The 54,159-nt window shown below is 41.8% G+C and overlaps 2 protein-coding genes across 2 annotated transcripts; both read right to left on the bottom strand.

Moving 5' to 3' along the window:
• Nucleotides 1-11,237: 11,237 nt before the first annotated feature.
• Nucleotides 11,238-38,146, bottom strand: cobll1b (cordon-bleu WH2 repeat protein-like 1b; the record flags this gene model as incomplete). The annotated part of the gene is made up of 14 exons (XM_080536152.1): nucleotides 11,238-11,825; nucleotides 11,964-12,128; nucleotides 14,340-15,943; nucleotides 16,099-16,190; nucleotides 16,291-16,540; nucleotides 20,916-21,033; nucleotides 21,387-21,623; nucleotides 21,823-21,917; nucleotides 22,096-22,173; nucleotides 22,369-22,594; nucleotides 23,168-23,375; nucleotides 25,075-25,266; nucleotides 37,795-37,881; nucleotides 38,106-38,146. 14 exons carry the CDS (start codon nucleotides 38,144-38,146, stop codon nucleotides 11,775-11,777), a joined length of 3,444 nt encoding a protein of 1,147 aa, XP_080392278.1. The 3' UTR covers nucleotides 11,238-11,774.
• A 1,212-nt stretch (nucleotides 38,147-39,358) lies between these two features.
• slc38a11 (solute carrier family 38 member 11) lies at nucleotides 39,359-53,673 on the bottom strand (the record flags this gene model as incomplete). Its single annotated transcript, XM_080536944.1, has 12 exons — nucleotides 53,605-53,673; nucleotides 46,636-46,762; nucleotides 46,040-46,114; nucleotides 45,805-45,939; nucleotides 45,607-45,672; nucleotides 45,362-45,468; nucleotides 44,957-45,036; nucleotides 44,700-44,770; nucleotides 40,443-40,604; nucleotides 40,202-40,314; nucleotides 39,886-40,017; nucleotides 39,359-39,634 (listed from the first exon to the last, which is right to left on the bottom strand). Exons 1-12 carry the CDS (start codon nucleotides 53,614-53,616, stop codon nucleotides 39,359-39,361), a joined length of 1,356 nt encoding a protein of 451 aa, XP_080393070.1. The 5' UTR covers nucleotides 53,617-53,673.
• Between the last annotated feature and the right edge of the window lie 486 nt (nucleotides 53,674-54,159).

Genomic DNA, 54,159 nt, shown 5'->3' with positions numbered 1-54,159 from the left:
TTTCACACAAAAAACAACAACCAATAAAAAATGAATTAAAACAAAAGGCATCCATCTATGTTTTGTCTGACGTCATCAGTAGCTGGCTTTCCACAGTGGGGCTTGGCCGTCGTGTGTGCCAGGGCATACCAAGACCAATTGTTTTACCACAGTTGGGTGTATTCTTATCAACCAAGTGATTTAGTTGGCTAGTCAACTTGGTGAGTGGCAAGCATAATCTATGTTAGCTCGCTGTAACAATCAAATTGATTTGAATAGTGCTTTTTTTTAGAAACAAAATTGCCATATACTGCTTACCTACGGCATCTGCAACTGGTTCTACAGCTGCACAACAGCGGAGAGAAATGCGCTACAGAGAGTCGTGAGAACAGCACAGAAGATCACCGGCGCCCCCCTCCCCTCTCTGGAAGAGCTGTACAACACACACTGTCTCAGGAAGGCCTCCAAGATCTCCAGGGACCCGACCCACCCTGGGCACGTACACTTTATCAGGCTGCCCTCGAAAAAGAGGTACAGGACCCCGGCCGCTAAGACAAACAGACTGAAGAACTGCTTCTACCACAGGGCCGTCAAGGCCCTGAACACAGCAAAGACCTAAGTTCTGGGCCCAGGACAGTCTGGACGGATTGTATGGCAGCTGCTGGACTGAAAAAATCAAGTGTAGTGCTGAGGCACAAACATGTACATTTCAAGCCTGCAAACTGTGACACTTTAAATAACGTGAAAAAATACTATTGTGCAATATGACAACCCTAGTTGACTATCTGTGCAGTATAGTACAGTGGATTGTGTACATAGCCTTTATTTATGTAAACCAGCTCCTTACCTTCTTGTGATTTTATTCTTTTTCTAAAAGTTTTTTTTTTTTTTTCCTTTCCTAACACCAGGGGAGCCACCCCTCCTAAATTTCGTTGTTTGGTACCTGTACTGTAGCAATGACAATAAAGTCCATTCATTCATTCATTAAGTTACCAGTACTTGTTGGGAGGTCAATGGATTTTAAAAGCTTTGCAACTGCAGAGTAGATAGGACTAGAATCTACCTTACGAACTGCAGAATAGATATAGGACTAGAAAGCCCAGCTATGGAATTTCAAATGGGCTTGTTCCATATGCTCGTAGCACTGGGCCTTGAGCACTACCTGGCCACTAGTAAGCCTTGGCATGCAGTGGTACCACTGGTGAAAAGTGGCTGGAGTATGTTCTCCTGGGCTACAACGCTCAAAATACTCTTGAGTAGGGATAGGCATCTGACATGTTTTGACTGTTTGAGTACTCGCATGATTATACTTGAGAACAAGAACAAAACAAAAAAGCATATATACAAACATACATACTGTAACACATAATACAAATTATACATGAACGCCATGATTATGTCACATCTCACATACTGTTTGACAAATTGGGGCCAAACTAGCAGCTCGTCACTAAAGCCACTAGCCATTCTCTACAAGCAAACCCTTAAAGTCCTGGATCAGAAGCCTAACAGCTCTCATCATTGTACTATCCTAAATAACCGTAAACTTCTGAGCTGGGAAGATGTGATCAAATACAAAAACACCTGCCTGGTCTACAAAGTCTTACATAACACTGCTCCTCCTCCTCTTAACTCATTCATAACCCAACGTAACAATACCAGTCAGAGCACCAGAAGTACCACACGAGGCGACTTTCTAGTCCCATTTAGGAAAAGTAAATTTGGTCAATTATCATTCTCTGTTATAGCAATACAAAACTGGAACTCACTACCTACCTACATAAAAAATATACATACATACTCCACCTTCACAACACACCTTAAGGCATGGCTTTGCAATAACTATAACTGCATACATTAATTTCTGTCAGATGTGACGTGTGTGTTGTATGTATGTACACCTCTATCTTTGCTACCCGCCTGCATATGTCTGTGTGTGCTTCAATGTCTGGATGCTGCTGTGCCTGTATGTTGCTGTGTCTGTATGCTGCTATGTCTGTATATTGCTATGACTATTTGCTCTTCCTTTGTCCCCTTTGTACTGTTCTTATCTCATGTACTGTATTGATGTTGCTGCCATTTGTGCTTGAATGTCTTGTCTCCCCGGCATGTTTGTGCTTGCTCCAATTATGCTTGATATGTTTGTATGTCCTGCTCCATTTGTTTGTGTTTGCTGCAATTGTAATTTTTTAAACTAATGTATTTTATTTTAGGGAGCCTATTGTCAACTGGCCCGGGGACTACAGCTGGAAATTAGCCATGTAGGCTAAAGCTGCTCCATTTACTGTTGTTACAGTTAATTAATGGGGACTGTCCACGACATCATAAACTAATAAACTAAACACTTGCACAGTGTATATTGAGCGGATAGACAAAACAGAGATGAGAGGAAAAATGACTTTTCTGCAATCAGCAACACCATCAGCCGAATATGGGAGTCCATCCAGAGAACTACTATCCAGAGAATTTGCTTTATTTGTAGCCTAATAGAAGAAGCTGCTAAACCGAATCAAAACTCATGATTAGTGCATGAACATGTTTCATTAAGCATGGGTCCCCACTCACTTTTTGAAAAAAAATAATGTTATCCAATAGATTTCATATTAAAAGACAAATTAGAGGATTATTATGATTTAGTTTACTGTAATGTTACAGGATTCCAATAACGTGACGATATTGCCACCGTATCCCCAATACGCTTGCCGCAGCCGTCATATAGGTGGTTTTTCTTTACCACCGCTAGATTCTAGTTGTAAAACAGTATGTCAATCCTTCAATATTGGTGGAGAGGTCATTTTTGCATTATTGTAAAGGTGAGATTTGGCTCTTTTCAGCAGTATGTATCAGATAGGTTATATATATATATCAGAAAAAAACAAGGAAAAATCAAGCAATCAAAATCAACTCTTTTTAAGGAGGTCTGTTAAAGTCATATCTACTTAACTTTGAATCCCATGACGTCTCTACGACATCATTAGGGACCAAATCTGGAGCTTATTGGAATGTTCTTACAACCATTATCTACTCATTTATGTCCCCCAGGACGTTCACAGAACGTTCTAAGGACATACAGTTCTGTCCTGAGTACATTCTGGGGACCTTTTAAGAACTTTCCTAGAACTTTTTAGGGACCTTCAGGGGATATTCTCAGAACATATTTACCATCCGTTATAGATAAAAGGGAAAAATAAGAAATTGAGCGGTTCTCACATACTTTGTATTTGCATTTGGGCAAGACATTTCTAGTGATGCTGAATATGGGCCGCTAATAATTCAAGTGGAGGAAAGGTGGGTTCCTAGACAATTGTGTGCAAAAAATGTGTGTGTGTTGGGGGGACCCCCAGACAACCATCAAAAGTGTCCTTCCACAAGTCAGAAGCCAACCGACTTTAGTGTAACAGCTGACTCTAGGAGGCAGGAGCATTTATATTACATTAACATTGTTGGCATTTAGCAGACGCCTTAATCCAAAGTGTCTTCCAACAAATACATTTCACTAAGTAAGTGAATCATCTAGCAGGAAAAAGTAATATAGGAGCAGCAAAGATGTGTTATCTCTGTGTGCGACACAGAGGTTGAGAGCAAAGGAAAGGAGAGGTAGAGAGGTGAGAAAAAGATTATGGCCTATTCGATATCCAGCTCATCACGGCTACTTTTTCTTACCATCAGATCACTCAGTATGGCCTGAATTTACAGTAATGAAGAACAAAAAGTGACCTCTGGTTAAAGATCAAGTTTTAACATCCATTCGAGTACTCAAGTACTCAAGCACTCGAGCCCATCCCTACTCTTGAGATTGACACAGGGCATCCGTTCCCAGCACAAGGCTTCACTCTAAATAGGCTCCTGTGTCAGTGATTTTGAAGCAGCCTCTCTAGCAAAGAAATGGAAATCGGACAGATCTGTATGGACTTCAGTTGTGTCTCCATTAATGCACTCCCCATGCAAAGGTCTCCTTAGTCTAACAGGACAGTCACAATAACACAGCTCTGCCTGGGTTGGGTTACCTTTTCACTTACACACCATCTTATGAAAGGACCACTCTCTGGAGAGACAGACGTACTCACAAAGCATGACACCAACAAAACAAGAAACAATCAAATAGAGGACAAAACTGACATGCTACTGCTAAAATCTCTATAAAGGTCAATGGGAAAAGTATCCCATGCCTGTTCAACTTAGAAATTTACCAGCAGACAATAACAGCAGTGGGCGTGTGTGTGTGTGCGTGTGAGAGAGACAGAGAGAGAGACAGAGACAGAGAGAGACACAGAGACAGAGACAGAGAGAGAAGGACACACGAAACAATATAGCTGAGGTCCTACAGTAGCAGTGACTAAGACAAGGACACTGAGGCCGGGCAGGCCAAAAATAACCCTGGCCTGGAACACATTCTTCGGGTATCAGTCAATGCAAATGATTTCTAATTACATTAGTATAAGATGAGAGCCAACACTATTTTAGGACTCAGTGCTACCTCATCTAGTTTTACCACCATGACTGTTCCTACACAAGACAATAGCTTGTGAAATCCAATATTAATCATAGCTGTGAACAGACAAGTACTGTGCAAGTACAGACACACACACTCACACACACACACACACACACACACACACACACACACACACACACACACACACACTCCTCAAATGTTGTATTTCTGTAAAGTGAAGAGCATTTTCACCTGTTTCATCCCTCATCCGGTCCCTCCACTCAATGCCTATACTGTAGCCTACTGTAGATGAACTGAAACATTGCCATATTCGTGCTTTCCACACAGTCATATTGCATTCTCATACATTCAGCAGCCCACTGAAAGTGATCCCCTCTCAGTTCTCAATCCATTGCTAAGACGGTCTGGCCCTGGCCTGACCTTGTCAGAGAGCTCAATGTTGTCTTTGGAGCTACACTTTCTCAAGAGTTTCTGTTTAGAGCTATGGAGTTGAGCAGAACAGGATATTGACTAGGAAACTTTAATCACAAACCTTTTGGTAGTGATTTATTAGTGCTTTATTCCTCTTCTACTGTTCTGACTGACTGGACATCCTCGCCTCTCACTTCTCTGCTACAGTATGAGTAACATATGAGTTCTGTTTGACTAAAACCCTTTGCAAAGTTAGCCACTCCTTCTGAGAGAGTTGGGCAGGTAAGGTGTTTACAGTGTCACAGGTAATTTATGACACATGCTGGCAAAGACAAAGAACGTCTCTGTCTTAATTCATGGTTGTGTGGTTTTGGTCTAGGTTATTAAACAGGTCTGTGTTTGCATAGCAACTGCTCTAAATCTATGATCAATTTCTTTTGGCAAAGTCCCTCATCCCCATCAATAATTTGTCTTCACAGCACACTCCCAGCTTTGTGTTCAGCCACACATTCAAGTGGCACTGCACTTAAGGAAACTGCAGAAACAGTTGTTCTTAGACTGTCACGTAGAACCATAATTGCATATTAGAAACACACAGCACACATTACACAGTATCTCACTCATTTGACCTTTAGAGCACAACTGACTAAGCAGTCTGACCACAGTGCTCGTCCCAGCTGGCTCCTCTACACTCAATCAGCTGCTCCAGTGAAAACCTCACAGAATGGAAATAGCATGCAGTATTTCCAACACTTTCTACTCTGTTGAAGCAAAAGAGAGAGCAGCGATAACAATATCATCATACACTACTATCCTATGCTTTTCTATGACGCTATCATAATGTATTCTATTTCTAGATTCTTAGTTGTACAAAATACTGTTGTGCTTTCCGGTTTCACAAACTTTTGAATCTAGTTGATTAGAGAAAAATGTTGTATGAGCCATCATGTGCATGACTGACTGGCCAAAACACCTCATGCTGCTGGATTAACAATAGACAAAACCTTGTGACAAAACAGTTTTATGTAACTCGGCAGTTTTGCTGAAACTCAATAAGTTCCACAGCTAAATAATCAGACGAATCTAATGCTAGATCCAAAAATCTGATTATTGTAGTAGGCCTATATATATATATATATATATATATATATATATATATATATAGTCTATACTCTCTCACACACACACACACACACACACACACACACACACACACACAGACACACACACACACACACACCCACTGCTGTTATTGTGTGCTGTTATTGTGTGCCTATGGTGCCTAACAGGTCAAGAGAGAGAGAGAGAGGAAGATCACAAAAAACATGATCTTTTTTACAGGTCACAAATCGTGCTTTGCAAATCGTAGCAACTGCAGTTATTAAGCCTCTACTAAAAAAGAACGGCCTAGACCCATTTGTACTAAACAACTACAGACCCATATCAAACCTTCCCTGTACAGGAAAAATTATTGAAATGGTTGCCCACGAACAACTTAGCAATTATTTGACCCTAAATGATCTCTTTGATGACTTTCAATCAGGCTTTCGCCCCCTACATAGCACTGAAACGGCCCTTATTAAGGTCCTTAATGACATTCGCGTAAACACAGACTCCGGAAAAATCTCAGTTTTGGTACTACTAGATCTTAGTGCTGCCTTTGACACTGTAGAGCATGACATTCTAAAAGATAGACTAAAAACCTGGGTAGGACTTTCGGGCACTGCCCTAAACTGGTTTAGATCCTACCTACAGGACAGAAGCTACTATGTCTCCATTGGCAACTTTGTATCTGACCAAATTAAAATGACATGTGGGGTTCCCCAAGGGTCAATCCTTGGCCCCCTTCTATTCAATCTCTACATGCTTCCATTGGGACACATCATAAAAAAGAACAAAATTGCCTACCACAACTATGCGGATGACACTCAAATCTCCATAGCCCTCTCACCGAACGACTATAGTCCCATTGACAATCTCTGTAATTGCATTGAGCAAATAAACGCCTGGATGACACAAAACTTCCTCCAACTAAACAAGGACAAAACAGAGATAATTGTATTCGGTGCACCTGACAAAAGATCGAAAGTCAGTGCAAAACTTGATTCTCTCTCTCTTCACAGTAAAAAACAGGTCAGAAATCTTGGTGTAATTCTAGACTCCGATCTAAACTTCAACAGCCACATAAACTCAATAACTAAATCAGCCTACTATCACCTGAAAAACATAACAAGAATGAGAGGTTTCATGTCCAAGCAAGACCTTGAAAAACTCATCCATGCATTTGTTTCGAGTAGACTTGATTATTGTAATGGTCTACTAACAGGCCTATCTAAAGGAGCTGTTCGTAAATTGCAGCTCATCCAAAACGCCGCTGCTAGGGTCCTAACAAAAACAAAGAAATTTGAACACATTACACCAATCCTGAGATCCCTGCACTGGCTACCAGTCTCTCAGAGAATTGAATTCAAAATCCTCCTAATTACATACAAATCACAAAATGGTCTTGGACCAAAATACATATCAGATCTCCTCCCACCCTATATTCCCGCAAGGTCCTTAAGGTCAGCTGAGACAAATCAGCTAATAATTCCAAGAGTAAAAACAAAACACGGTGCAGCAGCTTTCAGTCACGCTGCTGCATGCTCCTGGAACAAACTCCCTGAAGAAATCAAACAGGCCCAAACCCTTAAAATATTTAAATCTAAGCTAAAAACCTTCATGTTTTGCACCAGTTATGATTAAACACAAACACTTCTATCAATGTCTTTTTTCCATTAACTATTGTCTTTTTAAATGTTTTATCTATTTACTTCTTATATTTGCTTTTATTCATTGTAATTTTTATTTTCTTATGCTCCTCTTGTGGAGGGATGTGGAGGGATATGGAGGGATATGGAGTGGTGTAGAGGGATGTCGAGGGATGTAGAGGGATGTAGAGGGATGTGGAGGGATGTAGAGGGATGTAGAGATATGTAGAGGGATGTGGAGGGATGTAGAGGGATGTGGAGGGATGTAGAGGGATGTGAAGGGATGTAGAGGGATGTAGAGGGATGTGGAGGGATGTAGAGGGATGTAGAGGGATGTGGAGGGATGTAGAGGGGTGTAGAGGGATGTAGAGGGATGTAGAGGGATGTGGAGGGATGTAGAGGGTTGTAGAGGGATGTGGAGGGATGTAGAGGGATGTAGAGGGATGTGGAGGGATGTAGAGGGATGTAGAGGGATGTGGAGGGATGTGGAGGGATGTAGAGAGATGTAGAGTGATGTAGAGGGATGTAGAGGGATGTAGAAGGATGTGGAGGGATGTAGAGGGATGTAGAGGGATGTAGAAGGATATGGAGGGATATGATTAAACACAAACACTTCTATCAATGTATTTTTCTATTAACTATTGTCTTTTTCAATGTTTTATCTATTTACTTCTTATATTTGCTTTTATTCATTGACATTTTTATTTTCTTATGCTCCTCTTGCTGTATTTTTAAATAATGCATGTAAAGCACTTTGAATTGCCCCTGTTGTATGAAATGTGCTATACAAATAAACTTGCCTTGCCTTGCCTTGCCATTCAGTACCAATGACCTCAAAGATGAGTTCAGATTGTATACTACTACATACTGGACCTCTCCTCTCCTGTGATCCGTTACATCTCAGTAATCTCCCTATGTTGACCATTCCTGTCCCCTAGTTGTATGGTTGTATAGTATAGTATTTTTTCTATAGTACTTTAATATAGTTTTGCAGAAAGTAATAGATACTGTATAGTAGTAACAAGGGGATAGTTTCTCAATGCAGAATTACCATGGGCGATTCCAAATTAATAAGTGAGTCTAAAACTTGAGGTTGCTTTTCAACCTTCCTACTCTACAGTACCTGTCTTGTTTCACAAATCTGAATTACAAAGTCAGTTTCTGCCATTATCCATTGTACCCTGTGTAAAGAGGAAAACACTGACATTTCTATAGAAAACACAGTAATCATTTGATAAATCACCATAATTAATTTCTCAGTAATAACCTATTGCAGTATATCATCTCAATGTGTTAAGCTTTACAAATCCCATTTGAACCATGGCTATTAAGGCAGAAGAAAGAATGCTGGTTTAAGTGAACCCTGATTTATGGGCCTACATGGATAACAGATTTGCTAAATGAGGCAAAGAATTGTAAAACCAAGGTAAATTGGGCTTTCTTTAAACCGTAATCTGACCTTTAAAAGGATAATCCATGCAATCCAGCATTTCAATGTTGTTTTCTTCAAGAAATAGTGGGACTTTGTGAAAGGCTTGTGTACTGTGTGATCGATCGACAGGTATTCAGTAGTGGACCGGCCATCTGGAGCACCGGGATAATTCCCAGTGGTCTGGTCGATCTGTGGGTTAGGGTTCGGTTAGGGTTGGAAAGTCGTCTTAAAGTCCAGGGAGCTTTGTTGTCAAGTCTGTCACTGCAGGTATTCAACTTACAGTACATAGAACTGCATATGCAATTATATAGTCACAGTTAATTTAATATTATTTTTAAAAAATTGATGTGTTGAACTGGCTGAAACCAGTTCTCACTAAATAACAGGTTCACATGGAACCGGTTGAAGTGACTATCACATGCCCTCTTATTTCACTGCATGAACTCAGGCAAACAAGAGACAGACAGAATACACAAGGGTATAATTACAGCTTACTGTAGAGTAGACACTTCTAGACACTCAGACTCATGCCTGGGAAAGGGAGTAAAATATGTACTGCATAGCTGTACTGTTATACTGCTCAGGGCTGAAGAGGCTTCAGCTGCCATGTGTATTGTTGAAGATAAGTAGGTATTTTAGAGGCCTCCTTATCAATTGCTAAATATACACACACTTTCTTGTTGAATTTAAATGGAGCAATGTATCCAGCAATACATTTCAAACCCATTCCCAAACCCAAAATAATAATAATAATAATTAATAATATTATTATTATTATTATCATTATTATTATTATTATTATTATTATTATTATTATTATTATTATTATTATTATATTCAACTTCATTATGACTTTTTTAAAGCAAAGTTACAAAGTGCTTTACATGCACAGGTAAACACAGTAAAAGCAATGAGCATAATTAACCAACACCAAGGGAGATTTAAACAGCAACAGTACCCAACACTTTATAATAACTTTTGAATAAGCCATTAAACTGACTTGATATGCATGTATGCATATGCTTATAATTAATGCTTATGTTTACAAAGGTGGGAAATTCTGGAATGTATCGATTAATTACTTAATTAATGAATAACAATTTATTAATAAGAATAGATATATTAGGTCTACATGGTTTTAGTTGATCAATGTTTAGGTCTATAATGAAAGTTAATTGGTCTAAGAATGAAGCACGGCCATCTATTACTTCGATTGGTTAATTGTTCACTGATGCTTCATCATTTAAATGTCAAGCAAATCCCAATAGGCCTATGTTGGCACAATGTATCCATTGGGTGGATCTATTGAACTCAAATTGATAACGTTGCAGAAGTCAAGGGTTGATATTCATAGTTTCCAACGCACTAAAGTGATGGAACAGTGGACTGTGGGGTAGGCTACAGCCTATATTTCACCTCAACAGGTAGGCTACAGTATGCATGCGTACACGTACCTTTGCTGGAATATGCACCCAGACGTCGACTGTTAGAAATATTTGGAGTCAATTTACGTGGCGCAATTTAAGTGACTATTAGCCGGATAAAAAACGGGTTAGCTTGGACACAAAACCACCGGCAGAATCACAGTAGACTCGTTTTTAAAAGAAAATCGAATTCACTTGAATATTCATTATTTTAGGGAACTGTCTTGGTAGAATTGTAGGTATCATACCTGTTGTTCGAGGAGATGATATGATCTAATAATGTTACAGCATGTTGATTCTCTCGTCTTCATCGCTGTCCTCGTTCTGCCACTCCACGCGCACCCTCCAAAGACAGGTGTTCACCGTGCAATGACGTCATGCACAACCCTCACGTTTTACCTGAACGATGCCTCTGACACCCAAGCATGTTGATGACTGTCTGGCTGGGAAAAGTATCAAGTGACACTCCAAAATACCGTATGTAGTTTTGCCTTATAAGTCATGTTTTATTATGTACTCAATTCAGTATAGGCTTTGCATGCCCTTGATGTTTCTGTACTGTATTGTAGGTAACACTGTATTGCACAGAATGGAGCCTCTCTGCATAATACCTCTACCACGTCAATTCCTTAAACCATGCGTCCTTCACATAATACAGATGGACATTGGTTGAGCTCATGTGAGGCAGTCATTTAACACTGTTGAGTCCAAAGTTGGAGGCTGTGGTGATTTAATCAATACTAAAAACAAAAATAAAAATAATAGACAACACAACATACTTTGATTGTCAATACCACACCATACTTTAATATACTGTAAATGTAGATGACAGTACATTTTATCTTGACAGCATTACTATGTTCAGAGAAATACTGTTCATATACCAGTGTATGTCCGGGCACAGCTTTATTAAAACCAAATGAGTAAAATTAAATAAAAAGATGGACTTAGGGACCAACATATTTTAAGTACCACTTCCAGGTCAGTAATCATCTGTCTTTTCAGGATGAAAATTACAACTCAATAATGAGACTAATAATTTACTTTGTTTCGACAAAATAAGACATCCGCTCACTCTAATCATTTCACATATAATCTTTTGTCATCATACAGTATACAACAGGAAACCTCAAAAAGGTCCAATATTAATATGCATAGGCCTTTATGTGAAATTTAAAACACCACCAGGAAAAATTCATATATTATTTGATAAGATATGGTGGAGAGCATCTACTTACAGTGATTTCTCTCATTAACAAACCATAAAAGTAATCTCTTCTTCAGTTTTTACATTGTGATTAAGACTACCAAACAAGAGGTTTCTAGTCCTCTTTGCTCGGCTCAGACGAATGTGAGGGCAGGGCAACAGGCTCCTGAAAAGACAAAAGAGGGAACATGAGACTTAAATTTTTGAATGATGACACATTGATCATGTAAATATGAAAGCCTTTATATTACGACATGTAGAGGTGCTCTCTACCTAATGACATGTTGCACTGTATGGTGCTTACTTTAGATGTCCCATTACTACTCAGCTCATCTCCACACATACTGAGGGTCTTCTCTGGTTGACTCTGGCCTGCCGTCTGACCGGTCACGTCAACGGCTGGGCCACATTGTGGGTCGTCCTCTCCCTGCAGCCCCGGGCCTTTGTCCTCCATCCCATTGTCTCTCTCCTGTGCTCAGCAGAGAAGACACATCATCATCATTCAAAACTCAGGACTGAGTGTGCCAGTCAACACAGAGAAGTAACATGAAAGAAGACACTGCTATACACTATACAAGTGCCTGTACGAAAAGAGTATGTCAGAACACAGAGTCCTTCAGGAATAAATATTTACATTCTGTCAACACAGAGTGTTCCCCTGGCTCAGACGGACAATACCATCCTAGCCACGCATGCAGGCGCAGTGCCCACCAGCGCTCAGGGAGGAGACAGTGTCACAGGTCAAGGTGTTTGAGCACTACTGTGACTGGTCTCCTTGCTGTAAGGGAGGCCCTGCAACTCTGCTCAAGCTTCCTCCCTCTCCTCTGTTCTCATTCTTCTGGACCTGTCTGTTGCATTCAACATAGTAAACCACCCGATCCTTCTCTCCACCCTCTCAGAACTGGGTATCTCTGGCTCTGCACTATCCTGGTTTGCATCCTACCTAGCCGATCGCTTTTACTAGTAGGAACGCTGTCCTCTCTACAAGCCCTCGCCACTGGGGCCCCCCAGAGCTCTCGGGCCTAGGGCCCTTACTGTTCTCCCTTTATAATCTCTTGCCGTGGTAATTTCCTCACATGGTTTCTCCTACCACTGCTACGCAGATGACACATAACTCTTCCCCCTGACTCACAGGGGGCAACACGTGTCTCTGTATGCCTTGCAGACATTTCTGCTTGGATGTCAGCCCACCACCTCAAGCTCAACCTTAACAAGACTAAGCTGCTCTTCCTCCTTGGGAAAGCCTGCCCTCTCCAAGACTTCTCCACCTCCTCCCAGACAGCCAAGAATCTTGGAGTGATCCTTGACAACCGCTTAACCTGTGTGGCGAACATCACTGCGAAAGCATGCTCCTGTGGATTCTTCCTACAATATCAGAAGGATACGTCCATTCCACACGAGAGCAGCAAAACTATTGGCAAAATAGTTGGTCCAGACACTTGTGATCTCCCGCCTTGACTAATGCAATGCACTTGGCCGGGCTCCCCGCCTCCGCCATCAGACCTCTGCAGCTCATCCAGAATGCTGCCGCCCGTCTGGTGTTCAATCTCCCTAAGTCCTCCCATGTCACCTCCCTCCTTCTCACCCTTCACTGGCTCCCGGTAGCAGCTCGTATCAGATTCAAGACCCTGGTGCTTGCCTACCGGGCGGCAAAAGAACAGACCCTCCCTACGTGCAAGCAATGGTCAGCCTCCAAACCCATGCCCGATCACTCTGCTCTTCCACCTCGGCTGGCCGCCTGGCACTGCCACTTCTACGTGGATGCAGCAGTCACGCTATTCGGTCACTGCTTTTCACTGTCCTAGTGCCCCTCTGGTGGAACGAGCTTCGCACTGCTGTCAGGACTGCAGACCCATCTCTTCAGGCTACATCTTGACTGTCTCTCCTAAAGACCTCTTCATCCCCACTACCCCCTGTACAGTTTCTCTACTGTAAATAAATTAAATACATTTTAAAAAGTAATTCTTCTTTCTTCTAGCATTGTGACTGCCAATGGCCCCTGGTCCTAGCATAGATTACTTTTTCTAATAATGACAGATAGATGATCGATAGATGATTCACTTACTTACGTAAGTTGCTTTGGATAATGGCATCTGCTCATTTTAATGTCAAAAATGTAAATGTAAAATGCTTAAGAGGTGGGATAAACAGGCAGAGTTGTTTGGCAGGCCACATAGCTGGCCATACACTCAGCCCTGGAACAAAAGCTTATTGTCCAGTGTGTTCTAATTCCATTGAGAGAAAATTGTGTATACATTCTCAAAGAGAGAAATACACCTCCCCTTTCTTGTGTTATTCAACAGGCTCAGAGCTGACCCTAAAGGACATGGGAATACAGCAGAAACAGGAGTTCATCCAAGGTAAAGTGTTGCACACTGACAGTGAAAGATGGACTGCTTTAAATCAACCAGAGTCATCATGTTGTCCAGATGTTATCTTTAATACCTAAGATATGTATAAAAAATAAGCTTTGAACCTTAAAACAACTAGAATACAGTAGCAATAAACATTTAAGAGGAAAGCAGCTACTGTATTTGCCTTTTTTTCTTATATGTTCAAATCAATGCTGATTTGAAAGTGTGTGGGCCAAGACAACAACAAAAAAATGCAATACCTACAGTATTGTTGTTAGTATATTATATTATTTAACAGTATCCCAAAAATGTCTGAAACAACTCACCTTAGGCCTAAATAATCCTTTTGTCTCTTTCGTTGAATAGCGGCCAATGATTGGGTAGAAGGGCGGGGAGATTGGAGTATGTGCATTGGACCCAGGGGATACAGGCTGGGACCTTTTGACCGCAGAGGACACAGCCTGGGCGAAGCGGGACGGGGTGGTAGAAGAGTAGGGTCGGGGAGCTGCAAAGCTCCTCAGTTTGTCCAGGCTCAATCCCACAGATGGCTCTTTTTGCCGAGTTGGTCCTGTAGGGGAGGGTATAGCCCTATTCTCCTCTCCTTTAGGGGTCTGCTCGACATGAGCGCCCCCTGTTGTCTCCTCTTGCCACTGCACAGGAGGTGGAGGAGGAGGGAAGTCGCCCTCTACAGGCTGCAGGGGCTGGGACTGGGGCTGGGGCTGGGGCTGGGGCTGGGGCTGGGGCTGGGGCTGGGGCTGGGGCTGGGACTGGGGCTGGGGCTGGGGCTGGGGCTGGGGCTGGGGCTGGGACTGGGGCTGGGGCTGGGGCTGGGGCTGCTCTCTCTCCAGACTGCCTGGAGCCTCCCTCTGGCCAGCGCCAGGACTGGCACTCACATTCGCACTCTTCACTGCTGCTGAGGTTACATAATACCCAGGTGTTCTTTTGTGCTGTGGCAAGCGGAAAGAGCCAGGCTTGGGTTTAGTTGCGGGTGGAATTTTCATCTCCTTGACCTCTGCTATTGCACCTGCTTGGAATCCCCCGTTAGTAGAGGACGAGATCTTGCCATCTCCTGCAGGAATCATTGCTGGCGTGGAGGAGAGGGAATCAATTGGCTCTCTCACGTTGCCAATTACAGTGCTTTCACTCCTAGTAGTATCAGCAGTGCTGTCAGTGTGCTCAGAGTCTTCCCTGGGTTTAGTAGGCTGCGGCTCGGTCTGTTCTGCTGGGGCCTGTGACTGGTCCCTCTGTGCTGTGCAGTCCTCCAGCTTTAGTGAACTAATATCTACTTCCTCCTTGTCTACAGCTGGAGGCGGGGCCTCCAAAGTAAGCTCCACCTCAAAGTACCTCAGTTTCTCTAGAGATTTCTGAGGCACAATGGTATACGTAGTCATTCCCACTTTGGGGATGTAGTCCCTTGTCAGTTCGTTGCATGGCTTTGGCGGGGCTGCTTTTGCTGGTGAGGCACTTGGCGTTGATGCTTGGCACGGAGGAGTGTCTGAGGAACCGGGCGAAAAGGCAGGTTTAATGTGGGAAGGGTTCAGCTCCTTTGTGGATGTGGCCATGTCCCTCTTCTGCTCCACTGGGCCAGAAGTAGAGGGTTTATCCATGGGAGGCACTTCATATTGTTGATGGAGAGACACGGGACATGGGTTGAAATCTGTTTGGACCTGAGCGTCTTCACCTGGGGGGCAGGGAGTACTGGTGGACACTGGCCTTTCCAACATGTCCGATTCACCACGGGGGGTTTCAATGTTCACTTGACCTGAGGCCTGTGTTTCTGCACTCTGCGTCGCAGGCTTGGCTAGTCCGCCGGGAGAGGAGACAGAGCTCTCAGTACTGCATTCACCTCTGACTCTATCTCGCGTTGTGGAGTCTTCACCCGACAAGCCTGTCTGCTCCTTGACTTCCTCAGCTTGGCCGGGACAACTGTCTGTGGGGCCCAATGACATACATGATTTAGCACAAAGAAGGTGTTTACTGCATCTTGCCAATGTTGCCTCTAAAGCTCTAGCTCCACAGATTATTCAGAAATTATTAATTGAATACACACATGAATAAAAAGATTGCTTCTAATTTGAAACCCACCAATATCTGCCAGTTTAGAGGAGGCCATCTCAGCACTCAACAATGGATCAGTGTTCTCATCAATGTCCATTGTACTCTGCACTACAGGTAGTCTGTCAAAAGACATAATCAATTAAAAGCTTTGCAGAAAACTAAAACCGAATGAAGCATCAAATCATTTACTAGAGGATTAATCTCTGCAAGAGTTCGTACTTGCCATCTGAGGACAGATCACTGGGCTGATCTTCCCCTGTGCCCTCCGACGGCGGTGGGGAGCTCTGCATCTTGGCATCGTCCGCGGGTGGAGAGAGGGCCTCAGCCTCGGCTCTATCATAGTCCACTGAGATGCCTACAGACAGGTTGTCTTCCTCCTGGGCATCGCTCATGGTGTCTGAGTCTAGGATCAAGGAGGCTGACATCTCCTCCTGCTCCACTATCTCCTCCAGGGCACAAGATGGGCCTCCTGAAACAAACAAAAACTTATTTTAACTGAATTGAATCAACAGACTGACAAAAAAACAAGGCAAAAAACATGGCAGGTGAAATGATAATGAGGTAAACATTATCTAACCTCTATGGTCATGGTCTACGACATCTATGGTAACATCTACAGTCTATGAATTTATTCTGAAATACTTCTCCTTTTCTGAATGAAGGAGCAGGTTATATAATCGAGAGGAGAGGGAGTTCTACTTATTCTCAACATTTGCTTCACCACACAGTCTTTTCTGCAGACTACTTCAAACAAGTGAATCCCACTTAATTAAAATATCTTGCATCTCCTATTCCCCTCTCCGATGAAGTTCTCCACCATGCACTTCAAGGGCTATCACAGAGGAATGGAGAGCCGAAGGAATTTTCAGAGGCTAGTTATACAAAGCTGAGAGCTCACTCCTCACTTCTCAGCCTGTGATCTCTAACTCAAGTGAGCAGGAGTGGGACACGAGGCACACAGAGAGAAAGAGACATCCAGAATATGGGACTGATCATTCTCTGTGAAGTTGATTATGTGAAGTCAGCGGGAGAGGGAAGGGATGGGAGAGGGATGATTTATACACACAGAGAGCAGTCAAATCTTTATGAGGACACTTTTTTATTAAAACAATCTGGGAGAACTGGCTAGTATGGTATCTGAAATAATTTACAAATGTGTTCTCTGTGAGATGCTGTGTGACAACACTACGAGCAGATGCACAAAGAACGTGTGGAAAACATGAAACTAGAGAACTGAAATACGTTACAAAAGACAGGAACCGAACAGAAACAAGAGAGCCATTTAAAAAAACACAAAAACAGAATCTAAAAGAAACAAAACCAAATCCTCCCGGGGAAAAGTGAGCAACAGGGAGTGCCTGTCTGTAGATTAAAACTTCTGATTAGAATGCATTTGGAGTATTGTATGTTTTTTTAAATTATTGTTATTTCTCTCTTTAAAGAAAACATACATCCTTATCTGGGTCAATGACGTGACGTGACGTGTCTGAATGTAATATTTTCTCAAATTAACAATTAATATATATATATACATTATGTTAACGAACACTATTTGCTCTCCTTTATTGAATACACTAAGAGTTTATGGTGATTTTTTACAGGGTAAAAAGTCATTCGGTAAAACCGTCCGAACACAAATGCAACCAGCTAATGTGCCATTAAAATATCTACAATTATATTACAACTATTAAATAAACATTCTGGCATGATTTTACAAGGGTTTATAACAATATACCGTACTGCAAAATGGTTAAGGATGACTACGATTTTATGTAGAAATGTTTGCTTTCCTCAAATCACTTTTGTCACAAAAAATGTATTTCACTGATATCATTCGGAGCAACCAATTTCACGGCACCATTTTAGATCAAATCAACTGATAATCATCATGTGACAGGATATTACATCATTAAGACCCCTGCAGCAGACCCTCTGAGTGAGAAGAAAAGTAGCCAGCTCTCTCTTAAATGTTTGATAAATGCACTTTTCCGCTCCCTGTTATGAATGTCCCCAAATATCACATCATTCGGTACAACCGCTAAAACACACTGAAAATGTTGAAATATTTTAGAAAGATATATTTAATATGAATTCTTATATTGCTAAGTTCAAGCTCAAGGTCAAGTTCTCACATAAGTAGCTAAACATGTGCCTGTTTTAACTGTTTACTTGAAGAAAATAATTCGGTACAACCAGAAATCTGGTTAAATATAAATATAATGGTTGTACCGAATGATGACAATCTATGTTAGTCCTATTTGCACATCTTTGGGTGCAAAATATAAAATATATTATTAATTGAAAATGTGTTATACATCATTTAACTTTTTAACTTTTTGCACTTCTGAAAACCTTATCCGTCAGTGACTTGAGTGCACTGGAAGCTCCCTCAACAAGAATTGTGTCACAATCAGAGTTGTTATATCTTTGTCCCCCAGAGTAAGGCACACAACACATATACTGTACTGTTGTTAAGAGAACATAGAGCACAGCCTTGAGTAAAAATTATTTTGCCTATGGGTATTAAGAGGAATAGAGACTCTTTTGACAATTCAGAATGTGGGAACTCTATCTTTCAATGTATTTAAAATCCTGGAACTAAGGCCCAATCCCATTTCACCCCTTGCCCCTACCTCTTAGCCCGTTCATTTTCTTCGTTAATAAAGATTTAAAAATGATGATAACCATTGTAATATCTTAGTTTAATGTCATTTCAATGTTTCATAGATATTTTCTTTATAACAAACATACATTTAAAAAATCGCTAGCATGCTGATGTCTCTAGCTAGCTAGCTAACATTGCAACATTGTTTTAAGGCTGATTTGTGCATGCCAGTCCTGCATTTTGACATATTTCCATGTCGCATTCCCCCCCTTTGATGGCATATGATGCCCGAAATGCAATTTTAATTTAACGTCCATCAGCGAAGTTGTTGCACTTGTTAACGTTCCTCTAATATCAGCGCAGACTGGCAGGGTAGGAGCATGGGTTGCTAGCCTAGAGAGCACCTCTATTCTGTCATTAACTGGCCTGGTAATGAAGCATTGTTCTTTTTTATTTTAAGACTCGTTTGATCGATTGATAGCGTGAAACGTATAAGTTGTGAATGAATTATGAGCGTCCATGCTTTTCTATGATACTACTGATGATCAGGGTCCAGAAATGGGATTGGACCTAACATTGATGTCAGGTTTTCAGTTTACTGTACACTCTACATGTCTGTAATCAAGTGCATTTCAGTCTCAGAAAGAGTCACGTAGTCAAGTATGTTCTGCCCTACTTATTCCTTAAAATATGTTTGTACATTGAAAGAGGAACCAATAGAAACACACACGCACAGTGAGGGGTAAAGTTACACAGTAAGACTAGTTTAGTTTCTCAACTTATTTTACCAATTATTGATTATGCTGATATTGTGTACCAGGGTACCTCTGAAACCTGTCTTCGTCCCCTAAATGTCTTGTTCAACTCCCTCTGTCGTTTTGTTCTCAGATGTCATTATTTTACACACCACTGTCTAATGTATGATTTACTCAACTGGTTTTCACTTGAAGACAGAAGGCAATCTCATTGGATATAATTTATCTTTAAATGTATTTACTTTAAGTATCCCATGTATTTAAAAGTTTACTTGGTCCCCCGTAGTTCTCCCTATCCACTCAGACAACATCAAAACCTTTTTTTCTGTGTTCCCAGATACCGTAAAAAATTAGGTCGTAAATCATTTGCCTACAAGGCCCCTAGTGATTGGAACAATCTCCCTTCCCCTTTAAGGTTCATCACATCCTTTCACTCCTTTAAATCATCTTTACTTTCCTATTTAAAAAAGCCCTGCTCATGTTATTAATTATGTGGGGGGTTTGGACTGGCTAGTTTTCAGGTTGTTTGTATTTGTATTTTCCTTTAATGTGCTCTCTGTTGTTGCTCAATTCGACTACTTTCTGATGTCTTCTGATAATTATATTATGTATGTATCTGTCTGTTGCATCTATATATTGCGGTTGGGTTGTAGTGGTGGGTTGTGGAGTGATGACGGGCTGTGTGTGTGAGTGTGTGTGTAGGTGCTTTGTATTGTTATTTGTTATGCGTTACTATTATGTTTGTATTGTTATATGTGAGGACCCCCTCGAAAATGAGAAGATTCTTCTCAAGGGGCTTACCTTAATAAACAATCTCAAAAGACAACAACACAGAGAACAGCACATACATCTGACAGAGAGAAGGAAGAGGAAGAGGAGGAAAAGCAGGCCACCACCACAGCAGGAAGAGATGCTTCAGGAGGAGGCAGAGGGAGCAGAATAGACTTTCATACACCCTCCACTGGTGACTCCAAGTCTGAAAGTTTTGTAGAAAGGGAACTACTTATAGAAAAAAATAATTGACCTTAAGGAGAAAGACACATAAAACATAAATAACAAATGGAGAAAGTCTTACTTCTGACACCTCTCAACTTGTGGCTACAGTTTCAAGATTAAATCACAGGCACGGTTGTATCAATATTTATAAATGACCACTAGGAGGCATATACGTCAAACAAAATGAGTGTGCAATGCTCACTGGCCAAATGTTGGTCTTGTTGACTAATTGTTGACCTAGAGACCAAAGTACAAATGTCCAAATCTCCTAGACGGTTGCAAAATATGTTTTTTTCTACTGGAAATTACTGTGCAAAAACATAGTTTATTGCGCAAGCTTTCGGTCATAGACCTTCTTCAGGCATACTGGTAATTACTAAAACTCACTCTCAAACTAGGGAACACATAAATAGAAAGAGCTTGAAGGATAGTTTAGACAGATTGTTTTCCAGTGTAGGGTGTTAAGTTAAACACAAGTATAATCCAACCTTGTATACTCCCATCTAGCGAAGCTTCATCTTGGACAGCCACACTGGGGAACATGGGCGGTGGAGGAGCCTTGCGTTTGGGTCTATTCAGTGAAGACCCTGGACTCAGACTGACCATCTTCATAACAGAAAAAAATGATTCAGCTACAAAGTTAGTTAAACTATACACATTGAATAACCTACAGCACCCACAGTGTGACTGTGAAACCATGAAATAGCCTTATTGCTACCAAAGTGCTGCATGACAAATAATAGATTTGCATGTCTGGAAATTCAGTTTAAATACCCCCCATGAATACTGTATATGCATATATGGACAAGCTTATTTCATGAACATTCAGATTCCAAATGCAAGCAAATTGCCAGACCCCTCCTCACCAGGATGATCTGTCAGCAGGCCCCTGTGTAAGGACACAGGCCTGCTGACAGATCATCCTGGTGAGGAGGGGTCCGGTCACCAATACCACTCACCTGGTCTCCGTCTTTCTGGGCCTCGGGTTCAGAGTTGAGTCTCTGGCGGTGGCTGAGGTTTGAGGGGCAGCTCTGGGAGACCAGCATGGGGGGCAGGGGAGCGCGCCTCTTCTTCGGCACGTCAGAAGGCATGGTGTTGGAGTTGTACGGGGAAGAGGGGCCGCTGAGAGAGGCCATACTGAGGGGTCTAGGCTTGATCAGGAGGACTGGGGAAGCAGGCGCACTGGCAGTCATTCCCTTTAAAGAGCAAACATCCAATCAGTTCAGGATGACCAAAGGCCGCTTTTCTACGGCCAGCAAAGAGGAAAACATCCCTCTCCCCCTCAACACACACACAAGACACTAGATGTGCAAACACACACACGCACGTACACATGCACAGACACACACACACACAGACACCAACACGCACACAAATATTGTCAACTGTGCACACCTGTTCTGGTTTCTTCTTGCTTCTCCTAAACATACTGAACATTCCTTTGTTTTCTTTCTCCTTCTGTATTTTGTCCTTGCTGGGTGGAATTGTATCTTTATCTGAAACACATGGTCAAGAATACAGTCTTAGCTTTGAGCTTTGTTCATAAACTTGATATCAACAATAATTTCAGCAGAAAAACCTAGAGCTGAAATCAATCCTCGGACGTTAATGTTTTGTGCTTGAAACAAAGTCAATTGTGTCGGTGGCGCTGAGGATGAGTGATATTACCTAGAACATCTAGATGAGTTGGTGAAGTAGGTGTGGTCGGTGAAGCAGGTACATCTGCTGTGTATGGAGCAGGTACATCTGCTGTGTATGGAGTAAAAGAGAGGACAGTTATTATAGCACCGGTAAATGCAGCAATTACATGACTACACTGGCATCTGTGTACGTGTGAGGCAGACAGGACATACCAATGCAACAACATTGTAACATATACAGTATAGGCATAGTATCTGATCAGCCTAAAGTACGGTAGTTGTTTATGAGATTAGTGCTTACCTTTTGTGTCCCTTGCATAAACCTCCCTTATCCCCAAATCATTGAGACAGCTTGTCAAATCCAACTGATCTTCTGATTGGACACCTCTAAATAAAAGTGTAGTCTGCTGGTCAAATTCACATTTTTCACAGATAGCTGGTAGGAGGTCTTCGAGTGGGACTCGAGGGCTGACTCTTAGAATGGTCTTCTGGGTCTTTCTATAGTTTATAATCAAGCGGACAGTTGCCTGGGGAATTAAAGGAACAAAATGATAAGACCATTCCCTTCACTCTTTCAAAACTATTGCATGTACCTACAGACACAAGAGCAAAATGCAATATAGTCGTGCAGCAAAATTAGGAAAATTAGGAAAATCAGGAACATTTTGAAAATCAGTTTAGATGACAACTTGAAGAACAAATGTGGTAGCTGCTGGTGAAAGGGGCAACAAGCCGACAGCCGATTTAATGTTTAGACTTTTATTTAGCAAAATGTAAATACATTTGAGCATTGTTGAAAATCAATGACACACTCGCTAGTCAACTAACACAGTTTGTTTTGTGAGTCTGCTAACAATGTAAAGTAGTGTTATAGTTAACTAGGTAGCAGTGGGGATTACTCACCGAATCCATTGCATTGCAATATTTTGGCTTTGAGCGAGTGTGTGTTGAGATTTTCAACAACATTGAAATGTATTTCCGTTATTCAAAATAAAAGTCTGAACATTCTGATTTGTTGCCGACTTGTTCCCCCTTTCACCAGCTGCTGTCACAAATGCATTCTTATAATCTACCACTGAGAGGTCTCATGCCTACTGCACCTCTGGCATCTGTGGGCCAGACTTCTTGTTCTTGTCCTCCCCTCCTTTAGGCTTGAGCAGGATCCTCTCTGCCTCCAGGTTGCCTATCAAAGCGTTCGGCTTGAACTTGATGTGGTTCCGGTTGGTGGTGATGAGCTCGATGGTATGGCCCGATGGGTTCAGGTGATACTTGGCACAGAGCATCACTAACAGATCCAGCATAGGCTTGCTGAAAGACAGAGTGGTCATGACAACATAACAAAAACAGTCTGTGTGGTTCATGACAGGAATATAAATATTAATTATTAATAGTGTTAAATCGGATTTGTCCCTTTTAGAGGTTGTGTCATCACAGGCAGTGCCAGAGGGACTTGGCATCGACTGTTGCATCGTAACAATAATTAATTATCATAGGAATTGTTCCACGAGTGATACTGTAAACCATAGAGCAAAGCATTAGCAAAGGAGACCCAGTGCACAATGTGTGCTAAGGACAACATTTGGTAGCTTGCAAACACCTTTAGCAACAGCATCCATACAGTTTAAAAATTCCAAGACAGGGGGGCTTTGGAAATGTAATGCCAACCATTTAATCCTTATCATAATGAGTTCCCTGTACTCCAAGAGGTCTTTGAACACATTTAGTAAAATAAGAGAGGGTGAAGAATTTGATGCTATAATCCTTTCATATTAAAGCCGGTCTCAATTATAGCTTAGGAGGGCAAGGGGCAGACGATACCTGCGAGGCACTGTTTGCGTATTGTGAAAAAAAGGTAACTTTTTTTTAAAGGTAGAATGATATCTTAAGTACACTTTGGTGATGGAAGGTCGGAGTAGTGTGTGTCCGTAGTTTCATACCAGGAGACAAAGTCCTTGGTCTAACAACATGTAAGCCCATTGACTCTAAGCTTGTTGACTTAAAGATATTAACTGCGTTGGTGTGGACGAGAGCTACTGACCTCAGAAGGTTTCAAACTCCATTGAATGTAGAAGCAGTGAGTATGCATCAAAACAACTGTAAGCTTAACCATAACATGTTTATATGGTGCCTTAAACAAAATAACATTATTCAATATTAACAATGATGGGTTTTGTGGCCTGCCATCATAAAGCAAACCAAACTCATTTTTGTTGCTTCAGTAATGTTAAAAGTGCTGCTAACCAAAACCATAGCTTTTTCTGCATTGCCTACACTCTACAGGTCTATCTGACTCAATCAAATGGAAATTACATTTCGAGCTGTGGAAAGATGACATAATGCAGGAAAGATTTGCAATAATGCCATACCGAAAAGAATGATGAAATACATTTCAATGTATGAAAACCACATTCAAACTGGTGAAAATCTATTTGATATACACATTTCATTTCCACATTTATTACATATAATCTATGTGCACTTCTACTACACTTTTAGTATAACATCAATACACAGTAGGCACGATACTTATCATGTGACAGGGTCTGGTGAAAAAGTCCTCAAGTAGGGCAAGGTCATTTTTCAGTTTTTTCAGATATGCAGATGGTAAGCTTTCAAAGTGTCATACACTGAAAATAGTTGATATGCTTATTTACATGTTGGTACACCTCAAACTATATAGTGGAGAAGCTCTGAATCAAAACACATGCAAAACAGCTGCTAGTAGCTAGCAGCTAAAAAATGTATAAAAACTACACATAATCTAATTCCCAAATTATATTATTTATAAGTATTTAGTGATCCTAATACTGTTGTTTGTTATATCGAGTGGGCTCTTCATCACTTCAACTTTCGTAATATGAAAACGGAAGACACATTTCTTTTTAAAAAGCCGCTTTTCGGTGATTTGTGCGAATTGAGAATAGCCGACATGCGGACTTTTCCACCAGACCGTGTCACATACTGTATGTCAACATATTAAACTACAGTGTGAACCATCGTATCTCACCTTCCATGGACCGTGGCTGTTTTCTCCACTCCACCTGGCAGGACCACCACAAGAGTCAGATCTTTCTCTAACAGGTTCTCCTTCTGGTCCATTGTCATATGAGGGTATCCTGGGTGTCTCTGAGAGAAGGCTGGACCATCCAGACCCTTAAAGTCTGTGGGGGGAGAGGGGGCTTTGCTTTTGGTCGACACTCTGCTGGTAGGAAAAGGAAACAGACATTAGATGAGCCTCAAGGTCCCTTGAATAGCTGCATATCAACATCTGTGACAACAGGTACTGCAGTTGGTGTCACTGGTGTAAGTTCTGCTTCTTGCCCTGAGACCAACCAGTTAGACACAGATCTTAAGAATAATGTCATCAGATGTGTTTATGTTGTCATAACAAACAATGTGATTAAACATAACCTTGCATGAAATCACATGAAAGGAGTCCTTTCTCCCCCCAACTTCAAGTAAGCAACTAGGGTTATTACAAGAGCTTTGATCCACTTTGCAAACAAGTCACAAGACACTGAAGCGGAGTGATGAATGAACTGAGCTTGAAGAAAGCCCTGTGAAAGGACAACCCATGTGAGATGGTTGTGATCAAAGTCTCTCACAGTGAACTGCTCAGTAGATTACTCTTCTGGTTTCTTCAAAACTAACACAACCCCACTATGACCAATGAACTAGGCATTTTTGGGAACTTATGTCTTGGTTGTGATATTAGGACATTGGTGATCCACTAAACTTTTCCTATCTAGCTATCTATTCATTGAGCAGTTTTGGGAAGACCTATAAACTCTCCTGGTAACCAATTATGACAGTATAAAGGGAGAGAACAACAGAAATAAAAAAAATGACAGTCCAGTTTTTAAAAAGGTGTCCCCTGTACACAATTACAGATCATTTCCTTTAACTGAGGATTTTGTGATCCAGAAATCTGTCTGCAGAGATGCATGGTAAATCCTTACTCTGTAATAGTGTGCACTTTATATTAATTAATTAATGCATTATCATTAAACTGATTGGACTCCCCAGAATGTAGATTAATCATGGTCTAAACATTCTTTAAGAGGCCTGCAGGCCTACAAACAGACTATCTGAAGCAAGCATTGTGTTTTGTGCTCGCATTCTATGTTCTCTTTAATCTGATTGCAACTGCTAATAGTCAGCCAAAGCAAACATGCACGTCTTTTAAAAGGACAAATCACCTGACACGTGATTACATACACTGACCTTCAAAGAAGGATCATACAGTATGTAATACTGACTGTACACTAAAAGTGCAATGCAAAGACACGTTCATAAAATGGGTCAATAAAAACAATCCATAGGTTGGAAGTTAATTCCAACAAATGATTCAAGTGGTTATTCAGGCGGGGAGAAACGACCGAGCTAGGCTAAGCTGCATGACCTGTAGCCTATGGAATTTCTACTCTGGGGGACTACTTACTCTCAGAAGAGGAATTTTAGCAATGTCTTAACTTGATGGACTCAGTAAGCCACAACAGTGAAAGGGTTATTAGTTTGTTTGGAGGGAGGGGGAGTTTCTGTCCTCAGCTAGCTATGGTTAGAAAATGTAATATTACTCCGGTAATTCAGAACAGTGTGGAACCGCATTCCTACATGCATAAATTGTAGACTATTGCATTTATAAGACCTTGAACTACAGTGGCAGCATTTTTATAATACAGTCTTTTGTAATAGTGTTGTACTGATCTAGCCACATAAACACCAAAAGAAACAAAGTTGTAGAAGTAAAACGACCCTGTTGTTCTCTCTCCCAACATTTCCCAAAGACTAGAACACATTCTCAGACTAAAGCCTCAGTAACGCTACATGACACAAAGCAGACAGGGAAGTAATAGTGTTATATAAACAATAATATACAGCACACAGCACACACACAGACAGCGCTGGTCTGGAACCACCAGAAACTTCCATAAATAGGTCTTGCTCTAAAACACATACACTGTGGCAGATTCCATGAATCTAAACATCTGCTTGGCAATGTCATTATAAGTATGAGCTACTCTCCAACAACTATGTACGTATGACTACATCACTACACCATTCTCCAAAACTGTGTCCCTACTGTACTTACATTCTTCCACACATATGAAGCAGCAAAGAAATGGACAATTAACCTACTAATCATTAGACATCAGTGTTCTAGACATTGTAAACACATAACAGATAAAAACAGATGCCGCTATAATCAATTAGTCTTCAAACTGCTTGAATATTGTGTGGCTTCTGAAACCCCCCTGCTTTGATCGCTGTCCCTATCCAACCTCACCATTAGGCAGTGCAGAGGAGTGGCGTGAATGAAGACAGGTACAGTACGTGTTGGAGCTTGACCTGGCTCAGTCGTCATTCACACGGTTTCTCTGTATGGGAGGTCTGACACTCCTAAATAAACCCCATTCAAAAGAAGCAGAGGAGTGCATGCTCTATAGACATGACCATACACAACCAAGAAACGACAGGGCTTGTGCCTTAATTTGCTATGCTTCGTTCCCATGCTGTAATTACACTATTAACAACATAAGAGCTTCCAACTATTATTATTATTATTATTATTATTATTATTATTATTATTATTATTGCATTATTATTAGCCTAATATGTTGTTGTTATTGTTGTTGTTGTTGTTGTTGTTGTTGTTGTTGTTGTGGCATACAGTTACCTAATTAATGTTTGAATACATGGAGTTGATCCATATGAGTGTTTTTGATTTATTGGAATAAGGACTGGCTGAATCCACTTGCATAAAAACAAACACTGTTCACCTCAAGCAATTACTTTAAGCTAACTTCACTTTAACTAAGTGTTACAATCCTGTTACGAAAGTAATGAGAGCAGTTTTACCCCAAAACAGAAACTGCATGAACTCTGAGGCAAGCCAACAGGTGCCATCAGTTACTGTCTGTCTGGGGCTGATTGATCAGTCACTGCAGTGGTGAAATAAACAGATGTGTATAAATAGATACTCCCTCCGATGTTCTTGTTAACACCTGGTATTAGTACTGCCCAAATGTGCAGTGCAGCTGCCAGCAGGTCCGCAGTCTGTCTACCCAAAGCACTAAATATCCAGACTACGAAATAAGAAAATATATTGCATTTTTCCAAGACCTATCAACATGTTAGGGATAGCTTTGAGGAAAAAGGCATTTCTGGATGTATGACACAGCTCGCCAATAGGACTACTGAGCATCAAACCTTATAATAACACCCAGGTACTGCTATTGATGTTAGAATAGCTGATACATTTGTTTGCATGAAAGAGAGAGAGAGAGATTACGAGATATGGGTTGTTGTACTGTATACATGAGGATGTACACATTATGATGTCTTCTAACGCTATTCATCCGTAAACATCTTCCTTACTTCCTTATCTTGAGCTGTATCATTTGGCGGATATTAGAAACTGTTCCATCTGCTACTTGTGTAAAGTGAATTACTAAACTTCTAAAGGACATTTACCATTAACACTCCCTCTAAATGACTGATCTGCTAATATTCTGTGAACAAAATGTGAACAATTCCACAGGCCTACTTGTTGTGAAGCAATAACAAATGTCACAAGTAATATATTGACAGAAGGATGGACAGCTGAACCACAAGAGATTGCCAGATTCCTTAAATTCCGGTGCGCATTGTTCCAGCTGGTATGTAGAGGCATGTTCCCTTGAAAAGCACATGAGGCACTTCCATAAAATTCTTTCATCAAATCAATGGGAAACCCTGAGGGGTAAGATAAACACTGGCGGGACAATGTACAGTATATGACTGAAAAGAATACGGCAATGTTAGAAGCTAGGCTGAAGCAGCGGTGAATAAATACTCTCTAATTTCTCAGGCTTTAGGAGTGGGCTAAATATTAGCTAGCCTTACAGTACTGCTATGGTATGGTATGTTAGTTACCAGCTGGTGTGTAGCAACAGGTCCCTGGGGGGAAGGTGGGTTGATGTTTGGTTCTTTGTACAAGTATGAAAAGAGGCCTTCCTGCTCTCCTCCGGAAAACACCCTGTGTATTTTAAGAACTGAGTGCAACAATGCATACCATCATAATGACTACTACAGTACCTCCTCGCCGCCTTTTGATGGCCTTGTGTAAGTAACTGTACGAGCTCACACATGCCGCAAGACAGCAGATAGCCAACTTAACTGTACTGTACGCAAATGATTGTGCAACAATGCTAAAAACAACCTTATTCATGCAACCGTAACCAGAAACGACCTACACGAAACAATATATTCCAAACAACAACAATCATTCTTAATAATTAAACATTAGGTGGTGTTCTTTATAAGCTCAAGCAGGAAATCTACTGCCAAGAATGTGATAGACAGGAGTACAAGATGTAGTTTATTTGTACTTAATAATGGGCCTATATACAAGACAAACGGCATATACTAACTGTAGGAAAAGCAATTCAGTTGGTATAATAAATCTAGCCAGAAAGGTCAAACATTAGCATTCAGGATGTAGCCAGAAGCAGGAGAGCCCTGTCCACTTCAAATATTGACCGGGTTTCAACAGGTATGAAGATGATACATTCATTCCCAACAGATAATTTCCTTTAATCATTATTACGCCACACCTTACCTCTTCTGCTCAGTCTTGAGTCGGTTCCCTCTTATGTACCTGCCATCTCCCCTGAGCTCAAAGGCAGAATTCAGCTCTGCCTGCAAAGCAAAGGCCTTACCTTAATGCCACGCCCCGTCCTGCTATGACATCAGAAAATCTGTCTCCCGTATATAAATCCTTTCACAGCCAGTCAGCCATCCACCCCCTCCTCACTGTCTCAGAAAGCTCTTAAGCACACCGTGTCGCTAGAGGCTCCAGAAAGAGAGAGAACTCCCCCATAGCCAGTAATAAGCAGAGCAGTAATCAGCTTTACGTTACCTCCCTGTACAGTCATGAACCTGTGGGCAGGGCAGTGAAACAACACTGGCGTCCATCACAGCGCGTTTAGAGACTTCCTCCTCTGTCTTGTACTGCGTCTGCCAGGCTGAGTCGGCTGCCTGCAACAGGCTGGGAATCTCTCCCCCAGGGGAATCTTTCTCCCTTAATTCAATCAGGTGTCGCTTTGTCTATATTTGCTTTTTATTATCTGAAACACTAACACCACTCATCACACAACTATGTCTAAGAGATGAGGCACTCTGAAAGAGAGGCAGTGTTGGTTTATACAAACATGATAAAACTCCAATGAACAGCAATCCTGCCAATGTATGAGATCACACATTAGCACTGTTTCACCTAGTGCTGTCAAAGGCCTCAGTGCTGAGACGATAGTTTGCATTTTGCCATGTTATCATGTCTGACTGACAGTTGTTTGATGGCGCCATTAACATACAGTATCCTAAGATAACCAGACTATGCCTTGAATTTCTGATTTGTTTTAAATTTAGACATACAGAGCTGTTGATTATGCTGACTCCATCAGTGTCAATCTGAGATAACAATCGTTAGTTTTACATATCACTGGATCCAGATTACTCTATGTTGTTATACACTGTTAATGTTAATGTTAATGTTAATTTTATTTATAATGCGCCCCCCATCCAACTTTTACATCGGCCCGGGGCGCAACATACTGTTGTGTTGTATTCTCTATCCTTTTCCCACATCTGACCCAGATTTTTTGTTAATCAAACCAATTAGTTGGCTTAGAGTTATAGGCCATAGCTATACAATAGTCATTTGCTGCACAAATGGGGGCATAGTGTTGTTGTTGTTGTTGTTATTCTGTTATTATCCTGTGGGCCTGTTATTTGTGCGCTGGCTTTTTAAAGTAATCGTATGACCTTTTCAGAGGCACAGGTTACAGCATTTGAATTATTAATGTAGGGCCTATGAGTGTTACGTTAACATGGGGCCTGTCAGCACAATTCCCCCCCAGCATGTCATGGCCAGTCCAGCTTTAGTACCATTATGCTTCCCAATGTTTGAATCATCACATTTCCACTCAACGCATTATAGATTGTTAAGCCAATCAACAAGATTATGAAAGAAGGTACGCCTAATAGGGCGTACCTTGGATAAATTGGATAAAAACTGAGTGACATCTGAACTTAACTTTATATAATTCGACACACCTCTTTCTCATGTCAGGAATGACTTACAGGTTGAAACATGACTTAAAACAAACTCAGATTGAAATGCAAGGATCACCCGCAGCCTTTTATAATACTCACAGCAGCTTGAGTTGTCCATTGCTGTATAAATGGACTGCACTTATATAGCGCCTTATTCCAAAGCGCTTTACAATGGCCTCTCATTCACCCATTGACACACACATTCAGACACCAATGGCGACAAGCTACCATGCAAGGTGCCAGTCCGCTCATTGGGAGCAATTTGGGGTCAGTTTCTTGCCCAAGGACACCTTGACTCAGGACAGTCGGGGATCGAAGCACAGACCTTGGGATCATTAGACGCCCACTCTACCTCCTGAGCCACAGCCGCCCCTGTATCTTTGGCCATCTCTTAGTTGTTGCAATGGAAAAATCCAAGCTAAAGGTCTGCCTATTGAATACGTGACAAAAAGCAGGAAGCTGTGACCTTGGTATGAAATAACCATATGATGACTCATGTGCCTATGTCTTACAATGAGAACGCTGGTTCAAGAGACTTTCACCAAGTGTTTTCCTGCTGCTATACCCTGCTGTGTGCTTTGTAGAAGCCACTCTTGCTGGTTTTCATTGTCTTTATATAAGGAACTAAATGCTTGGGAGTTCAATGCTCAATGAGTCTTTCACAGTCTTTCTTTTCACTCTTTCAAAGCATTTCTCATGTTGAGTACAGGCAACGCATGGGTATTTTTTGGTACTCTGAGTAATAGAGAGCAGCGAGTTAAGTTCTAAGTATGGACTGTAAATACACGCTTCCCTTGAGAGAGTGTGTCCTTCATTGAAAGAAAAAAAACAGTCCTATCAGATGATAAGGGGACGACCTGTGGTTGGAGGTGGTTGTGGGTGGGAATGTGCCAGAGAGGCTGGGGGGGTTGCAGAGCAGCCATGAAGAAGGGGGTAATCCCTGTGGAAAGACAAAACACTGGGCCAGGGACACAGCTGGTTATTTGGTAAGAGGTCACTCACAGTAAACACAAGCTGTTTAGAGAAGGTCTGGAAAGGCCATTACTCTAGAAAAGGAGCTGTGTGGGATGGAAAGAGATTAGGGGGGTGGGGGGGGGGGGAGCACAGCAACTCTATGAGAACTCCCCACTTCCTATGGGTATCCTTTATTATTTTAGGAATAACAAACCCATTTTCCCACAACGTACCACACTGGCTCTAAACTCACTTGGCACATTTCACACCCTTATTTAGACAACTGATAAGTATCTAGGGGACATTTACAACAACCTCACAGTGGCATTTTATTTTATATTTACAGTATGCGTTATCCCTCTGCTATGAATCGCCTCATTTAATTTCAGTGTACACAGTGTTCTCTATAGTACATACTGCAGACTGCATGACAGTCTTACTTCCACAGCTTTCTTTCTTTCATTCTGTATACAGCAACATATTAAAAGTAACATTACAGATGTGTAAAATGTGTTACATTTAGACTGGCCTGACTCAGTTAAAACTGGTTTATTACAGCAGGTCCCTCTTGTAAACCTGTTCCTGCTGCCAAATGAATGATGCTGCAAGTCAGTCAGTCAATAAGATTTGATATCATCCTGGGGGATCTCAGGAGTTCCATGTACAGTACATGACCCTACCAGCGCAGGTCAACCTAGTCTGTGACCTGTGGTCTATCCATCTCTCACACACCTCACACCTTTCAGAGGTCAAATATGCTGCTGCCCAACATTCCCAGTACAGACTAGTGCCTTGGCACAGTCAATCACAGGGTAAATATCTGCCAAGCATTAAGATATCCCTACAAAAGGCTATGTGTTCCAGTTCAAGCCTAAAATCCATTTATTTATACTTGATAAGAAGGAGGAATTAGAGGGGCAGCTAATGCCTGAGGTATCTTAAATCCATCTGATACACAGCTGCCTGTGTAATAATATGGGAACAGCACTGAAAGAGAAGGCCATTGTCGCTTTAAAGAGCTCTGAATTCTCAGGACAGGAGTTCGTTCTTTCTGTGACGTGTTTACATACCGTACCCTTTTCACAAAAAGGCTGGGGAAGATACAGTAGAGAGTTTCCCCTTGAGTCATAATTGCAACTATGATACTGCATCCTTTCTTCTGAGACAATGCAGCATTGTCTACTCTGGAGCATCTATCAAAGAGACACCAGACCGTGTTTACCCCTGTTGTTGATCACATGCACTGAGGCTTTCAAGTCATCAGGAGGGCAGGCGTTCGAGACTGGAAGTAGTGACATCCCAATGATCTTGCTATGGCTGTCGCATACTCAACAAACTAAGTTCTATAAACATGGAATGTGCAACATTGTCTAATATTGGCCAACAGAAAATAGAGATTTAAAAAGGTTTTAAAAAATACCTTATTCAACACAATGTGGAATTTTGCACTTTGTAATAACCCGACCGAGTTTAAGAACTTAAGAACTCCATCAAAGTAAGGGAAATTTAGAGTTACTGAAAACTGATTGGGTTGCATGCATGTAGGCCTTACCAGGTTATTATCAGTCATTCTGTCACAATACGAGTGTGATGTAATACGATAAGTACCGGTAGTGTGCACAAATATAGCGCCATCTAGAGATTTGTTCCATGCATGTTTTGTTTTTTTTGCCCAGCCTCTCGTATCTTTAACCTTCTGAACCGACATGGACCTGCCAGTGATGACAATCATGAAATCATGAAAAAAGATTAATTCAATTGAAAACATACAGTAACATGAATTCACAAGATATTAACATTGTATATTGGCACTTGGGCCTTCATAAATCATAATTGAAGCATCATGTGATAGCTATAGTAATGTGTAAGCTGCCTGCTCATTTAAGGTGTAGCAAATCCTTCCAATTCTTTGTTTAACCATCGAAACTGGGTAAATGCCACCCAGACACGCTATACAAGCCATACATCTAAATAATGTGTGTTTCAGTCATTTGTTCTACAAATATTTCAATGAGAAAGGTCCCCACAAGACTGAATTGAAATAACCACTGTAGGTAATTCAAGCAACAGTCAGTAATCACCTCAACTTGCCATAGTCATTGATCTTGACTGTTGTGTTGGCTAACTCAATCTTTTCTCATCAGGGCGAACTCTATCTGTTCTCATCAACAAATGTTGTCTTGGACCCAGTATCACTTGTGACAGAGATTGTATCTCAATTTGATAAACACTGATAAAAAGGTTAAATAAATAGAACCAGTGTGTGTTGTTTTGAAATCATTAGTCATCTTAGACTTCTGCTTGTGTTTAAACATAGACATAAGCTTCTATTGATATCATACAATGAACACGTTCAATTTAACTCATTCACAAAGTTATGGGGGTGGAGAGTGGGTGGAATTCAACTGCTGAGTGCTGGAAAACTGGAGAAACAGAAAGAGCCAAACAGAAAGAAAGCAAGGGCCAAGATTTCAACCAGACAAACAATGTGTCTGCTATTAGTATTCTAGCTAGGCACATTCTGACATGGGTATTAGGACACCACTTGAACACCTATTGTATAGAATCTCCATGTGTAATACCTGGCCTGCTATAGACTGTACAACATTAAAATAGACAGTGCACATACTACACTTATAGCCCTGTATTATCAATTAACTTGTAGCAATTTCAGCCAATTGCTCCCTGATTTTTTACAATAACCGAGTGTAACCCCAGTAATAAGCATTCACTGGTATTTACGGTCAGTGCGTTAGCTTCGGCTGCATAACAAAGACGACCCATTATTCCCTGTTTGCTGGAGGATGGCCATTTTGTCTGTTTTAGCCCTCTGAGGCATGAAACATACCATCCATGAGACATAAAAGGCCCTCTATTCCCAAGACAAGACATGCTTTACTAATACAAGCTTGTCTTAAGTATCAATGGCATTTTTGTCCCAGAACATTTTTATTTTCCTACAGACTTAATATGATTCCACCTCTCCTCTCCATTTACATGTAATGCTAACCTACTGCTACTATTTCATATTTGCTGCTAATTAGTTTATTACATTTTGTGTGCTATATTGACTTAAATGTCATTCTATATAGGCCTTATGAGTTTAGTGACAATGTTTGGACAAGAAATATGGTTTATTATCTGTAACCTAGTTTCTGCCCCAATTGGGAACTCTTTTCCTGGCTGAACAGAGAGTCTTTTTATTCCTCAGGAAAGTTTCAAGAGGAAAATGTTGCAAATGAATGAACTCGTTTTTTTCTCGACACTGAATCCCAACCTAACATTAGTTGACTAGTAGACACTACTCCCTGTGTTGCTCTATGCCGCGATCTGTGTGTCTAGACCGACACATGAGGACACACTCACACATTTCAAAAGCCTGAACCTCAGTATGTAATTGTTTCCATTGTACTGGTCTTCCCTCTGTCTAAAAAAACTGTCAAAAACTACTTGACTGCAGTATGCAGTATGTAGTTATTAGATGGTTATCCGACAAGAAGCAAAGATCAGAGCTTTCAGTTGTATTTTACTTAGATTTATCTGTTGTAAAATGTGGTCCCATCTCTCTTGCCGTAGCTTTCATCACTGGATTCAGAAGAGCAGCTGTGCCCTTGGACTGCCCAAATGTCTAGAAACAGCTGTGGGGATTCACAATACCTTAACCAATGCCACGCTCCGCCCTGAGGGAAGCCAAGCCAGCCATGTGAGATCATGGTTAAAGGTGTGTCCCATCATCAGGAATGGGTTCGTACAGAAGTAAGCATGGATAGGAAGGAATGCCACTTATTAAATACACAACAGTTATAGGGGAAATCGATAAACCATGCCCTACACACTCCTTTAAATGAAGCTCTACTCAGAAAGACAAAGTTGCCAAGCAGAGACTTCCAAAATGAGACCAGATGTCAATGGCGGCTGTGACAAAATGATACTCTCTTTTGGAGCTCAGTCAGTTTTCCAATGACCAAAGCAGACCTAGAGTAGTAGACATAAAGGCATTTAGTCCTTTTCTGCAAATGTCTGAATTTGATCTCACTGTTTTCCTATGAGGAATGGTGTGTAATTCCAAACTGCCCCTCTTAGATAATGGCTGAGCATATGTTATTGCAGTGTCCGTAGTTGGATAACACATGTACGATAGCATTGAGGGTAACGTGAAGTCTCCACATCAAATCATTTCAATTGAAGAGTGGGTGAACTTTCAGAAGCAGTGGTCGTATGGCTACAAGCATAAGAAGCCACAAATAAAACCGGGAACACGTGCTTTTCCACCCGACACAACAGCTTATGGAGAGTGGTTTTCATTTCCAAATAGCAGTCAGACCACAGACAGACTTGGGTAGTCTGCTTCTCCCTAACGCCAGAGAGTGGTTCGACTGCCGAATTACACAATGCTATTACCACATATCAAAGGGTCATGCTGAAACAATAAGACTTTCCTTCAATAAAGTGCATTGGTGATATGCATGAATATTATGTCGGACTCATTGTGGAAACTTGGAATTAATTGCTATCAAGCCTTCAAATTCTCCACCTCACTTCTAATTAAAATCACAATAAGTCTGCAGCCCTCCCTTGCATGCCAAAGGAGTGAGCAGTAAAAAAAATCTTGCAGAGAACTGGAAACTCACTCCCCCAGTTTAAGAGCACATGCTTCCAACCACTGGAATACAGTCAGCTGACATCATTTCTAAGCAACTGGTCCTGAATCAAATAGATGTGAAATTCCAAGAATCCACAGTCATAACACTTTCCAAGAGATCATCTTTGACTGTTATTAGATATAAAATAAGGAATAGACACACCTTCATGGAACATTCTGTTAAACCACCAGTAGATCAGTTTTGAATTAATGTAGGCTTATGCTTACCACATACTGTATTGTACCACACACTGATCTATTCAAGTCTCATCTACATATGATTTATCGTTATGATTTATCTATGTGCCATACATAATACTAGTTTAAATCTGACAGACTGATTTCATAATAGACAAGTCGACAGCCAGAAGTGCATCAGGATGCACAGAGGATGCACAATGGTTTGCCTCCAAAATGCTTCCCATGACCCCAACATGTGGTCAAGGCAGAGGGCAACTAGAGGCAGGAAATGAGTGAAGTTCAAAGGTTGGTGAATGACTTCAGTTCCAGACTATATTTACTCATTATAGTTGAGGAGGCTGAAGAATGTGGGTTAAAGTTGCTTAATGGAGATGCTCATCTGGCCCCCTCTGGCTTTGACAGTATTGAGTTAGTGAAACCCTTTGACCCCAGACATGCAATCATGTCACCAAATTGCAATTTCCTTGCAATATATGGAGGGTCCGGAACTTGTAGATGTAGCAAATTTCAATAGAGCAGATAAGTGAACAGAAGGAATGTACTGTATATACTGTACCATGAGGAAACTTTAGACCGGGAAAGAAATATTACTTACAAAGGGAATGACATAGGGTTACAATAATCCAATTTCCCCACTCTTTCATATCAAGATCTCACATGTTCAACTTTGTTTGTCAACATATCAGATATCCATAAGAGCATTTCCAAACATGCCGACTTAAACAATACCTAAACAAATGCTGTACCAGTCCACTAATAACCCATTGCATAATAAATATTGCATATACTGTATAGTATCTTGACAGTTGATAGTCCTAAATACTGTACACATACCTAGTCCCAGAGAGTCGTCGGTGTGGGGTTCCCTGCGGTCCATGCCCATCCATTTCTAGTTGCATAGGTTTAACAAAATCCCTAGGACTAGCAAAAGACAAGCAAAGGGCACAATTACTCATATTATTACAGAAAATGCTCAGGTCTGCCTCGACGGCTGCTTCATCCGAGTGTCTGATGCGGATGGGCGAAACCCTGATTATTGACAATGAGGTCATAGCTTCACAGATTTTTTCTATTTTGCAAGGCATGCAGGGGGACACATGTTGAACGATAATTGCAACAACATTGTATCTCGTCATCTCTCTTACCACGAATGCCCCTGGCCCTCGGTGCAGTGGTCAACTTTCATCAGTCTTCAAGTAGAAAAAGTGACTTAGAGTAACATCAACCACAAAACACCGTTTAGAGTTTTAATTCGTTCAGTGATCCATATTTCCTCTTCGTCCTTTCAAAATCGGGAACTCCCACTTTAATTTCCACTTCCAGTTGTTGATCCACAACAGTTGTTGGTCCAAAACTCTGTCTCAAAAAGCCGGGAGCAAAAACGACTGTAATAAAGCCAGCACATTGCACAACACATTTCTAAAGTGACACGTCTCTAACGAACGTCAAACGTTGCCAACTATTCCTGAATGCGCACCAACTGCATCAAACGTATCGTAAAAGTCAAACGTATCGGTGGAGTCATTGCGGAGCGAGTGGGGCGCTCCTACAAGCCCTTCAGTGGGACGGGGTGCTCCTACAACCCCTTCAGTGGGGCGTCGAGTTATGCACTTTTTCCTTCCCGCGGTGATTTCATCTCTCCGTTCCAGAGAGATTAGCGAGTTCTGTGCCTTCATTGTGTCGATAAAGCACGACTAAAATCGTTATGTGATGTACAGTGGTCCTACTATGATTCCACTTATTATTATTATAATATTATTATAATAATATATAATAATTATTATTATTATTAATAATAATAATATATAATAATATATTATTATATAATATTATTATATAATAATTATTATTATTACTTATTATTGCTCATATTTCTCACATAAGCACTGAGACGGGCTACATTAATAATTGTGTGAAGTCTTTTTGAAAGCCATCAAGGATGCTTTTCTCGATCCCCCTGACTATTGCATCTAAATATGACATGTTTACAGGTAGCCTACAGTGAATGTAAGGATGACGAAATTGCACCTTTAGGCTACAGGGCATGTAATTGCAACCTTCGTGACCTGCGAAGGCCAGAGGATATGAATGTTTTCCAGAGACCCATTTTTAGGATTATTCTGTGTATCAAAGTTGTAGCGACATCTTGTGGCAGGTTTTTTGGAGGTACAAGAGGTAGCCTCCTATACAATAATTGTACTGTTATATTAAAAATAAGGCACAACCATGATAGCCACAACGTTAATTGTCTTTTTTTTATATAGAGATACACAGAGATATTGCATATGGCACTTATTCTTCAGAGATTAATCTATGAAATTAGCAATACATACAATGAACATGCAAAGTCATATCCATACTACAAATAAATGGCACAAGATGAAAAGGCTACATTAAATCATGTCAGGCTGTTCAGAGTTGAGCTTCCTATGGATGGTGTGGTGCTGGTGATTACGGAGGCGTTGGTGTCTGGGCAGTAGAACATCTCATCACCATGAGAGCAGGTTTGGGGGTACAGGACAGTCATGATCATACCAGTTATCATGACAAAGACACCTGCCAGAATAAGGATGCATGGGATGATGTTTTCACCCTGGAACCAGCGGCCTGGGGAGAGCTTGAGGTAGCAAGCTGATGGAATTATGAAAATCAAAGGTGTGGCACTCAGAACTCCCTAAAACACATGGTTAAAAAATCAAAATCAAAAATTAACACAACAAACCATTTAGCTCTATATGGTCAAAATAGACAACTAAGGGCAACCTTGTTATCACTTTAAAATGTCCTTAAAGGCAAACTCTACCTAATCACTATCAAAAGTTGAACACAGAAATGTCTCGCAAAGGTAAACATTATTATTATTAATTTTCTTTTAAACAAAGGCAGTAAAATAAGAGACAACAATTTAACAATTTCTGGACTTACGTTTAACTCCAGAACCACACCAAGACAGTCATAGGCCAGGGATACGACTGTGCACGCTGTAACTATAATCAAGGTGACAGCAACATGGACAGGGTTGGAAAGAGTTCCATTAAAAAAGGTATTGGTTACCACCTGAAAACATGGAGAGAATGAGGTGCTGGTCATAAAGGTGAATTGCAATGTATAGAATGAACATCCAACATTAGGGGAAGAGGTCCCATAGGTTATGCACTTAAATTAGTTTGGGATGACTTCACTTCTACACAATAGTATCTTATCTAACACGACGAGGGGTCATTCTATACAACTATTGTACCTCACGTGTCACAAAACACTCCAGAGGAAATGTGGTTATGATACTGATCCCAAAGCAGAAGCGGCCAAATGTGGCCAGGTTATCGTTCCTGCAGTAGTTTTCAAAGATATTACCTAAAAAATAAGACACAATTTTCTGTTTAAAGACAATCTCAGGCTGCATACAGTATATGGATGTGCTTTGGTCTAACTCCATGATATTGCTGTAGTCCACAGTATTATCTGTTACAGTATTTTACTACCTTGTGTGTAGCCAGTGAATGTAGCATAGCCAGTGGTTGCGAACAGTGCGCTGATGATCACCGCAGAGCCCACAGAGACATGGGTGATACGAGACCAGTTACCCAGACTAGGCTCCTCCAGAGATCCATAAATCATGAAACTGTTGTGATGGCAAATGAATGCTGCAAGACACAAGGGTATCACAGAAAACAGCTATTATTCAAGTAACATACAGTGGGGCAAATACATATTCAACAGTTTTTTTAATTCAACATATTCCCATTGCAGCTATTCACATGAAATGTAGACCATACATTGGTATTAACTCAATAAAACTACACAGCTAAAGAATTGTAACACTCCAATCCATAAAAAAGTCTGTGCAATAAAGGGGAATGACTTGAACAGGGGGGTAGTGGTGGTCTAGTGGATAGTGAGTTGGACTTGTGATAGGAAGGTTGTGAGTTCAAATCCCGCCTGAAGCCACACCACTACTAGTGTGCCCTTGGGTAAGGCACTTAGCCCTCAGTTACTCCAGGGGGAATGTCCCTGTAATTCGTAATTGTAAGTCGCTTTGGATAAAAGCGTCTGCTAAATGGCAAAATTAATTAATTAATTATTGAACATGTATTGAACATACTAACTGAAATGTATTTAATATTTGGTGGAGAAGCCTTTGTTTCCAATGGCAGCTTCAAGATGTTTCCTGTACGAAAACTAATCTCTCACAGTGATCAGGTAGGATTTTGGCCTTTTCTTCAACACAGACAGTGTTCAAATCTTGAAGATTCCGGGGGGGCCCTCTGGTGAATCTTGATCTTCAGTTCCTTCCACACATGTAGGGAGACCCCTCACCCTATTGCCCCTCTCCCACTGAGCTTGTGAAGAGTGGTTCTCTGGATGAAAGGGTGCGGTTGATGCATCCCATTATTAATAATAATAATTAATTGTATTTATATAGTGCTTTTCCAGGGCTCAAAGACGCTGACAATATGGGGAAACAGAAAACACAGAAACAACAAGCAACAGATAACATGAGCACATAGAAGTTAACGAACAGGGAACAATTAATGCAGCAATGTCCAGGGGGGGGGGGGGGGGGGGGGTGTTTTGAGGTGAGATTTAAAAGTGGAGAGTGAGGGTGAGTCTCTGAGTGGATGAGGGAGAGAGTTCCAGAGGCGGGGTGCAGCTTGTGAAAAGGCACGGTTTCCGAAGCCTTTGAGTTTTGAGGGTGGAACAGTGAGGGGAACAGTGGATGAGGATCAGAGGGAATGGGTAGGACGGTGGGTAGGTCGGTCAGGTAAGGGGGGGCCAGGCTATGGAGGGCTTTGTATGTGAGGAGGAGTACTTTGAATTTGATACGTTCTTTGATGGCCAGTGGAGAGAGTGGACGACAGGAGTGATGTGGTCACGGGTGTTTGAGAGCAGGCGGTCGGCTGAGTTTTGACTGAAGGGGTTCATACAGGTTGTTGGACTTGGGATAGTGACTGATTGAAGAGGGCAGTGAGGTGGGGGATGAGGGCAGGGAGGCAGGCCTTGGTCAGGGTGGTAGGGAGGGGGTCGAGGGAGCAGGTGGTTGTTTTGGAGGCAGTGATGATGGTAGTGATGTGGGAGGAGTCAACGGGGGAGAAAGTAGTGAGAGAAGTAAGGGGGGTGTAGTCAGCTGGGGGGAAGATGACGGCGGGGGGGGCGGGGGTGGAGGAGATGGAGATGGAGGCAGTCAGTGAGCTGTTGATTTGGGAGATCTTGCCGTTGAAGGCGTGGAGTAAGGAGTTGCAGAGATCAGGGGAGGAAGTTGTGTTATTGTCCGAGGGTTGGAGTAGTTTCTTGACAGTAGAGAAGAGGGTGCGGGGGTTTCGGTTGGTGGTGTTGATGAGGGTGGAGTAGTAGGCGGATTTGGCAGCTTGGAGTGCGTCATGGTAGGAGGAGGTGTGTTGTTTGTAGGCTTCGGTGTGGAGATGGTGCGTTTGTTGGGGTGGTGGCGGTGGGGGCAGGGGGGCAGAGATGAGGATGCAGTAGTGGACAGAGAGTGGCAATGGAAGAGGGTGGGAGTTGGATATGGGTAGGGAGGCAGAGCAGACGAGGTCGAGTGTATGGCCTTTTACATGGGTGGGGAAGTTGATGTGCTCGGTGAGATGGAAACAGTCAAGGAGAGAAAGGAAGTCAGATGTGAGGTTGGAGTTAGGTTGGTTGACATGGATGTTTAAGTCACCAGTGAGTAAGAGGCGGTGGAAAGGCAAGAAGCAATGGTGAGGAGTTCAGAGAGATCAGACAGAAAAGAGGGATGTGGCTTTGGTGGGCGGTAGAGTAGAAGTGCAGTTATGGAGTTGGGGAGTGAAAAGGCGAGGTATTCAAAGGATAACATGGGTGGGAGGTTGAGGTCCAGTACAGTGACAGGGTGTGTTTGTGCAGAGCAGCGAGACCACCCCCTCGCTTAGAGACGCGGGATTTAGCGGTGTAGCTGTAATTAGGGGGGGTGGCCTGGTTGAGAGAGTAGTAGTCCAAGGGTTGTTGCCAGGTTTCAGTGAGGAGAAGTATGTCGAGGTTGTTGTCCAGTATCAGTTCGGATATGACAGGGGATTTGTTGGAGAGAGAGCGAGTGTTCAACAGTGCAAGGGAGATGGATGGGGGAGCGGGAGGGAGAGAGCGGAGGTTTGTAGGGTTAGTGGTGCGGTATGTGGTGATGACAGGGGAGCGAGAGTTAGTCCAGAATGAGGGGATGTTTGTGCCTTCAGGGTAGTGTAGAGTCCGGTTTCGACCAAATCCTGCAGCAGTGAGTGAAAGTTGCAAAGAACTGACACTCACCTGCAGAGATGGCAACCCTCGAACTGGAGAGGGAGTGGTGACTACCTCCCAGGACGAGGGTAGTAGCACAGCACGACAGGCTAACGTTGATTGAAAGCGGCGTGCAGCGGGTCGGTCAACAACACGATGATGATGCAGCGATGATGCAGAGAAGTGTAAATCCAGTGGGAATTTGTAATCCAGTGATGGGGTTAGTCGTGGATGGCGGATGGTGGCGGGGGGGAAGCAGCAGAGATCGATAAAAAAAATATACAAAATAAAAAAGCAGAGACTTTTGGGCAAAGGGGAGCACACAAAACAAAGTAGGCGTTGAGAACAAGCAAACGCTGACTATAAACACTTTAAGACAGGACGAGGACAGGGAAAAAGAAGCGGCAGTCACAACGCGGACGCCAGCGGTGCTCTGAACCCGGAAAACGCAACTACGGGAGACGAGTGATGGCCGGGATCTCCTTGCAAGCATCACCGGCCTGTACTAGGCATGATTGATTAGAGGTCTTCAGCAAAAGGTACACAAGAGTGTGTGTCCCATTGGGAGGAGTCTCCTTCATCTCCTTCAGAGAACCTGTGTTACATTTGTAACCTTTAGTTTTTAAGCTATACGTGTTTGTTTACAATTACATTGAATAAAACAAGCTTATATTTTGAGTTTTGATGAGGTAAGACAGTTAAACTAAGCTCATTATGCATTTATACGTTTTATTTTTCAGTGGCCTGGAGTGGTCCAGTGGTCTAGCACCATGGACTACAGTGCGCACATACTATATGCCCATGTTGGCGTGGGTTTTAATCTGGCCCATGCACTGCTGATATACCCTGTCTTCCTCTTCTATCCAATAAAACAACTTGAATTTAAAATTCTAAACATTGATGTACCAATCCCAGATCGCCCCTTTAATGAAAAGTGTTACCAGTTTTTTAATCTCTTATACCAGCAGCTTTATTCAATTAAGGGGGTGTTCTCACTAGAACATTTGCTTCACTTGAAACAGAGTTTAGGATAAAGTTTGCTTTGCTCTGCGTCGTTTGGAGCTGTGAGAACGCGCATTCGAAGTCGCTCCCGCAGCAAAGAACCAACGGATGCTCCGCTTGAGAAGGGTGGTTTCGCTTCGGTTAGAAACGACGCATCCATCACTTTGCTTCGCTTTGCTTTTGGTGAGAACGCTGCCCGAGGCAGTCCATAGGAAAACAACAGCGCACGCGTGTTGATCTGGATAAGAGCGGGACAACGGGCAATTCTCAATTTTTCTGACCAATCAACTACCACGTCTGTTGCTTCGATTGCGTACGTTACTTCGTTTACATAAAGGGCTGTGAGAACGCAAATCAGAGAAATTATTTATGCAACAATGTTGCGAACTCATCCACTTGCTCCGGGTCTCGATTCGGACTTTCATGTGAGAACATGACCTAAATGTTCACATAAGAAAGATTTACATATGAATATATGATAATATAGGGAGAGAACTCACCAAAAGACATTACACCAACTGCCTGAATAGCATTCCATTTTGCAAATACCCATGCATTCTCTGAAGGGGGGCTGAGGACACAAAGTCATTGCAAGCATATTTTATAAGTCATTGTCAACTACTGTTTGTTGATAATTACTTGTCGCTTACTTGACATATAATCTGATCCAATTTTATATTTGATGTTTTCTCTATTACCTCCATGTGGTTAACAAAATACAATTAAGCACAAATTGTTATTTGTGTTATGTAGCTACATGTGTGGTCCTAAGGTGGCTGCTCTGATGATGACTATGATGAGGATGGCAACAGTCAGCACCATGGACAGAAAGGACACCTGGGAACACACAGACACATGCTTAACTGTTGCTGCATGCTAACATGCTAACTCTACAGAATAGGACTAAACCAATATGACTTTTTCTGAATTCCAAAACAACCCCACCTAATATGATGAAAAATCCACCCAGCCAATGAATGGCAAGGCGAAATACCACATTACTTAAACCAATCAAATCTTTTCAGATTGGCACAAGTACCATGGAAGTCGATTTGGAATTCAGCAAGTGTCTGGTCAACAGTCCTGCTGCTAGGTATTGCATTTCACTCTGACAACAATTCCCAACATAGAACCAATCCAAACCTCAATCTTGTTCGCCTACCTTTCCCAGCTTTGATATATCTCGATACAGACATAGAGGTAGTGTAAATAGAATGGTGGATATTAATATCACAAAGTGTCGGTCTGCGAAGATGTGATCTGGACCAACTGAAAACAGGATAAATGGAAACAATTAAACTGCATTACAAATCTGGCCAGTTTGACAGTTATCATCAACAAAGGCTTTACTTTTGTAAAACTGAAAATGCAACAGCAATTCAAAATGTAATTTAGATTAAAAATTACCTCCTGGTATTCTCTGAAATACTTTAGTTAGCGTGTCACCAGTTATGATGTTGTAGCTGATCATAGCTATGGAAATAATTGTTATAAAAGTTATGAATTGTTACAATACACAGTAAAATCACATACATTATCATGATTATACTGTAAGGTAAAGCTTATTTTAAGATAAGCATCCTAAAATCTCAGATAAGTACTTACCTATGAAAGGGTATAGGAACTGCAATGCAGACAGAACCAAAAATCCGGTGAACCCGAAAGTTCTACGTACCAGTGATTGGTAACTCTGTGTCCCTGAAAGATTCCCTCCTTTTATCAGCAAGATTATAGAGTAGTCTGCATTGAAGAATACCACCATAAATGTTAGCTTTTGAGTTGTACACACATTGTACAATCATTATCACTAAAGTTCCATCATAACCATACATACACCCACCTGTAATAAACGCTACCACTAGCAGGAGTAACAGGCCAAGGGGAAGGCCTGCCTGGTTCAAGGCGTATGGTAAACCTGAGCAAATGCATAAAAATGAAGCTTGTGTACATTTGTCATATCACATGTCATATCACAATTGGAAATGTAACAGACACAATCGTGTCTAGATTAGATTTTGTTTCAGAAGTTGAGAGAACTGGTTGGGTCCTTGTGATCTTTCTTGTGGAATGTTGGAAGTTCAGAATAGAAAAATATTTTAAGACATGGGTGGGGGTAGAAACCCCATGGCAATAGTCATATGATGCAGAAAAGGCCTACAACCGAAGGGCTTGTTGACGAGCTATGACGGAGTGTTCAATCACCCATATTTTAAGTGGGAACATTTTCTTAACTACCGGTAATAGGTTACTTGTTTTTGGAAGTGTTTCATAAACTGTAGTAACTGCATCACATGAATAACTCTTCTCATAAATCGTATTTATGCCTATCTATTTATAGCCTGATTATTATTATTATCTGATTATTGGCCTTGTTTATTGTTTTCTGCGGCGATGAAACTGCCAATAATGCTGCCTCAAATGCATTGCATTAATTACCTATTATTCCAGATCCTATTATGGAATTGATAACATTGAAAGAAGCTGATGACATCGAAGCTCTTCCTGCTGCTTCTCCAACTACTTTGAGTGGAGAAATTAATAATTTCAGGTCGCCATGGTCCAACTAAATGGGTAAAGTGAGGGTTTGAAAGGGTAGATTACAAACGCAAAAAAAGGTAACACTGTATTACTTGATATTGGTTTGTTACTATAACTTTTTCTATAAATTAGTGTAGTATATTTCTGTAGTATGTATGATCTATGTATGAATATGTGGTATGTTTTAGACACACACACATGCCAGGGCATGCAGGGACACAGATGACCAGCAGGGACCTTTGGGGGTTGAGCAGGGACACACATGCACGCTGGCCCCTCCCCTCTGGAGGGGAAAGGGGAGACAGGGACACAGAGAGCTCTCTTCTCACCCAGGATCCACGGGGAACAGATGTAATGTATAAACCTGCCTGTAACTAATTAAATTATCTTAAACTAACTGTTCTTTGATTCATAATCAATAAGAATACACTACAGTAAATGGCGAGCCAGCCAGGAGTTTAATGTAACTTAATTTGCAGTGTTTTGCGAACTTCAATCTAACAAAGAGGGCAGATTTTCTGCAGAAATCTCTCTCTAGTCGATTGGTGTGTTTAAAATAAACTGTGAATCTCAGATAAGTTATAGTCAAAAGAATCTGTGTAACGGTAATCTTGTTGGAACAGAAGCAAACTTTTCATAAATCTTTGATGGGTGGTGAGAGCCGGACTTGGTAGCCCGTTTTTTGTAAAATATAGTGTTTTGATGGTATGTGATTTGTTTGTACGGTATTGGAATATCGTGTGTGTGTTTGTGTAAAATTCGGTGAGGTTGTGTTTATGTGTTGGAGGACTGGGTAGTCTGTTTTATATTGTAGAAGTGAAAAACATATGAGCAGAACTGTAGACGCCATTTCTCTTTGTCTGTGTGAGAGGACGCTATTGTGTGGGCGGCCATTTGCAGTGGGTCAGAGAGTCTAAAGGACACACACAGAGGCCATCTTTATGAGGGAAACGTGAACGTGGAATATTTGAATGAGATAAATAGTAGTTGGGCTGGATTGAAAGATAGTCTTGATGTTGCTGTGTCGTGAAAAGTAATCGTTTATGAAAACAAGTTGTGTTGGAGAGATTGTTTTGGAGCAGGCTACAAACACGCGGTGATTTTTTAGGGGAGACGGGTTGTAGCCCCCTCTTCTTGCCTCTGCAAACAGGCACTCCTTTGGAAAGCATTCCTTTGGAAAGGAACCTGACTGATTAATTACATTCCTTATTTCTTACGGATCATTTTACATAGACTATAGTATTTAAGATAGAGATATGGTGAATTGATCTCGGGGTATTTTAAATAGTTTAGAGTTACGGTTAAAACATTCATAGCCTTGGCTAAGAGTTGGCGCATGCGCAATCGATGCGCGTTAGCCGGAGCACAGCTCCATCTGCTGGTCGAAATACGACAATACATTTTAAAACACTGAATCCTCAGGGAGATACAGCTGAGGTCGATGAAACAGTCCGATACATTAATAAATAGATGGTTAAATGATTGTTCTATATTAAATTATTTTAATTAATTTAATTAATTACTTATCAGTTGAATTAATTATTCAGATCATTCATTTTCTGTTTCCCAAAACAATTGATTGATTCAATAAGTTTTAAATCAATGTATATGATGATATAGTGAATAATTCTAACTAATCATTCATTCCTTTCACTTAACAAGTCGATTTCCTTACAGATTGTAATGAATAATTAATCATTTTATTCCTTCCAAATGACAAGTCGATTTCTTTAAGTGTGTAATTAATAATTAATCATTCATTCTTTTCCAAATAACAAGTCGATTTCTCTACAGGTTATAATTAATATTTGTAATTTACATCTTTTATTTTAGTTAGGTCATTTCCACAGTGTTTGATTAAGGAATAGCAGAATAGTACATATTTGATAATTAAGCAGTAAAAGGGTTTTTGTAAATCAGTGAATACTTAGGTGTTGACCAATCTTTGTGATTTAATAATTGTGTTGACCAGAACTGTAATTAGGATTGAATGAGTAATTAAGTGACACATTCATAAACAATTAGGAAACACATTTAAGTATAAAGTACTTACACAGAGATTAGATTTAAGTTAATACTGCACTGACATACACAAGAGGCAAGTCTGTTATTCTGGAGTTGCAGGGTTTTTGTGGGGATGGTTAATACAGTTATATTGGACTAGCATTTGTTTAGCAAACAAGACAAAATAAGGTGGGTTGTAAGAAGCGTACACCTTATCTAATATAGAATATTGTCAGCATATTGAGCCAAGTAGAATGGGGTCGAATTCCACGAAGCTGTTAAAAGATATTAGTGAACATCGTGGAATGTTGGCTACGTTATCCCCTATGGCTATAGTGGAAAAAATGAATCCTCTTGTTAGGGAAATTAGCAAAATGTCTACGAAATGGAATAGCCGTTGGGCATACATTGAACAGCCGTGGCCGAAAGAGGGCAGCATTAATTTACAATTAATTGCAACATTGGAGATACTTATCAATGGGCACAAAGCACATCAAAGAGGAAAGATTAGATCAGAGAAACGCAAGTTAGAGTTAGCTATTTTAGATCTATTTAAGGTAGAGGGACAGAAAATAGCTCAGTGTCCTGCCCCCAGTCCCCCTCCCTATGCTAAGGCACTGGAGGATCATTCCCAGAAGAAGAAGAAGGAGCCAAGGGGAAAAGGGGACGACAGGAGTGACGAGGAAGATGACAGCGAAGATGGCAGTGCAGACTCAAGTGATGACGACAATGCAGATGGAGGCTACAACGCGCAGGTCAGGAAGATGATAGCCACAGCCGAAAGGAAAGGTGGGAGAAGACGCCCGGAGAAAGAGGGAGATTGTCACCGAATGTCATCAAATACATTAAAGAACTGTCCAGTGCTGATTCGGGGTAACAAGATGGAATATCATCCGTGGCATCATACAGATTTGTCTGAAGTGATCGAGAAACTCCCAGTTCTTCAAGAGGGAGGACATTCTTGGACGGCGCAAGTCGACGTGATACTGATAGGAACGCAGCCCGCGATGGGAGACCTGAAAAGACTCTTAGCTTTTATTGCAGGATTGGATACAATGCAGGAAATATTGATGAAGGCAGGACTTCATAGATATATCAATACATCAGTTTATGATCCAGAGCTCTTCGCAGCAAACAGAGGCAGGCTGTGGAAAGCAATCAGAGAGACCTACCCTACTCACATTCACCCAGACAATATCATTGTGAAGCCACTGGGGGGGGATGAGAATCCCAGGGGTTATATTGCCCGTATGCACTCTCAATGGAGAAGTGTGACAGGGAAAGACGCTGAAGATAACCCCTTAGAAAAATCCATAATCAGGGAAAAAATACAAGAAGGGCTTCCTACCCCAGTTAAGGATAAGCTAGCAGAAGTGGTGGGGCTACGACACATGAACAAAGCTGTTTATATAGACCACGTAGCTCATCACGTGGAGTTATATCGAAAGAACATTCAGATACAGAAGGCACGAGACGAAGAATCCCTCAGAATATTGACTCATTTGCAATTGACTGAAAGCGAGAGGAACATAGAGGGAGTGCAGGCTTTAGCCCCACAGCAACAGCCACCTGGAGTGCAGACTGCTACTTACCAGTCCTACTCACAGGGGCCACAAGGGGGGTATCCTGCTACTTACCAATCCTACCCACAGGGGCCACAAGGGGGGTATCCATACCCACAAGGGCCACCAGGGGTGCAAGCGGTTCCATACCAGATGTACACACAGCCTGGCCAAGGACCACCACCAGGGGGATGGACAGCAGCAGGGAAGGAGGTGCTAGAACTATGCCAATGTGACCAGAATGGACATCTAGCCTGTGCCTGCTGCAACAGGCCCCAGGGGGGCGCAGGGGGGAGCCAAGGAGGAGGATATTGGCCCCCTACTACACCTGCTCCAGGAGTGATGAACCCTTACGGAGGCCCAGCAGCTGGCCTATAGGGGTGCCCGGAAGATCCGAGTGGGAGGTGCCAGCTGGTGGTGACACAGAAGCCTGAAGGCGCCACACACCTCCCTATGTCTAGAGAATATGTGAAGACAATCGGATTTGAGGGAATTAAACAGCTGATTCCTACAACTGAGCTTGTAGACTTAGAGTACAAGGGACAGAGAGCAACTCTGTCAACGCTTGTGTCAGAACACACGCCAACAGGGCTGCTAGGGAGAGATGCTCTATGCCAATTGAACTGTACAGTAAAATGCACACCTGACGACTGTCAGGTGACGGTGCCATCCGGTGTTCAGATTCCATCGACAGCCAGAGTGATTAAGCATAGAACAGACCTACAAGCTTTGCCTTTAAAGGGAGCTGATATAGAATATTGGGTTGATGGGTCTTGTTACGGGGTAGGAGAAACGTTGTGCGCTGGGTATTCCTTAGTTAAAGCACAGAATTCAAAGTTTATTGTAGAACAGGCTGAGGCAGTTCCTCAGCCTTGCTCGGCTCAGTTGGCTGAATTGATTGCCCTCACAGAAGCATGCAACTTGGGAACCGGACGGAGAGTGACAGTGTACACCGACTCTGCCTATGCACATAATGTTTGTCATTTTAATGGAGCTGTATGGAGGGGGCGGGGTTTTAAGAGAACTGATGGTACGCCTATACAGCATCACGCACAGATCATGAAGCTGTTACAAGCCATGATGAAGCCAAAGGAATTAGCTATAGTGAAGTGTGCCACACACAGGTCTGACTCATCACATGTCACACAAGGTAACAGGGCTGCAGAGGATGCAGCCAAAGCCATTACAGGAGCAGACAAGGCAGGTAAAGGTCTTCTGGTCACACATGAAAAGCAATTACAGGGCATGGTCACACTTGAGGATTTATTGATGTTACAGAGTAGAGTAACTACGTTAGACAAGAGCGTTTGGCTAGCAAGGGGGGCAAGTCAGGATGACACAGGTCTATGGAGGAATCATGAGGGGTTGGTTGTAGCACCCTCAGATTTATTAGGCATGTTAATACAGGAAGCTCATGGATTAGCACATGTGGCTAGGGGGGAGGTAAGACGCAAGATCACCAAGAAATATGGGTTTTGGAGTCCATATTTGATGGAACAGATTGACCATGCTTTAGGTCAATGTGGGGTCTGTTGGAGAAACAACATCAGAGTGGGTATACCAGTGGTGTCTGGGCATATCCCTACCCCAATAGGGCCACGGGTGGTGGACAGGGGGGTGGATGTACAGAGTAGGCAGGATGTTGTGCCAACAGGTGCCGAGGTCCCCAGAGAACCTGAGAAGGAGGAGCTACGAGGAGATGCTGTGGTGTTGCCAGAGCCAGTGGCAATGCCAGTGTTACAGCCAGTGACATTACCGGCAGTGCCTGAAACCGAGGGGACAGTGGAAAGCTGTCCAGATGCCAATGAACCAGAAACCAACGAAGCAGAGAGTGCTGACAGTCTGGAGGTCCAGCCTGGGAGTGTCCAAAGCCTGGACACCTGTGCTACTGGGGATGCTGGCGAGTGCCTGCACCATGCTTCAGATGATGCTGAGGGCGACTCCCCAGACCTTGATCAGCGTGGGAGGGGACCAGGCGGCTGCCTTAACCTCAATGACACTGACGGACGACGACCAGTTAGGAAAAGATTAAAGACTATGAATAGGGTAGTGAAGCAGCAGATCAAAGGGAACGACGGGAATGGACAGCAGATGATAGCATGGCTGGAAACGGTCTTAGGGGCATGGGAAACTTATTTTGCCAAGATAGGAGCACCTATTATAGCAGACATGATTTTTGACTTTCTTAGAAGGCAGGGCCTCATTGACTGTTTTTGGAAAATCAGTCACTCAGTCCACGTTAATGAACTTTTCAGAAGACTAGTCCTCACCTGAGGTGAAGATCTATGCATTAATGCATTCCCTTTGTCCTATGCTTACTGTTGGAGAATTATGTGTTATGATAACTGAATGTCATTATTTGTGTATTGTTTGTTTGTTTCTATATCGTGTGATTGAGGTCAGTTGAGAAGTGATGTGGTGGTTATACAAAGCTAGGAGAGAGGTTCTGTTCCTAGCGCAACGAAAATGGAAAGCTCCTGACTATGGAAGTGTTATCAATCTGAGACAGCGGTAAAGGCTGTTCTCCAACTGGGTACAAGTGCTAGTAACCTCTGACCCCGACGCTTCAAGGACAAAGAAAACATCGGTCGTTGGAAGTTTCTGTATTGATTTGTGCATGATAAACTGTGTTTAGTTTAATTGTGATTGTTATTTTCAAAATTCTTTTTATTGTTGGTTGTTTTCTATTTTTTGTTTATGATATCTTTGGTTCCTAATACTGGTCCTGGGTTGGTCTGTGTTATTGTGCTTCTTGTGTTGTGTGTTGGTGTAGTTTTTCTGTCTGTTGTTGTTTATTTTTTAATTTTTAATTTTATTTAAAAAAAAAAAAAAAAAAAAAGGAGATTTTTTTTTTGGGATGTTTTGTGGGGTTTTGTGTTTTTGTTTTTGTTTTATGGTAGTTTCGTTTCGGAACACCCTCTGGGTGGTCCGAGGGGGGATGTGTAGTATATTTCTGTAGTATGTATGATCTATGTATGAATATGTGGTATGTTTTAGACACACACACATGCCAGGGCATGCAGGGACACAGATGACCAGCAGGGACCTTTGGGGGTTGAGCAGGGACACACATGCACGCTGGCCCCTCCCCTCTGGAGGGGAAAGGGGAGACAGGGACACAGAGAGCTCTCTTCTCACCCAGGATCCACGGGGAACAGATGTAATGTATAAACCTGCCTGTAACTAATTAAATTATCTTAAACTAACTGTTCTTTGATTCATAATCAATAAGAATACACTACATTAGCAAACATCATCGGTCAACAACTCCCGTTGCCCTCTAAGTAATCTAGCAGCCTACCTGTTGAGCCATTGTGTGATCCAGTCACCGCTTTCCCTGCCTTTCCAGTGTTTTAGCAGGTGTTCCGAGTGTTAGCGTGTCAAATCTCTGTTTTTTCTGCTCGCACCTTTGCCATGCCTTTGAATTACTCGGCAGAACAGAAGCGTCTATGTAACTCTGCCTCGCAAAACGAAGGTAACAGCGCCGCCTACAGGTCTAGCCTGCCATGATCAATGAAACCATAAGCTGCAACCGACACACATACCCCAGCGGAGTGAACTATACATTTGTGAAGGGACGTGTCAATGCTTGTGCAGTATCCTGGTGAAAATGGGAGGGTGGTCTCTGTGGTGTTATGTTAATATATGGTGTGACGCTTATGCTGTAGACCAATGGGAATGAGTTGGGGATACAGGGGAGGCATGCGCAGTGGGAAAGCGGGCAGAGTGGAATGAATGGTGGAACTGGATGGTTAATAAAGTACGTGGTATATAGTTAACAGTTGTCTCACGCGTTTACTTACGAAACACGACATGGTGTCAGAAGTGCTGTTGAACTAAATCAGTACAGAGATGT

This window comes from Nansenia antarctica, assembly GCF_963989245.1.
Source record: "Nansenia antarctica genome assembly, chromosome: 7".
NCBI classification, from domain to species: domain Eukaryota; kingdom Metazoa; phylum Chordata; class Actinopteri; order Argentiniformes; family Microstomatidae; genus Nansenia; species Nansenia antarctica.
Note: the sequence above shows the minus strand (reverse complement) of the source record. Positions and strands in the feature narration are given on the sequence as shown.